Below are 66,975 nucleotides of genomic sequence, written 5' to 3' on the forward strand. Positions count from 1 at the left end.
GTGTGGTTTACCCTCACTCCTGTTCCTAGTACCAGTGGCGGGTCTTTTCTTATTCTCGCCACTGTAGGGTCACCAATGGCGGGTATGCAGATAACCCCGCCACTGGTGGTCACCTTTACCACAAACCCTAGGACGGGTCACCAGTGGCAGGGGTTTATGGAATAACCGCCACTTGTGGTCTTCCTTATATATAAGAACCGAGCGGGACTTGGCAAAAAATTTGTATCTGTAGTGCGCGTCTATTTCGGACCAGCAGCGCTTCCTCTCCCTCCCCGACGGCGAAGTGCTACCCAATTCTCGCCCCGCCGCCGCCCTTCGCACGCCGCCAAACACGCCACCGCCTCCCTTCTTCCAAACCCTAGCCGCCGCCATGAGTAGCTCCGCCGGCGGCTCCGGACGCACGACGCGTAGCGGGAAGCCGCTGGCCGCCACAGCCGCGGATCTGGATCTGACGGCGCTGCCTTGCTGCCGAGCGGCCCCCATCACAGGGGGCGCGGTCGGACCCGCTCGGCTGCAACTGTGCCGCCTCCCGTGACGGACAGGGCCGCCGACCGCACTGCGCCCACCGCGGCCGCCACCACCGACCCCACCTCCACCGCCGCGCCCGCCTCTGCCGACCCCGCCTCCACCGCCGACGCCACCACCACGGCCGCCGCGACCCCCGCGACCGCCTCCACCGCCGACGCCACCTCCACGGCGGCCGCCCCCGCCGCCGACACAACCACCGCGGCCATCCCCGCCGCCATCACCGCCCCTGCCCAGGTAAGGGTTAGGGTTCAATATTTGTGAAATTTTCTGTTAACTAGGTTCAATTCATGAATTTGGTGTTGTTTAGTGTCAAATTATGGTCCAGTATGAAGAATTTGGTGTTAAATTGGTTCAATTAGATCAATTTGCTGATGTTTAGTGGTAAAATATGGTTCAATTTGATTAATTTGCTGCTAAATGGGTTCAATTTGATCAAATTGCTGCTGCTTAGTGTGAAATTATGGTTCAATTTGATTAATTTGCTGCTAGTTATGGATTTGTTTGATGAAATATGATTGAGTGTGATCCCAACGATTGTGTCGGTTGATATGAGCAATGTGGGACCGGCCATCGTGCCGGGTCATTGAGAAGGGTCCGGCCATCGTGCCGAGGGGGTATATATGGGTGGGAGTTTTTTTTATGCAGGTATAAAATTTAGGTAGACTGATTTGTTATTTTACAGCAATGGTCATGCCGAATTTTTTTTGTTTTACAGCATAAGTCATGGCGAATTTTTCCATTTTTTCTAAATTACTTTTACAAGTGTTGGATAGAAACCTCAGGCTCGCGTTGAAGAGGTGCCTGAGCAGCCACCGGTTGTGGAGGGAGAAGTCCAAGAAGAAGCGGGGGCATTTTCCTCGGGCTCAAAAATTGCCATGAGCGATGGCTTCAAGCACGGCGAAGAAGGAGCCAAGGAGCAGTTGTTCCTTGAAGGAGCCGAGGAGCAGCTGCTCCTTGAAGGAGCAGCTAACGAGGAAAAGGCCCAGGGTGCGATGTCTCAGGCTACGGTGTCGACTACTTGGTCGAAGTCCAAGCGGGGAGCGAACAAGTTGCCGTCGGAGTCGTGGGTCGTCACCAAGCTCAATAAAGAAAGCTACCCGAAGGAACCGGTGGAGGCTGCAGAAAGATTCTCCAACACATGCAACACCATCGTACGGGTACGCGCTCGGATCTATCAAAGATGGAGCGACGTCTCGGAAGCTGTGAAGCAGGACTGTTACGAGGCGGCATGGAAGCGGTTCGTGCCTGCCAATGATGAGATCCGCGTATGGTTGGAGTGGCGGATGCACCAAGTCATGAGGAAGGGCCAGAGCACGTGTCAATATAACTGCAGGAAGCTCATCGGCAAAGACTGGAAGACAGTGGTTAACAAGCACTGGAAGGGGATCTCGGAGGAGGACTGGGAGAGGTTCAAGGTGTGGGTCAGGTCCCCTGAATTCAAGGCCAGCCAAAAATGGTACAAGGAGCTTCGTGAGGAAAGGCCCTTCGACCACCGCCTCGGCAGTCGGGGACGCCCCAAAAAGGAGAAGGTGTGGGCGAATGAGGACGCCGCATTGGACCAAGCCGGGATACAGCCGAGGGTCCCAACTTTGCTTCGCGGTGAGCGCTCCAGCAAACGGCTGCGTCGTCCATGACCGCAAATCAGTGGGCGGGCCTGGAGCCTACGTCAGAGAAGTAAGAGGCTGCACTCGTAAGGCCTCGTCCTGACATCTTCTTTTATCGGTTGGGCTTCTTATACTCACATATAACATTAATACCGAGCATGTTATTTTTTGTATACAGGGTGCAATGGCAGAGTGGGAGTCGGATGGCTCCCACTCGTCTATCAACCAACAGTGGAATGATGCCATCAGCTACGCTTTGAAACGAAATGAGCACGAGGGCTATATGCGAGGTGTCGGTTCCGGGCCCTTTCACAGGCAGATGGTGAAAGAGCAAGGTTCCCGAAAACGTAGAAGGACGTCCAGCAAAGAACAGAGCTCAGAGGAATTAGATGAGAAGATCCGGGTGTTGGCGAGGGAGGAGCTCAGGAAGCTCATGCGGCATGCAAGGGACCAGCGTGACTTCGACAACTTCATTGATCACGGTGTTTTCCCGCCGGCGCCCATCCAACCAACCCCACCCACACCGGATCCGTCCCCGCTGGGGAATAAGAGCACCTCATGCTCTGGCACCGAGTGCCAGCTTGACTCGCTTGGGCCACCTGACGAGAACCTCACGGTAAGCGTCTTCGCGCGCTACGAAAAATAGTGAAATACCACTATTAGGCTCCAATCTATTAATGATGTTGCCATGTTTGTCATGCGTCGAAGGGTGTCAAATGCCGGCTACATATGCCGACGGTGGGGAATCCTCCGGGCGCGCATGGGTTGCTGATGCCGCGTACGGCCATGGTGCACCACGTGACCCTGCGAGACGACATGGTCAGGGTGCAGGTGGACTCCGTGCTCAAGTCGAGGACGAACCGGTCCCTTATCCTCCGCACGAAGAGGTGACGACCTTAAGGGATTGCGTCAACTCCTACGTCATCTGGCCTAAGAGGTTGGTGGTCCTCGCAACAGAGCCTTCTCCGTCGCCCCGCCTCAGTCCGTCTCCACCTGCCCGGCTCCTGACGTCTCCGTCACCGCTTGGCGCCTCACCCGGTCCTTACGGAACGAGACTTCTCACCTGCGATGGAGTGCAGCGACGACAATGCAAGCCAAAATCCTCCGTCGCCGCCCAAACCCGAAGCCATCCGTACCAAGACCCGTCCCTCGGAGAGCCACAGCACAATCGGCCCTGTTGGAGCCCCATCCAAGTGCCTCATCTGGGATGCAGGTCCCCCATAAACCGGACAATTCTGATTTCCTGAGACGCAGGAAAAACAAGAGAGGGACAGGCGGCAAGGCAAGCAAGGGCTCCTCCAAGGAGGGGAAAGAGTCATCTTCTACGGGAAGACAACCAAATTCTGCGCCACAGATAGAATGGATTTGGGAAGAGCGACCAGACATTCTGAAGATGCCCACCCACCCCCGTGTTGGAGATAGATTGCCTGATGGATCTTATTTCGTGGACAGGCGATTCTCCCAATTTTTGTTGCTCCACCCCGGACAACCGATGGTGTCCCAAGATGACCTGTATCGCCTGCCACGGGAGATGCAAGAGCTCCATGAAAAATACATGAATGTGGCATCATCAGGCGTAGACCTAACAAATCTGGAAATTAGGGTTCGAGTGCCAAAGCATTATGGCTTCTTCGACTCCAATATGGGGGAAATCCAGATGGAAAACGACGTTACCTTCGGCACTGACTTCCTCGACTTGTTTCACCTCTTCAACCGCAGGTGTCTTGACAACGCCATATTAAGACTGTGGTGTGTACACTACATGAGGGAGGCCTATAGGGTGAAGCAATATGGGATGGCCGTCGCCGACCCCCTTCTCTTCAACGCCACTTTGCTTGGTCCAGACCCATTGTTGCCAGAAAGTAGAAGGTTGGCGATTGAATACCTCACTCAATTCATGTTGAAGCACGAAGACCGTCATTTTGTATTGATATTGTACCATGTACAATAAGTTGTTTTCAATTCGCGTGAATACATACATCTTTTTCTGTCGGAAGACTTGCTTGTTATATTATTTGGCTAATACAATGTGCGTCCTTTTGTGAAACAGCGGTCATTGGTTGACAATCGTCATCTGCCTCGATCTTGGAGGGGTCACATATTTTGATCCACTACGACGCAAGGAGAATGAACCACAATGCGACTTTGAGCCAATCAAACATGTCATCGACGCAGTCTATCACGACGCGGTGAAATGGTATGGCATGCCTAGCTTCAACCGCAATCATGACGCTCCCCTCAGGCACACTTTCAGGTTCCCCTGCGAGCAACAGCCTGAAGGGTCCGTCTACTGCGGTTACTACTGCGCGCACACTATTCAGTAGTTCATCAACGACTTCCAGCCGAAGGGGAAGAAGACATCCGAAGAAGTGAGGAATTGGTTTCTGACCAACGCCGAGTTAGGGCACAACTCAGAAATTCTCGTGTATGAGATCCAGAAGGACATCGGCGAAATCCTCAACAAAGAGGTCCTCAAATCGAGCGGGGATTACTACAACGGCGGAATTGTCGCCAAAAGTGGTTAAATTGTGTGAAACACTTCTATTTGTGGCTCATTCTTTCAAACACTTTGTATACATGCATGTGACTTGAATGTTTAACTCGTGTGGAACTTTGTAATATATTTGCTGCTATTCTGTTTTTTTGGTGTTGTATACTGTGCTGCTGTATTCCTGCTATTTTTGTGCTACAGGAATATTTATTTTTATAAATAATTCATTTACTTTTTTCGGAAAAAAATAGTACCAGTGGCGGTTATAAACCGCTGCCACTGAACATATAGCAGTGGCGGTTATACACCACCGCCACTGGAAAAGGTTCCAGTGGCGGTGGCCACAGACCGCCACTGGAAATGTCCAATGGCGGGTACTTTGCCCGCCACTGATGTACTCCGCGCACTTTTCGGGTAGTGCCGGAAGGATTTACAGTGGCAGTTTGTAGGTCTTCGGTGGCGGGTATTTTACTCGCCATTGGTGATCTCGGTGCAGCAGTGGCGGTTATTTTACCTGCCACCGGTGCTAAAACCTCCAGCAACATAGAGTTGGTGGCGGGCGTGATCACCGCCACCAACCCCATTTTTTGACCGCCACTGGAGGGTTTTTCTGGAGCAGTGCCAGCTTCCCGAAATGAACCACATCAGTCACCGTCGGGACAATGGTCTTTGTCACCGCCACTTTATTAGGTTCTTCCTCCTCTGGTAAACCCGTGTATATGCAGTTGTATGAGCACTTACAGTTACTAGTAATCTTGCACGCGCACGCGCGTCTCGTTTCTCGATTACTATAATTTGAGTAAACACACAAGTCTATCCTCGAATCCGATGACTCGTCGTCAATGATACCGATTTGATACTAAGATGTAAAATGAGGGTCTAAAACATTTGTTCTAATTTAGTTCAGTTTTCAAAACCATAGCAGAAAAAGATAAATGTGGCATTCAAAATTCTGATACATAACCCGTAGAAAAAAATCCGATACATAGACTCGTAACATTTGTCCACAATTATAAATTTATCATGTTCTCCATCTTGGTAACTGCAGCATGGTTCTTTCTCTAAAAAGAAAAAAGAAGAGCAGAGTGTGATCAAAACAGTAATACTAATTCAAAATGACATGGTCATAAAATTATCCCAAATCATCCCCAATAATCTCTCTAAAACCTCCTTGATCCATGGCTCATCTGCCCCTCCACTGACTGCAACCAAAGAGAATGACGACCTTCAGAGTTCAGATGGTGCCAAACAACTGCTCTTAAGAAACACCCAAGGCAGCCAGCACCATCCCAGCTAAACAATCTATAGTTGCCACAGAGCTCTTCAACTCCTATATGAAGAGCAGCCTTTCAAAGCAAGAAGTTGACAGATTGGCAGCCCATTCAGTACATATTCACAGCAGAACAGTCCTAACTTCTACACCACCATGAAGGATCAACACAAAATTGTTTCCCTTACAGTAAACCTTTTCAATATAGACACTGAGGACAATTGGGTTCTTAGCATATACCAATTCAGTTTAAGTACTACTGTCTAAAAAGATAAGGTACTTAAGAGAATAAGAAATATAACTAAAGAGAGAAACAATGAAATGAGAGTTTAAAGACTAAGCAGATTCCTCAAACGTGAGGGAAGATATAGAGCCATGCCTAGAGAGAGGAGTTACTTCTACCTGCCACCCATCTGACTGGTAAGGTAGATCACGGCAGAACCTCATGAAAAATTACAAAAATGCAATAAGCATAGGAAAAACAAAACCTATACTCAATAAGCATTAGACAAAACTGGCCGCATACGCATTGCCAAGTATAGAAGAGGAAATGAGCAATCAGGAGCTTGTGATTATTTAACAGGACCCCTTGATTACTGACGGACATAAACCAGTCCATTGTGAGATTCTATTTATGCCAGCTATCTTTATTAGAAATGGAGTCTCAAAAAGAAGAGATGTACCAACATAAACTTGATGCTAAGAAAAAAAAGGAACTGGACATTCTTTGCTTGTTTCTCCTCTGTCTACATTTCGTCGAACAGCTTGACTGCATCATGTGTCCACTGTTGTTTACCTGCAAATTAAGTGAGAGTGCAACATTACAATTGTTTACCTGCAAAGGTGTGGCAAAAGGACTCCATGGACTGGAGCTCGGGATCATCTTGATCGGGATGTGGGAAAGGGGTGGAGGGTTCGTGGACAGCGGACGGGCGGCGGCGCGGCAACCCGAGCAGTAGCAGTGCGATGGTGCGGGAGGGACAGAATGGCAGCAGCGGCGGCGCGGGAGGGCACCGGACGCCGGTGGGAGGTGCGCCACGAGAAGTAGGAGTTGGCGGCGGCGCGGGAGGGCAGCGGGCGTCGGAGGGAGGTGCCGCGCGGGCAGGAGGAGTCAGCGTCAGCGGCACAGTAGGAGTTCGGCCTTTTTTTTTACACTCCTATCCTATGGAGTTCCGCGGGCAGGAGGAGGAGGCCGGCCGCAGGGGAAGGGAAGAGGAGGAGGCCGCAGGGGAAGGGAGGAGGAGGCCGCGTTGGAGGACGGCTGGGGTGAGGAAAAAAGAAAAAAAAGAACGGTTCGGGCGGGGGCTGAAAGATTCTCCTGCGGGTGGAATTTCAGCCTCGACACTTAATCATTAAACGCACACGGTTAGTAAGTAATCTATGTTTAGTGAGTCTGATTGTGGGACTATTAGCAGTGTGTGTTCGTTTAGTGGGGTGGACATTGGAAAGAACATGTTGGTGCCTTTATAAGTAGTAGAGATTGCTTCAAGTTTTTTGTTATTTGAATGTTGAAATAGGGATATACAAAATCATTGTGGTTCATTTGATCTTGAAAACAAAATTCTAAGTGGTGAAGAAACAACCTATGATACATAGGAATTAATTAGGATAACATCCGCGAAAAGTGGACAAAATTAACATGTGTCCATTTATGTCTTGTCATAGAAAATGAAATACGCAGGAATTAATTAGGATAACATGAATTTCGCATGATTAGATTTGTCAAGAACTATTGTGTAAGATAAAAAATAATTCTTATATAAATTATAAAAATATCTCAAAAGCATCGCGTTTTAGACATTGACATGGTCTTGAAGATATAGCTTTGATCACTTCTTTTATGTTATGTATAATACCCAAAAAACTTGTGATATGGTGAAAACAGTTTTGAGACAAATCTATTACATGTAGTTTTCAAGATTTGAATGCAAATATTTTTAGCAATATTGATGGTAAAAGTTTTCAAAGTTTGACTGAAGGCATGTCCAAAAACCCGGTCCTTTTGTGAACCGCATGGAGTAACTTCGTTTAGCATTAGTTCTTTTCAGCTGCATGCATGGATTTAGTTAGAGTATCAAGATCCCTAACCTACGAACTTTGCTTAGTTACTCGAGGCATATGCCATATGGGCACAAAGATTAATCATGCACGGTTTCCCCCAACTCCCCCCTCTCTCTCGGTGCGCAGCGCACTCACGCGCCAGCCCCCCTCCGACGCGGCGTCCCCCAGCCGACACCGGCACAAGTCGGCAAGTGACCGACACGCACGGTCGGCCCGCTCTGCCCGCCCGTCGTCTCGTTAGTTACGTAACTTCGTCAGGTGCGGACCGAACTACGTACCCGTGCGCACGTACCGTCTCTCGTTCTCTGCGCGAGAACCGGACGGGGCATGGGCCGGTTCCTATTTCACGCGCCAAATCTGATTCCATGAATGGACCTGCTGTTCACAACAAATGTCATCGTCCAAGCTCCTAATCAACCACAAGACAATACAACAGGTGTCAAAAGAAGAAGAAAAAAACTGACGATTTTACATACATCTCCGCTGGAAGCTGGCCGCTTCACTGTCAAACCAATCGATTGCCGATTGGCGGACCGAAACAGAACTAAACGGACGAAACAACACACCTGAACCTATCTTCAGAAAGAAAGGCACGATCGAGGACTTCTCTCGAGCCTGAAAATAATTTCCTAGTTTCTCCCTCAAAAAAAGAAAGAAAGACCATAATTTCATGGACAATTTCATATACTAGTTTCATGCAAGTTCAGCGGCCGGCTCCTCTGCCACTTCCCGCGACGGCTGGAGCTGGACCCCTCCCCTGCTCGACCCCGACGCCGCTGCCCCTGCGCCCACCAGGCAGCCAGCAGCGTCGGAACCGGCTCCTCGCTTGCGCCTCCGAGCCCTTTCGGCCCAGTCCCTGACATGCTCCGCCACGTCGTCCTCGAATACGGCACTCTTGAACGAGCTCCCCATCTGCATCAAATTCAGTCATAGGTTCCACAAGTCAGAAGCGCAAGCTTATAATTACTACTCCGGTTCGTGTGGTGATTACTTACATGGGAAACGATGGCGTAAAGCGGGAGCGTGCTGTAGCTGCATAGCACCTGGACGAGCGCACTGACGAAGGTAAAAAAAAAACACAAGCAAAGACACGTCGTCAGCTATGCATCTCGAGCACCGGACAAAGTGGTTCCAGGAGGAGCTGCACGGCCCTTGCTACCGTACCATATGACGATCCTCGACACGTTGTATCCGAGCCTGTCCATGATGCAGGAGTTGAAGCCGAACGTCGCCTGCACAACACAAAAGGATGGATGACGCCAGAAATTTTACCATAGGAACTGAAGGATTTAGTTTTTGCTGCGTGATCTTGTGCTTAGTACTTACTAGCGTCCAGAAGAAGTAGGCGAACTCGAAGGCGTTCTGGAAGAGGATAAAGTGGATGAGGATGAGCAGGATCCGGGGCCTGTGGAACCAGAAGAGGTTGTCGTCTGGGTCCATGGCGATTTCCCCCGCATCCACGGCGGCCTGCTTCGAGGCCACCTCGTACGCCATCTCGGTTATGATGTGCTCCAGCTTCGTCCCAATCAGGAGCAGCAGCTGAATGCAGAGCAGAGCAAAGCAGGGCACACCACAATTAAGCACAAGGGCAAAAGGCAAAAATACACTTTCAGGAGTAGCACTTACAGCCAACGGGACCAGTGAGATCCAGAAGTAGGAGTGCCACCCTGCACCAAGAATTTTTCAGTTCAGTGTTTATCGTGTGCGTATATACTGACGAACAAGAGAACAGAGTTGTGGTGAGGTGATGTAAGAAAATCAGGTAATACCGGTGACGTTAATCAGCAGGAAAATCATCACAAATATCCAGTAATACCATCTGCAATGAGCAGATTGAGGTTAGCTATAAGCTCTGACGAACAACAGTCATCTTATCACTGCACCAGGTACCAACTTACTTTATACCAACCACTCGTTTATAATCCTTCTCCAGAGCCTTTACCATGTATTCGTAGAAGTTGAATTTTCGGTTTCCCCTGAAGTGCTCCTGTCAACCAAAAGACAGTTGTGCAACAACCAACCGCAATCAGGACAACTCAAAAACAAGAACAAATTGCAGCATATACATCCATGAACGCCAAGTACTAAATGGACCATCTAACCATGAGGAAACCGAGCCTCATTGCAATGTAGTCATCCTTGGTTACTGATCCATAGAACTGCTTGAAGAATGAATGCTGAAACAAACAGCCGCTCGAGTCAATTCAGAGTTCAGACACAAATCAAATTGTAATAGAAAAGATCTCAAATTTGACTGCTGGTTGCATTGATCCCGTACCATCCAAAGTATGGCCATGTTCATTTTGCCGTACCCTTTGTACCGGTCCTTGATGAACTTTCGCTGCTGCACCCGGTTGATCATCTTGGGAGCTGCAGCTGATGGTATGTGCATTCGTACAAATCGATTAGCCTTAGCCTTCGCCTTCGTTTAAAGAGAGAATGTTCACTGCCCAACGTACCACTGTCGCCCTCTTCGTTGATTCTTTTCTCCCACTGTTTCCATTTCCGCATCTACGAATGGCGAAGCGTGGACGTAGTGTCAGGCCAATGTTGGAAGTTCAGAAAGGGTCAATTAGCACGGGCAAGGATGGTTACCTGTAGTAGACCCAGGAGCACGGTGAAGGCGCTGAGAGCGACATGCGTGATAGCTAGAACGAAGATGAAGATGTGGATCTGTTCTAAAGCGTGAAGCGAGAGCAAAGGGACTTTACCCTGAAATACACACAATGTATATATCCTCGTTTTCAAAGTTTATACTAGTTCAGACCATTAATTCTTCATCCAACAAAAAAATAGATAATTACAGGTATTTAACTTATTATGGATTGGATGGAGTACTCTGCAGTGTAATTTTAATTTTCATATGCAACTAGCCAGACACGTGGATGCGGTTTTATTATGTTGCTCCAGATCTCATCATGCTTAACTTAGTTTGACTTCAAAATAACAATTTCTCAGTTGTATTAGAGGTCACATATACATATATATGTCCAAACAAGTAATATCGTGAAAATAAGAGTGAATTGCACTTTTTACCCCCTCTAAGAAAGTTTGTGACACAATTCACCCCATTTAGCAAAAATTACTTCGTTTTACCCCCATTTTAAAAACTTTGGACACCATTTTACCCCCTTTTAAGATTTTTGCCATACTGACAAAATGGTACGACATGTCAGGCATATGTGTCGCCTGCACGTCAGAGGTGTATCTCCTAAATGCACTTTCAGGGTTTAAATTTTGATAACGCTAAATTTCAAAGGTCCTCAAAATTTAACAAATACCAAAAATACTTTGGTACTATTTTGACCGAAATTTGGATTTAGATGAATTTACAGAACTTAAATTTTGTCTAAATCATTTCAAAATTTCGAGGTAGAAGAAATTATAGTAGCCATCAAAATTTTGAAACCCTCCTTCTGATTTGGCAAGGACACACGCACTCGAGCTAGGTAAGCTACACCAGCTCGTGGCCACCCTCATTGAGAGGCACCACGTTGTAAGCATTCAAAAGCATTGAATCCAAAAATTTAAGTGGTCAAAATTGAATGATTTTTTTTAAATAAATGAATTTTAGAAATTTTCGTGACCTACAAAATTTTATGGCTGCCAAAATTTTAAACCCCGAAGGGTATTTAGGATATAAGCCTCCGATGTGGTGGTAACACGCAGGCCTTACATTTGGGGCCACTCTATCAAGATGACCAAAAATCTTAAATGGGATAAACCGTGTCAAAAGTTTTTAAATGAGGTAAATCGAAAGAACTTTTAGTAAATAGAGTAAAATGTGTCAAAAACTTTATTAGGGAGGGTAAAAAAATGGAATTCACTTTGAAAGTAAGTTTGTAGACTTGTCATGGCGAATCACACGCGTCTGACAACCTCTCACAAATACATTTGCACAAAACGTACACATGGATCCCACTTTTAAGGTCTCTACAAGGCTATCGAGAGGATGTTTTGAGCTTGAAATATATTGTCCATCATTTTTCATCTCTGACCTTGTGGGCGAAATGGTTTGCATGCAAACAGTTTAACGCCCCTAAAATCCGCGATGTTTATAAAACCAAAAATATTTGGAGTTACTGTATATAGTTAACTGAGCGAGTGGTTGGTTGCCGACGCCGCGCTCAGTCCGAGTTTTAAATTTACTATGTCAGACTGTCAGCTTCAGTAAAACAAAAAAATGTGTATTGTATCAAGAACCTCGATCGAATTAACTAAAGCTTGTTTCTTGAGTCTTGACACCTGTCTGATGCAAGTATATGAACCTTGTACCCACCGACTCCTAGGCCCTAGCTAGATGCCGAAACATTTCCAAAAACCCGACAGATTCCCCAGCTGGTGCATCTGATGACGCCAAGTATCTGATGATGACTCAAAAGAAAAAGAAAAAAAATCAACATTTCCAAACCTTAATGGCGGAGCAGTGCCCCGAGGCCGCGGTCCCTCCCTTGAGCAGCCTCCTCGCGCCGACGCCGATGTTGGGGGAAGAAGAAGAAGAAGAAGAAGAAGATGCAGAGCCTACGCCGTAATGCGCCGTGGAGCCGGCGGCGCCAGGGAGGCACGGCAGCCAGTGGCCCATGAGGCTCTCGTTGATGCAGATCTTCTGTATCAGGTCCTGGGACACGACGAGCAGCAGCGAGATGAACCCGAGCAGCATCAGCTCTGCCGGCCACCAGTGCGCGTGCACGCACGCGCGTCAGAGTCAGAACAAACCCACGAGTCAGTGACAAGTAATTAAGCAAGCAACTCTGCGACCAATTACCTTCCTTGAGCTTGAGCAACGCCTCGTACAGCGTCTCCCTCCGGTGCTCCAGCGCCTGCACTGGCCGGGAACGACATGATTAGCAAGAAATTGAGAGTAAATGTAGCTGGAAAGGGCTGTGGATTTTGGATCACCTTCCCGAGATAATGGAGGGAGCGCTCGAAGATGATGGAGATGAGGACGATGACGGAGCACACCGAGGCCACGATCCACGTCGGCGTGTCCTCCAGCGTCGCCCCATTCGACATCGCTGACCACAACGGCTTGTTTCCCCACTCCTTCGAAAGTTCGAAGCCATATATATATATGTAGACAGCTTAAATGGCCCTCCTCATGCATCCTCCTTATCAGCCCATAAGTCCCTTTAATTAATTCTTCCGTTTACTTATTGGCTAAGCCTCTTTTAGCTCCATCCATGTTTTTCTTTTCCCCAAGGAATCCCTTTCCCAAAAGAGAAGCGTACAGCTAGACCCTGCCTGCTTTTCTTTTTCGGTGTATCATGCCCCGAATTTACACGAATGGTATTTATTTTTGTGGATGTTTCGTTGATCAGGTTGGCATTAAGCCGCATGGAGGCCACTTCCCGGAGAGTGCAAACGCTACAGTACAAGGCAGGGTGATGCGGCGTTGCTCAAAAGCAAGCGTACTCTTCAGGCCTTCTCGAGCAACCTTTTCAAGTTCACCATCAGATCAGCGAATAAACGTATTCCTGAGCCTTTCCTGTCGGTATTTTACAGTGCCGGAACATGCAAGACAATAAAGGAGAGGCCGATTGCAGCAGCCTGGGCCAAGTGAAGCTTTAGCGGTTAGCCGGTTAGCACTAACTTCAAAGCAGATAAACCGATGCGTGATTAATTACTCGAGCTTTTTCCTCTAGCTTTTCTACACGAAGGGCGATTTGGCCCAATCCAAATATCCAATGTCCAAACCGACGCCCGACTAATAGGCCGAAGTGGAAGTACTTGTTTTGCTGATGCACCGTCCAAAATTGCGTCACTGCCAACCTGCTGCTGACTTTGCTTGAGTCAGGGACTGGGAGGAACGAACGTGGCACGTGGCGAAGCTCACCAAGGTTAACGCGTCAGGCCAACTCCAACGAGGCGACCCAAACGGGCCGGACGCTTCCGTTCGGGCCGAAGTAGAGACAAAATGTGATTTTACTGGGCGACCATTTCTGCCTGCGTCCGGATTTCGGTCCGTGGAGAACCCCAAATCTGGGCAGGGTTTTTGCCTCCACGGACCAAGAAACGGAGCGCCGCACGGTCCGTTCGTCCGCCTAGGACAGGTCCAGTCAACCCTTTTCGTATTTTTGAGGCCACCTGCCAGCGACCCAACAGCCCACCCACCCAACCCCCCCCCCCCCCCCCCGTTTCCTTTTTAATGCGACCGAGTCGATCCCATTTCCCCCATCCACCACACACCCCACTCCACCCCAAAAACCTAGCTTCTCGCCGGCGACATGGATCCGCCGGTGTCTCCTCCATCCTCATTCTCGACGAATGTGCACGCCGACGGACATGGAGGCAACCATCCCGGCTGGGGAGCTTTGCTAGCCAGTTGTGGAGTAGGTGGGCAGCGCACTAGGCTTGCCCCGAGGCGTGGCAGCGGCAGTGTGCTCCGGGTGTCCAAGATGGAGCACAAGGAAGAAGAGGCGGCACCGGGAACTAGAGGCGATGGAGATCGAGGAGGAAGCGTCGGCCCTTCCTGCAGAGGCGCCGCATCCCCTTGGATCCGGTTTCTGGGTTCTTGGGATCGACGAGGACGAGGAGCAGCGCCTCATCTTCTTTGCGTGCAAGGCCTCCTCAGAGCACGGTGCCAAGGACGACGCGGAGCTCCGTGGCGGACCGTGCGTTCGAGCTCAACCGACGGGCGTTGCTTGCGGACAAGGGCCTGGCACCGCTCCTCCGGTACTCCGCTGCCGGAGGTACTCCCCCACGTCGACGAGGACGATCAGTAGCAAAACTGATCGCAGTCCTCTTTCCACGAACACCAGGGAGCCCCGTGGAGGACCTAATCGCACTCCTCTTTCCATGAACCCCAGAAAGCCCCGGTGGACGAGGACGATCAGTAGCAATTTGTATGTAGTTCAGGGTTCATGTTTATCGATGAAATGAAGCAAATTTCAATGAATTTAGGGTTCATGCGTTGTGTTCTTCTTTTTGCCCAATCTTGCCAATTGATTTCCTAAATTTACAAATATTTTTTTTTGTTCCCAATTTGCGTTGCACCGTTGGCGCACTGCCCGACCCAAACGGACGTAGGCCAGAGTCGGGTTTTTTTCTGTCCGGGCTTCGGCGCAAACGGACCAAGACGACCTCAAAACGGACCAAATTTTCGTCGGGCAACTCCACTGGGCAAGAGAACTTGCTGTACGCAATGCTTGCAAGCTAGTACTCCAGTACTCCTACTCCACAGCAAAGAGGAAAGGGAGTGCTAAAATTGAAGCCTTGACTAAATCTCCCAAAACGGTCCTTACATCTTGGTACCGTTTATGCACTTCATTCATCCATGGTCCTGAACTCCTGACAAGACCAGCAAATCTTCCGTCCCTACGGCTCGAAATTGGCACCGGCAACACCAGTAGTGCCGCCCTCGGCGTGAGTACTAGAACTTGCTTGGTGGCAAGAACTCGTACTACTACTAGTACTGGCACCCACCTCACGCCTCCCTCTGCTCCACAGCCTCCTAATCGACCTCACCCTCGCCAAACCCCGCGACTTCGCCGCGTCGCCTTCACGCGGCGCCAACGCCAGTGAATCCGTCTCCGGGACCTCGATGACATTGACAACCACCTCCGTTCCACCGGACGAGCTCGGGCCGCCGACGGTTCTTGCAGATGTCGCCACGTCGTCCTGGGAGGATCCGAAGAACAGCAGGTTGGCCGGCAGACGAATGGCGCCGCCGTAGTTCGCCGGCTCCGGCAGCACCGGAGGGAGAGCCAGCGGCGGCGGCAAGGCGTCCGGCTTGCCGACGTCGACCCGGCAGAGCGGGCAGGTCGGGTGGGAGCGCAGCCACAGGTCGACGCACTCGGCGTGGAAGCCGTGCCCGCACTTGGGCAGGAACCTGGCCGCCTCGCCGTCCCACAGCTCCCCGAGGCACACGGCGCACTCCTCCATCTCCTGACCTGCCAAGTCTTTCGCGTTGTGCAATGTCACCGGCAACGACGCCCGCAGAGCCACCTGATCAACAACGCCTTGAACGACTCCGGAAGCAGCAGCAGCCGCGCCAGCGCCAACGGCGCCCTGTTGCCGGGCACCTTGCAGGCGATGGACCGTGACGTAGTGGTAGAGGACGAAGGCGAGGCCGAGGGCGACGAAGAGGAGCGCCACGCCGGAGAAGACGACGTCGCCGTCGACCACGGTGGTCGGAGTCGTCCGTGCACTCGCGAGGACGTCCCCCGGCAACGACGACATGTTGGCGTGCGCGCCCCTCCGCTCTGTTCAATCGGCTTGGGAGATTTATATGTTTCTTTTGTAATAGTTGTAGCTCTCTTATTCATATTTTTCTTTCATAGAGAGGGTTTGGTGCACTTGATCCGAGACCGGATGGATGGGTTTGGTGAGTTGGTGTATTGGCGTGGGTGAGTGTAGTACGTGTTTGAGTGGAGCTGATCTGCTGTCTGCTGATGATACATCACCCGGTATCGTTTCGGTCTAAATTAATCCGACAGTGTGCCACAGAGAGTGCGACCCTGGAATTTACGCTTGAACGAAAGTAGGAAATCAAAGACACCTGGATGGGCTAGAAAGGCCCCTTGACAAAATTAACCTTCGTAACTACAGTAAAAAATTGCAACTCAGACACATGTGCGGCTACCGTAAATTAGTAATTTCCAAACTTTTACTACTTTCAGTTACAACACGTTTAGCAACCATGGTTTCATTTCATTTGGTAGCCAAATGAAATGAAATCCATTTTTTGATAGGATTTCATTTGGTTGAATTTGAATTTCTTGTTCAAAAATCATGTTTGTCTACCCACATGAATTTGTAGAGTGAGAGACAATTTCAAAAAAATAATGGCTTTCGGAGAAGAATTAGGGTTAGTTTTAGTACAGTTACATGAAATTTGACATTGAATTTTTGTGGCCAATTCCGTGACAACCAACAAGTTCATTTTTGAATTTCAAAATGAATTTCAGAATTCTAGACTCAAATGATGGGTGCCAAACGAGCTGTTAGAGTTTATTCTTAAATTCCAATAATATCTTTTGTTTAGTGTGCATACTATAGTTTTTGAAAGTTGGAATAGTAACCGGAGTCGGCCTATTGGGATGGACCGGTTTGGTTGTGAACCTCGGTCAATTTTTCTCTCTCTTATTGGGCCAAGATAAGTGGACTAGGTGCAGTATGTGGACAGGTTGGCCTGGCGCGGCTTTTCATGGTTATGATTTTGGGAAATGTGTAACAGTCTGAGAGCAACCTTTCTCCTTTTAAGTCCTTTTGAACTGTTTTGTAATTTAATTGTTGTCATCATCTGTCATGCTCATGTCATCATAATTATTTTGTCATGTCATTAGCATCATGTCGCATGAAATAATTATTCGTTTGCATGAAATGTCACTTCTTTTGTGTTGTCGTGTGCTTGTCTTTTTGTTGTGTTTGCTAGAGCCTAAAATTATTTTATAAAAATCCTAATTTGGTTTGGCAAAATAAATCCGTGTTTAATTAGACCTTCCTCTTGTTTCTTATTTTTATTGCGAAAAACTAAATTTGCAAAACCTGTATTTTTGTTGAAGCTTTTGTTAGCCCAAAAGCCCATTAAGCCAAACTCTAACCTTTGCTTTGCCTATAAAAAGCTAGCCCCTTCCTTTCTTTTCTTTTCTCCCTATTTTTTCCCTGGCCGCCGCCACTCTTCTTCTTCCTCCTTTCTTCTTCCTCCCGAAGAAATCCCCAGGCACCTCCTCCTCCAAGGCTGAGCTCCTTCCATGGCCAAGCTCCCCAGCGCCGCTCGCCCGCGAGCCCCTCGCGCGCGCCGCTCCCCGCGCCCTCCTCTGCCGCGACCCGTTCTTGGCCGTGCCGCCCGAGGCGACCTCGCCGCCTGCTGCCTCTGCGCCCGAGCCGCCTCTCCCTGGTCGCCCCTCTCCGCGCGCGCCCTCCTCCCTCGGGCTCCTCACCCCGTCGCCCGCGCCTTCGAGCTCCTCACCGGCCGCCTCCACCACGCCGGCGTCGCCCCCTCGTCTGCCTCCTCGCCCGAGCCGCCCGTCGCCCTCGCCTCCACTGCGCCTCTCCGCCTCCACCTGGCCGCCCGTGCGCCTCCTCTCCACCGAGCACCGCCTCCACCTAGTCGCCGCGTCCACCTCACCTTCCCCAAGCACGGCGCTGCTACTCCCTTCCTCCAGCCCGCAGGCCCAGCATGCCCAAGCCCAAGCCCATGGCCCTTTTTCCCCTTTTCTTTTCTGTTTTCTAAAATTAATAAAATCCTGACTTGTGGGCCCTGTTGGTCAGCGCCTTCGTGTGCACGCTGCCGCTGCTGTGTTGCCGCTGCTCCGCGTCGAGCCGCCTTGCTGCTGCACTTCGTCGACGCCCGCGAAGACCACATCGCTTTGGAGATGAAGCCGCGCGACTACATCGCCTACGTGAACAACTACTTCGTCTACGAGGACTACATCATTTACGACGCCTACTTCCTCTACCATCGACTACGTCGTGGCACGCTACGAAGGTAGAATCTTAGAGCGACCGTTTCGTAGACCTGTAGACCCGTAGGTTGCGAGTGTCGATATGCCTGTGTTGTATGAGATGTCCGTGTTTGTATCGATAGTACTAGTTGCAGGTACCTCGTTGCCACCGGCGTGTGCAACCCCGACCTAGTCGGATCTTTGTGTTGTTCTTGTTTTAAAGCATGCATCGCACCTATCCATGTCATTGTCATGCATCTTAATACAACTATAATATTGTTGTGTGTAGTTAATCCATTAAACTCTATTTCCTTGCATATGGAGTTGTATAGATGTTATGTGTAGTATTTTCGGACTCCATTTAACTTGATAAATTATATATCGGATTTACTTTCGGAATCCTTGATATGACATGCATCATCCCTATGTCACGCATCATTCTTTGATTGCGCATATTAATTACCATGTGTATCTTGTATGTTTATATTTTCCTTTTATGTCGTGTATTTGCTTCTTACTCGCTAGTCTTCGATTCCTACGACGACGACTACGCTTGTGTTCTTCTTCCAAGATTCTTGCTCAATTTCGGGCAATTGAGTACTACAGGCAAGCAGCCATTCCTTGACCATATTGTTTATACCTATTGCCTCTCTCTCAATCTTGTATTAAGTTACGATCTCAATCTTGTCACGATGCTTCTAGGTTGCATAGCTTTAGTCAGCTCTATTCAAATGCCCGTTGTCTGGTTCCTTATCCTATTACCATGTCACATGTTTGCTTGTTGCCCTAGTTCTTGGTCATTAGATGTCATGCTTAATTTGCGAGTCTAGTATTCTTATATCTGGGGTTCCACAATTGCTACATCCACATGCTACTTTATGTTAATTGCAACTATTTAACTATGATATGATATTAAACTGTAACAAGGCAACAATGGGAGGCCGCGCTCTAACGCATTGGTGTTTTGTTCCATTGGCACCGACCAAAGGACTGAGTTCTCATTTTCGCCGATCCAAGAAACTTCGCGCTATCGCTCGTGGGAGAATATATGAGTTCCCCCTAGGCTTAGTACTCGTTTCATAGCTCTTCCAGGGGCCACATAGTTCGGGCGTTCCATTTGGCATTTGCATTGCATGCACACAGAGATTTGTGGACACTTGTTGGTGACTTTGCATATAGGATTGCGGCACTAGTCTGTAGTGGTCATTCTGCGGACACTGAACCACTACCAGCTGTCCTCGCAACTCTTGAGTCCGTACGACGCTTCGGCCGAGCTCTCGTTTCGGATTAGATTCAGTTGACTGGTCCCCTGGATTAGTTCTGGGGATTGGAAACGTCGTGTCGCCCAATCCTGCCGACACACGTCTTTGTGTGTGTCCTACTCGAGTGACAATAAGGGTTGGACGAACGTGTACGGGTAAATTGGCACACCCTGCAGGGATAAATCTTTCGAAAAGCCGTGTCCGCGGTTATGGACGACTTGGTTGGTCATTACTTGATCATAGAGAACTTAATCGCTTTAATCAACTTAATCTCATAAACTTGAGTAGTAATTAGCCTTAATCATGGATATGCTTAAAACTGCTTAAGTGTGAGTACCTTTGGATCAGTTCCTCACAAGGGGTTGAGGGGGTGGTAAGAGGTTGTGTTTGGTTGGTGTTAGTTATTAGAAGAACATCTCACTTAGTAGACGCTTCTCATCCTCTCATTAGACGTTGTTATTAGAGTGTCTCTACAGATATCTGCTGCTGCATAACCCCACTTTACCGTCTTTTGAGACATGTTGCATACTAGCATAGATCTCCCCGTAAGTCTTGTGAGTACTTTGTACTCAGTTGCTTTGCAACGTTGTTTTCTTCAGAGGTTCCAGCAGAGCAGGTGAGCCGCTAGCTTCTTCGTGGAGCACGACGTTGGATTCGATGTTCAGCCAGGAGATCCAAATTAGGGTTCTGAGACTCGTGGCGGGTTTCTTTTCAGCTTCCAGCCTCTTCAGGCCATGCTGTATTCTTGTCCGTTCTCGGGCATAATTTGACTTCCGCTGATGTAATGATGTAATGTTGGGACACGTGTCCTTTGTTTCTAAGAATTCTTATTCTGCTCCTCGTACGAGCTTTGTAATTACTCTCTTCTGTAGAGTTTTGGTAATGATATTCATGTTGCAAAACCCTGCGATGAGCACATTAATGCATGTATGTATTGAAGTGTTTATCGTAGGTTAAAAACCTGGGGCTTGAATTATGCAAAGGTTAGTAACTTGGGGTTAAATTGCATAATTCCGGTTCGGGATCTTACAAAATGCCCCCCAAAAAAAAAATATTTGGGAAATGTCGAAGGCCTTACCATCCCATTCGATGGACGTAATTTTCGTCGACAAACAACCATATTTTGATTTTTATTTTTTTGGTCAGACACGCGTAGGTTATTATGTTGATGGAAACTGGCCTGGATAACATTGATTGGCTAGGCCATAGCGTCTTCGTGATAGACACAATTATGGAACGGGAGGTCCGTCCAAATCTGGCTACAGTACCCATTCAATGTCTGGTTTTGTGTCTATTATATACTTAAAGCAATATGAAGGATACGTGGAGCCTCCACGTTGATCTACATCATTCTAATTATTTTCACCGTTGGATATGAGATTAAGAGTCCACGTTTCAACACGTTATGTTGGGTTCCTAAAAAGAACATGTTATGTTGGAAAAAAAAACTGCTAAAACAGACAGAACCATTGTTACGTACCCAGAGATCGAATCCCACGCCTCCCAGGCTCCCACGTACATTAGCTTTTTCTTTTTCTTTTTGAGCTGCATATACGTTAGCTTTTGGCCTTAGTTCTTTATATGGGATTCAATACCAGATCGATCCCGCTTCCCACAAATCAGTACAAAATTCCAATTGATCGAAACAACTAAATAAAATAACAAGCAATCTTCCCCGTAAAAAAAACAATGTTTTTTTCTCTAAAATTCCAATTGATCGAAACAACTAAAATGACGACTATAATTTTGAATAAACCGAAAACTATGTCAAAAATGTTTGAAGCAAACTTCTCTAACTGCCTCATTCGCATCTTGATATCTATTATATACTAAATAAAAGCAATATGATTTTCTCCAAATATCATGTAACAGAACGTTAGAAGATCAAACATGCATAAGCTGGACTATCCTTTTAAGTTTTACTAAGCCGCATGAGCCGGCCACCCTAGCGGAAGAAAACTTGAGATCGTTGACGCGCGGTGGCCAGACACACCCCTCACAAGAAAGGTTGCCATGCCATTGAATCGTCGCCGAACCAATGAGCAAGAGGACAAAAGGCACGAAATCACGAACCGTGAGATCCACAATCTTCATGTAATATATGATGATAGCCACACCAGAAAAAGGATGGAGTTGGAAGACCATCAATCCATGCACCGTTGTTTCCACCGTAGACCGCCGCCGCTAAGAACACACAAAACCTTACAAAAAAAGGTACTACTAATACAATGGCCAGACGTTGATCCGTGATTTCCCACACCTCCAGGCGCCCAATAGGCTATAAAAGACGTGGGGAACCGATAAAAATGGAAACCTGGTCAAGATTTAATGAGGATGACATATTTGATTTGATTGATGTGCTAGAAATAAACATCACGGGATGGCATATTTGATTTCATTGATGAGTTAGAAATAAACATCGCGTAGGGCCATTACAAATTAATAAAAGGGTGCAAGGTAGCTGCCGGACGTGATTTGCAACTAGAGCTATATGCTTACGTGAATCACGTCTGACATGATTTTCAAGATAATTTTTCTTTCTAAAAAATAAATTTACACGATCAATAACAATTTGTGTTTTAAATATGCATGCATTTTTTTCACGACCATGATTTATGCTAGGGAAACATTATGTTTGATCGATGAAAGGAAACATTCTGATTGATAAATAAAAGTATATTTTCTTTACACTACCAGAAACAAAATTACGCAGTAGCGAAAACAATGTTTTGGTGTAATAAATAAAGGTTCATCGATACAAATTCATTTGACGGGTGTTCTAGCAACCGTATGTATGTTTGCGAAAGGAAATTGTCATATATTAAAGCAACTAGCTCTTACAGTACTATATTCAATTGACCAAAAATAAAATTACACAACTCCTTGAGGAAAAATGACTTCGGACTTCCAAACCACGTCGAAGCTATGACAATGTTTTTGACGTACGAGCCGGGATATAACCGATTTGAGCCAGAAGACACCCGTGATATTGATCTGAGAAGCAGACCATCATTCCAAAAGGCGACGACGATGGTTGGATGACCATTGTAAATTCAGCCAATCAGATCAGTCGAGACCTAACCTTACTAGCTCCGAGGCGAAACTGAAGTTTGACAAACCTCGCCAATCAGAAAAAATGCGCACATACAGAACACGAACACACGGAAACGAATCGACTATTTCATAAGAGTCGCCATCAACGAGATCGTCACTGATGAGGTGGATCATTAGTCGAGAAAACCTAATTCTTAAACCGCACGGCGCCACAATATCCACCATAGCGTCACAGCCGAGGAACCAAACCTAACTCTAAGAAGCCTAACTACCAGCCCTCAAACTGGTCGGAGTCCCACCCCTCCTGCTGTAGCGGCAAACAGGGAGGAGGGGACGTCCGCAACGCTTGCGGGAAGCAGTGGTGCGAAAATGCTGTTTTGGAACAGAAGCGGATAGGGTTTCTGGAGATAGTACCTTTTTATTTTGACGAGTTATGAAAACCTTACGCAAGACGTCATGTCAACGACATATGATGAAGAGTTCGCCGAAATGCATGGAGGATATGGCTATTGTGACTTCACACATGAGTGAGATCATCTATCATTGATAACTACCACCCCTCCTACCTGGCAAATGGGGGAGAAGGGGACCTTCACAGCTCCTGCGGGAAGCAGTGGAGCGGAAATGCTTTTTTTGAATAGAAGCGGTTTCTGGAGATAGATATCTTTTTATTTTGATGAGTTATGTAAATCTTATGCAAGACACATCATCGACATATGGTGAAGAGTTCGCCGAAATGCACGGAGGATATGGCTATTGTGACTTCACGTATGAGTGAGAGACACCTATCATTGATAAGTGTTTTAAAGTAAATATAGAAATACGTATATGCAGCAAATACAAAAAATATTGTAAAGACGTTTCCCGCGCAATTGCGCGGGACACCTTGCTAGAATGCTAGTTTTCGCAAATAAAAAGAAGTCTATTTCGTACTCTCTCCGTTCCGAATTAACTAACGTCTTATACAAATCCACGTCCGTTAATACGGGACGGAGGGAGTACTTAGCGCAGTGGAAATTCTGTTCCCACCCAAGATAGCAAAGTGATCGAATTCGATTGGAAGGAACTCCGTATTTAGAAACGGAGGGAATACACCAAAATTTATCTATCCGTAAACAGCGAATTGGCAGCGCGCGTGCACTGACTATCCGTAGACTCCAGTGTGGTCGATCGGGACGGCAATCCATTCCGATGGTGTATGATTGTTAGCGCAGGTGCCGTCGACACGCCGGAAGCGCGCTCGGGCATACGTGGTACCACCCAGAGGAAACAGCCAAAAAAAACTTGAGACCGTGACCGTGAGAGCCACGGCTATATGCATGTTTCTTTCTCCCTGCCTTCAGGAACCCAGATTTCGTTTGCTGTGATCTCATTCATGACGTCCGCGACGGTGCCAGCGGCCGGCTCCGTAGCTCGCCGTGGCTGCCAGCCAGAGGTCGAGGCCGTTCTTGGCGCCTTGCCAGACCGTTATATGGAAACGTCGACGCACGGCCATACAGGATCTTTCTTGTCTTTGTGTTACCTGATGTATTAAACCGTTCAACAATGTTGCCGCGCGTAGTGCCCGTTTTCTAAAAAGCAATGTTCCAGGCAGTACAACATCAAGCTTAATAAACCACCAGCTAAAACAAAGCTTATAAACCACTGGAAATGCTTAATTGGGACTATTATCACCATGCACAAGATCAGTATACCGAATAATAATGCATGGAAGAAGCGCATATAGCACGCGCCAATCAGTCGCGCGCATGCAGGCAGCATGCCCACCTTGTTGGAATGCAGCAAAGTCCGAAAGGCCCCATGACCGAGTGGCGCCGCCGCAACCCCAACAAATTTACACGCCGTACAAAACAAAATCGCACCGATCTCGAGGCGCACACTCTATAATTCCACGTTCCGTGCCCCGCAGACACCAATAATTTCCGAGCACGGGCAAACGTGCACGGCTGTACCCAGCTACATATACACCGTACCACCTGACGAGCTCAAGTGGCTCAAGGCTCGAGAAGCAGAGTGCGTTCAACGTGGTATATAGTGAGAGAGAGACGGTGATCTTTGCTGAGCCAGCAGCCATGGCGGGGACGTCGTTGCCGGCGTCGGAGAGGCCGCCGCACGCCGTGATGATCCCGTACCCGGCGCAGGGCCACGTGACGCCGATGCTGAAGCTCGCCAAGCTGCTCCACGCCCGGGGCTTCCACGTCACCTTCGTCAACAACGAGTTCAACCAACGCCGCCTGCAGCGCGCGCAGGGCGGCGGTCCCGGCGCGCTCGACGGCGCGCCCGGATTCCGCTTCGCCACCATCGACGACGGCCTCCCTCGCTCGGACCGCGACGCCCAGCAGGACGTCCCTTCGCTGTGCCGCTCCACCATGACCACCTGCCTCCCCAGGTTCAAGGCGCTCATCGCCAGGCTCAACGAAGACGCCGATGGCGCCGCGCCGCCCGTGACATGCGTCGTCGGCGACAGCACCATGACCTTCGCCCTCCGCGCTGCTAAGGAGCTCGGCCTCCGCTGCGCCACGCTCTGGACCGCCAGCGCCTGCGGCTTCATGGGGTACGCCCACTACAAGGACCTTGTCCAACGTGGTCTCTTCCCTCTCAAAGGTATATACGGGCATATGGCAGAAAAAAATGAGTAAACAAAGAAATTACCCACTTGAGATCGATGATGAAAGTTCCGTTTTGGGTGCAGACGAGGCGCAGTTGAGCAATGGGTACCTGGACACGACAGTGGACTGGATACCGGGGTTGCCGAAGGACCTGCGGCTGCGGGACTTGCCAAGCTTCGTGCGCAGCACCGACCCGGACGACATCATGTTCAACTTCTTCGTCCACGAGACGGCCGGCATGGCGCAGGCGTCCGGGGTGGTCATCAACACCTTCGACGAGCTGGACGCGCCGCTGCTGGGCGCCATGTCGAAGCTCCTGCCGCCGGTCTACACCGTGGGGCCGCTCCATCTCACGGTGCGGAACAACGTGCCAGCGGAGAGCCCGGTGGCCGGCATCGACTCCAGCCTCTGGATTCAGCAGCAGGACGCGCCGCTCCGGTGGCTCGACGGCCGGGCGCCGGGCTCCGTGGTGTACGTCAACTTCGGGAGCATCACGGTGATGTCGAACGAGCACCTGCTGGAGTTCGCGTGGGGACTGGCCAACACCGGCTACGCCTTCCTCTGGAACGTGCGGCCGGACCTCGTCCGGGGCGACGAGGCCGCCCTGCCGCCGGAGTTCTCCGCGGCCACGGCGGGGCGGAGCATGCTGACGACGTGGTGCCCGCAGGAGAAGGTGCTGGAGCACGAGGCCGTGGGGGTGTTCCTCACGCACTCCGGCTGGAACTCCACGCTCGAGAGCATCTGCGGCGGGGTCCCCATGGTTTGCTGGCCGTTCTTCGCCGAGCAGCAGACCAACTGCCGGTTCAAGCGCACGGAGTGGGGAATTGGGGTGGAGGTGCCCGACGAGGTGAGGAGAGACGAGGTGGAGGCCATGATACGGGAGGCCATGGAGGGGGAGAAAGGCCGCGACATGCGGCGGCGCGTGCTGGAGCTCCGGGACAGCGCGCTGGCCTCGGCCAAGCCTGGCGGCCGCTCCATGTGCAATGTTGATAGGCTCATTCAGGAAGTGTTGCTTGCTTGAAGCAGCCATTGTTGATGTCTTCTGATATAAAACCTCATCTTGGGTTCGTGGCGTAGGCATGTGCAATTAATTGGTGCTTCTTCTAATGAGGAAATGCAACTGTTCACTCGCTGGTTTTCAAAAGTAAATAGAAAATAAAAATAAAAATAAATAAACAACAGAAGAATGCACGGTCTCGACGTGCAGGCTGCAGCCATCTCCAGCAAAGTGGCTTTTACTAACTGAAGCAATTTTCATTTTTTTTTACCAAGAAGCAATTTTCACTAATTCGGGAGGACGATCCATTTTTTCTTAATTATGCACTTAACGCTCTTTCCTTGGTACATACTCCATCTGTCCATCAATTTGCTCTTTTATCATATCACTCGATTTTTATTACTTCCTCCGTTTCATAATTCTTGTCTCAAATTGTCCAAAAATGAATGTATCTATTTCTAAAAAGTATCTAAATACATGTAAGATTTCGACAAGAATTATGAAACGGAGGTAGTACTTTCGGTTGATAAACATGGACACTATGCTGTCTTGTGAATATGCAAGGTAGGTCTCAATTAACCTGCAGTAAATATGCTCTTTTATCGTATCACTCGGCTCTTTTATCATATCACTCGATTCAACCACTGGCCATAAGCTAGCTTCATAAAAGAATTGAATTCTCCGAATTTATTACACCAACCATTCGATTGCAAATAATGTTGTAGTAGTTGTTCATGGTAGTACCAACTACGGACACTGTAAATTCAAGTATGTACGTACACCGTAAATTCATCCTATTTGGTGAACAAGTATGCCGAGAGTACCTATATAAAAACAGTCCCGTCATGTTACACAACCGGTTGCATTCTCATCGTTCCAATGGAACTATAGTGGAGTAGTGAAAGCAAGGATAAGAGAATACAAGTAGCGTTCGTTCATGTTGGAAATGAGTTTGTATTGGAAATGGAGGCATCGGAGTTCGTGCCACAGATCTTCCTCTCATCCCACCAGGCCACCACGGCCGATCTATGTGCAATGTTGATAGGCTCATTCAGGAAGTGTTGCTTGCTTGAAGTAGCCATTGTTGATGTCTTTTGATATAAGACCCCATCTTCGGTTTGTGGCCAGGGCTGTGCAATTAGTTTGTGCTTCTTCTTCTAATGATGAAGAGTAATGCGGCTGTTCACTCGCTGTTTTTTTATTTCGAAAAAGTAATTTTATTCTGAAGCTGCTATGCTCGACAAAACAGCAGAAGAATTCACGGCCTCAAGTCAGGCGCAGGCGTGCAGCCATCTCCAGCAACAGCAAGTGTAACAGCCAGTGGCCTGTAGCCCTGTTTAACTGATTACCTGAAGCACTCTTCACTTGTCAGGAGGACGATCAAGACTTTTCTAAATTCAGCAGTGTAACATATTAAGTACAAAATTTCCGGTTCAGTACCACGAAGGTTGCAGCTGCCATGATGTTCAATAGTACGTCTCTATGAATTTGCCCTCTTACAGTATCACTCTATTTTTATTACTTTCGGATGATAAACATGGACACTCAGCTATGTTGTGAATATGCAAGGTAGGTCTCAATTAACCTGTCATGCATCAAGGCCATTATTCAACCACTGGCCATAAGCTATCTTCATAAAAGAATTGAATTCTCCCAATTTATTGTACCAACCATTCGATTGCAAATAATGTTGTCACAGTTGTTCATTATTGTACTGACTATGGACACTGTAAATTCATATGTGTACTGACACTGTAAATTCATCCGATTTTGTGAACAACTATGTCAGGAATACCTATATAAAAGCAGTCGAGTTCATGTTAAACAACCCGGTTGTAATCTCATCGTTCCAATGGAACTATAGTAGTGAAAGTAGAGGATATGAGAATACAAGTAGTGTTCGTTTATGTTGGCAATAAGTTTGTATCGGCAAAGGAGGCATCGGAAACTCAAGTTCGTGCCACAGATCTTCCACTCATCCGAGCACGGACCATGTTGCGAGAACCAAGATCAAAGGAAGGAATGGTAGCTGGATATAGCCAGGATACATTAATCTATTCTTCAGAATACGATGGACTGATAGCCAGAGATTCCAATTTCCGAGTTATTGAGGATGGATAGGTCGTGATGATGCTGGTTGCATTTGGAAGGGCGACGCTCCCGACCGTAACTAGCACACTGGCACCGTAGTAGTTTCGCTCAGAAAGTTCGTGCATCCTAGAGTTCATCAAGGAACATGCTGCATCTAGTATCATGACTCGTTTCGTTCGGCAGGGGAAGCCGCCGGCAGCATCAAAACGTTAGGCATGCTGCTGCTCGTTTGCGTAGAATCATTCAGGGTTGTGGCATGTCCGTCCGCAGTTCACTGGCAGCAATTGTAATCCCCCGGCTGCTGCAGAGAGCATACCACAAGAATCATTGGCCAGAAAAAAAGTTGGGGGCGTTTGGACTGGAGCCGTTGGGGGCGCTTGGGACTCTCCCCCGCGTATCCTCGGCGATGTCTCCAGCGAGGATGTCAACCAGTTGGTGTTGAGGGCTCTGCTCCGGCGACAAAAAATTCCAGCCTTCCAAAGCTTGTTCGTAGTTTCACACGATTAAACACAACCAATAATCAGACACATACAAAAGGGGCCTACCGAGCACAACACAGACATTGGGGAAAAAATATTCACCGAGTTGGGGGAAGGCATTCATTCAACACACGGCACCGATTACAATGTTCAAGGAGAGCAATCACACTCTGGAACTGGTACACGAGTGGATATTTTAAGAAGCGATTTGCGGTTCCTGATCCCAGGTACGATGCATAATTAGAAGCGGATAAATCCGGCTCCAGCTGCCTGCATCTCCAGGATCTGAGCGGCGGCTGTGGCGGTGCTCCACTTTTCCTCTCTGATCTAACCGGCATGGGCGGCGACCAGTGGCGCGTCGCTGTCCGCTGCCTTTTCCTCCCTGATCTGAGCGGCGGCGGCTGGTGCGTCGCCGTTCGCCATCTCGTTTCTGTCCACTTGGTGGCTCTGCTTCACGTCCTCGACTACGACGACCCTGATGCGCCGATGCGCTTCGCATCTCCTTCCTCCTCGACCACACAGACACGACTGATACTCTGATAGGCCCCAAGATATTCCAAGGACGCTTTTTGGCGCGATGCAACGGCATATCTTCGGCCTCCCTCCCTCTCTGCCCCTTCCGGCAGCGGCAGCCTTATCCTCTCCACCGCCCCAAACTCTCACATCTGCTCTGCTTGGAGAAGCAGCATGTCAAGGATGCCCCCTCCGCCGCCTCCCCTCTCCAGCAAGCCCCCCACCCTCCCCTTCTCCCCCAAGAAGCCGCCGCCGATGCCCGTGTACAAGGACCTGCATTTCAACCACGACCTCTCCGCCACCAAGAAGTTACAGGTAACCAAGACAGCAGCATGCCCTCGTTCTCCAACGCGCCTGTGCCTGGCCAGGGAACTCAGTCAATTTAGTTTCTTGCGATGGTAATGGGTTTGCACTGGCTGCAGGCTGGTGTGGACTTGGTGGCGCGGCTGGTGGGTGTGACCCTGGGACCCAAGGGGAGGAATGTGGTGCTCAGCAACAAGTATGGCCCTCCCAAGATCGTCAACGACGGGGAGACGGTCCTTAAGGAGGTAATGCAAGTCACCTCAGGCGGATCTGTTCTTGCAATGCTGGATATTTTACACTGTTTTGGGGTTGATCAGAAGTTCCAGTAAACTGAATTTCTCTATCCGACTATCACAAGATCGAATTGGAGGACCCGTTGGAAAATCTAGGAGTTAAATTGGTCAGACAGGCTGGCGCCAGGACGAATGATATTGCTGGTGATGGCTGTACAACTTCTATTATCCTTGCTCAAGGCCTGATTGCTGAAGGAATGAAGGTATGCTTGTGTGATGAATATGCTGATAAAAAATTCTGGTTTCCCGAGAAGTTAGCAGGAAAAGTTTATTTTAGAAATGAACACTCATACAGAAACATCTGAACACTAAACCTGTAGCTTATTATTGTTTTCAAAAGTAGGTTCTTGCTGCTGGAATTAATCCTGTCCAGATTGCACGTGGCATTGGGAAGACTTCTGATGCTTTGGTTTCCGAACTCAGGTCGATGTCACGGGAGGTATGATTTATCAGTTAATATGTGACTGCCACTGTGGACGTTCTTGTATTTACCTAGTGAAGATATTTTAATATCATGTGATTTGCTGTCTTCTAGATTGAAGACCACGAAATAGCACATGTGGCTGCCGTTAGCGCAGGAAATGACTATGCTGTTGGAAACATGATTTCTGATGCTTTTAAAAGAGTAGGCAGGAAAGGCATGGTTAGAATTGAAAACGGGAGAGGCACCGAGAACAGTTTAGAGATCGTTGAAGGAATGCAATTTGAACGTGGTTACCTCTCACCTTACTTTGTAACTAATCATGCAAATATGTCCGTGGAGTTCACTGACTGTAAGGTAGTGCTGATTTCTTCATGATACGATATCACTCTGCGGAATAATTACCTGACTTACGTTTTGTGTTTTGTAGATCCTTTTGGTTGACAAGATAATTACTGATCCAAGGGAGCTTTTAAAAGTATGCTTTAGTGCTGTAAAAGAAGATTTTCCATTGGTAATAATTGCCGAGGATGTAGAAGAAGAAGCATTGGCTACTTTGACCAGAAACAAGCTATCAGGGATGATCAAAGTGGCAGCAATAGAGGCCCTTTCTTTTGGAGAACAGAAAACTCAATGCTTGGAGGACATCGCAATCATGACAGGAGGTACATAACTGGATTGCCAACTCAGCTGTTGCAATTCTAGTCATCATAGTCATCAAGGAAGCTAACAAACATTGCAATTCTTTTGTTGGTTTTCAGGTACAGTTGTGAGAGATGACATGGGATACACACTAGAAGAGGCAGGGAAAGAGGTTTTAGGTTCTGCATCTAAAGTGGTGATCAAGAAAGATTCAACACTAATTGTTACGGATGGAAGCACCCTTCATGCAGTTGAGAAAAGGGTTGCTCAAATAAAAGGCCAAATTGAGGTATAGTTAGTAAAATAGACCTTTTATACATATCGACATGTGAAACTGTAGTTAAAGCTTCCTAAAGCTACCATGCACCTATGATAAATGATAATTCACAATGCTGTAATATTTTTAATTTCTAGAACTCAAAGGAGAGGTACCAGAAGAAGATACTGGGTGAGAGGATTGCAAGGTTATGTGGTGCAATTGCAATCATTCAGGTCATCAGGTGTCACACTTATTTTAGTTAACTATGCAAAACATTGTGCACCTAGCATTTTGTGCCATTGGACTGTATGATTTTGATATCTAGCGAAAAGTTAATTGCAGGTTGGTGCTCAAACAGTCATTGAGATGAAAGATAAGAAGCTGAGAATTGAAGATGCCCTTAATGCAACCATGGTATTCATTACCCAATCTACAATCATTTCATGCGTGGTTCTGTACTCTGTAAACTAAATTTCCTAACCACATTTTGGATATTTCAGGCAGCTATTGATGAAGGTGTCGTAGTTGGAGGTGGATGTAGCCTATTGAGATTATCCAAGAAGATTGACATAATCAAGGAATCATTGGATAATATAGAGCAGAAGGTAACTTACTATGGTTTTGTTTGCAGTGCCAAATGGAACTAAGGATTCGGTCCTTTGGCTCTAAAAACTAGTATGTGGTCCTAACTACTTGTTAGAACATTCATCTTACTAGTTTCTGGACAAAAAAACTTAAATTGTACTCCCTCTGATCCTAAATTCTTGACTCAAATTTGCTCAAATATGGATGTATCTAAAAAGCGTCTAGATACATGTAATATTTCGACAACAATTTAGGATTAGAGGGAGTATTAAAGCTGAGCCACATCATCCTGGTTTCTACACTATGATTTCTGTCCAATGTGTGTGTGGAAAAGGAGTGCACAACATAAAGAAAAGTAGAAACTGATAACAGCCCACAATAGGAACGTCAATGTCATGGAATGTGCTATACTTACATATGGGTTTCATTTTTCATCCAAATAGTGCATTTACTAATTTATTTTCTTGTATATTAAAAAAAGAACAAATGTATGCAGCAGCGCGCGCAATGTTAGTTCCCCAGTGCTTACCTATTTGTATACTCTACTTTTGTAACAATCATGATGAATGTAAAAAGAAGTCAAGATAAATATTATTGCTACATGTGTGTTGCCGTAAAACAGATACTGTTTGGATGTCAAATTGAAGAATTCACTTATTTTTCTGTCTTGAGCTGTAACTTCCTTCCATCCATGTTAGATTGGCGCTGACATCTTCAAACATGCTTTGAGCTACCCTACCATACTAATAGCAAACAATGCTGGGATGAGTGGCAAGTTTGTCATCCAAAAGGTAATTGATCACCCATGTAGCTCTCAGTTCATTCACATGTTCCATTTAAGTCAACTGTTCTGTACCTGAGCATAATTATGGCTAACATGCATTTGGCTGTTTGCTGTTTGAAGGTGCTATCAAATGAAAATACAAATTATGGCTACAATGCTGCCAACGACTGCTATGAGGACTTGATGGCTGCTGGAATATTGGACCCATCAAAGGTGTAGTGAAACAATCATAGATAGTTCAAATAATCTAATGTCTTCAAATTAAACCTATAATGTGGAATGGTATGCTTACTCAGCAATCTTTCTACTTGCACCAGGTTGTGAGGTGTTGCATAGAGCATGCTGCCGTGGTTGCCAGGTCTTTTCTCACCTCCGATGTAGTGGTTGTCGAGGCGAAAGAGAGCAAACCAGTTCGCATAAGGCCCCCAATGCCACCTAGAAATTTGATCCCCCCAATTCCTGCATCAGGTAACTATGGTACCTTCATGTAGGAAAGATGCATCTTGTGTTTTTTAACGAGTACCCTTTTTGAATTGTCATGCTTATTTTGGTGCTCTGTTTTCAGTTTCAAGTATTCGGGTGTAGCATGCATGCTTGTCCTTCCGGCCTCCATGTGGTACCCAGGACAACAAAATACCTTGGAAGAATCATTTCTTTCTTTTTGCAAATCTGTCAAGATAGCTAAGTGTACTGGATGAAAGATTTGCTTCCAAACATTCCTCTGAAGAGTGAAGACCGAAGGAGAGGAGAGTGAGGGTCCTGAGGCTGTCTGTGCAGTCTTTCCTCGCCGGATAGTTCGTCGCAGATTCGTGGGAGATCAAGGTGTTTGATCAGAACTTCATGGAGGCAATGTCCAGACGGAATTTGTACATGCAGGGCACACAAATTACAACTGCGGTTCCCTGTAGAGAAAATTATGCATCAGATTCAGACAAGTTTCTACGAAACAATAGCATATTACTAGGATTGTATTCATTCGCTGATAAAGTCTCATAATTCAAAAGATTACTCGTATAAGTTTTCACTTTAATACTCCGTATATAAAATGCCCATTTCTGATAAGGGATTTAGTGCATAAATAACCATGGGCCGTTTACTTTGAAGAGATATTTGGTCATTGTTCCTTTACAGCGTGGATGTCGTCAAGTGCTTCCCACACACGCCGGGCACTCACGTCACACGTGTGCATGCATGGGAGAACTGCATATGCCACTGTAGTTGGTCGAAATTCGCATGATTGACTTTGTGCACGATTAACTATTAAACAACTTTGATCTTCTTCAAGGCGAATCTGCCCACTTTATATAGGACACTTGATAAGGAAGCTAATATTGTTATTGTTTTTCCCAGTAGCATTATCATATTAGTCGAGTTGAGTTACACGTGTCACACTGGGAATGGAGGCATCAACTGCTAATTGAGCTTATCTCTGAGGGTGTAAGTTTATGAGTACTACTCGTAAAAATCTTAGTTGGTGACGGTCCATTATACCAAGTTGTCAGAAAAATACAATAAATATATTTTAGAAAGTTACGGCTTGGAGATCATCCTTGGCCTTTACTATTTTCTTTAGTGTGTTTAATTTGGTGTCTGCTAGCTGTTGATGTGCTTGTTGTATCCTGAGTTTTTTTTTCATGTAATTTAATGGTCCGTGCTACTCCGTAGCTAATACCAGCGGTAGTTCACTAGAAAAATTTATATTAAGCTCAAAATAAAATCACAAGAAAAACATTATTGTAACTTTCATATTTTCCGATATGTAAAAATCACTAACTTAAATTCTGTTGGGATGTTTAACAAAAAACGTGAGTTGTAACAAACTGAAAAAGAATCGACTTAAAATGGCAAAAGAGTTCCCATTAATCCATTCTTATAAGAGGCCCGCAATCCTGAAGCATACATACTGAGATGTTGCAAATTGGCCAGTTTAAAACAATAGAGAGGCTGGAGGCACAAGCTTCCATGCATGCATGGTAAGCACATATGTTCAAAACACACACAAACACACACCTGCAGATCACCAGGAGCAGCAAGCAAATGGCACAGGAAGCAATCAGCTACCTGATGGCGGCAGCATGCAGAAGCAGCAGAAAGCCCAGAAACTGGTGGGTTCCTAGGTAAGAAATCATCAGACTGTGTTAATTTGCTGTAAACTGCAGTTTACTCAATTACTCCCGTACCTAACCTACGTACGCACGTAAACACCACTCCTAAATCCTAATCATTTGCTCACAGGCCGGGGATAATTCTCAGTCTCACTCAAAGCGCGCGTTCCTAGCTCTGTGCACGCGCGCGCGCACAGAGGATAATTCTCAGCCCTCCCTTGATCTGTTGACTGTTGGTGGGGTTTCTTCTGCCCCACACAAGATCGATTGAGCCACTCGCACGCGGCCCGGCCGCACGCGCACGAGCCCCTCATCGGGAGCCTCGCCGCGGAGGCGCGTCACGGTGACGGCCGGGCGGAGGAGGAGTGGATCTCACTCAAGGTGCACGCCGTTGCATGCATGTCTCCCGCCATTGACGACGATGAGACGGAGCACTTCCCATAAATCTTGGCTCCCATAGATCAGTAGCCTGCCCTCACATGGAACGTCCCTTATATCATGCTCAGAGACTAAATCATGTCATTGATTGTTAATTGATTGCTGCTGAATATTTCAAAATTTTGTAATTTGGCGGGCTTCAAAACTTTAGCCTTTGGGTAAAAAACTTGGTTTACTTACAATTTGAGCTCAGCGCAGAATAGTTTATGTAAATTTGTTCTATCCTAAAATCCAATATGCCTTTTTTTTCTTCATGAAAACAGAGTAATCAACTTGTGTAACTCGTGCTGGTTAATTTTAAGTTCTTTTGGTAAAGTTTCGGTCATTTCCGTGAGTAGCAAAATTTTGTCTAGAACTGAAATAACTTTTAAACCTTGCTGCTGTGTTTCTTTTGACTTGTCATGCCAATGTAATTAGTATGGTTTATATGTCTGAAGCCTGACTAATTAAACTGGTCATATATATGCGTATTGCAATTTGCATACTGCGGGAACACTTCAGAATTAATGCCATGAAGTTTCACTGATGCATGACTGGAATATATGTGCATTTCCCAAGTACTATACAGTACTAACGAGTACATGCCCCGGAATTAGTTTGGTACATTGGTGAACTAGTACTAGAATTCTTTGTTTACTGACAGAGGATGGATGTCAACTAACCCTTCGGTTCCAATTAACCTCGGTTAAGGTTTTGGGAAAACTGTGCCTGCATGTGTGCGATCCCTAGAGAGACTGGTTGTTTTGGCCTCTGAGGTGCTAGGTACGAAGTGTTTGGGCACATAACTTTGTTTACAAACATTGCATGCACTACATGCATGCAGTGCAAAATTAACAGTAGAATTGCCCATAATAGTCATAAACTAAGTAGCTGTGCAAATTATGTATATCCCCTGATCGGTTACCCATTGCCGGCTCATAGTCACCTTGAATATATACCCTGATTACAATTTCCCATAGTCCTCCTACTTAGTAGTTTGTTGCAAATCATGCATGCCAGTTGCCCATAGTCAGCAGCCAAGTCAAGGAATTGAAACTAGATCGGAACGCGCCAATTCATTTATGGTCCTTATTGGATCTTGCTCTACCTACCTCTTTTCTAGTCCTAAGATCCTGTGCATGAGCATGTTCATCAAAATTATTTCATCATCCTATCTCTAGACCTAATTAGATATAAATGTTACTTTACACAATATTAATTGTCTAGAAACCAATCATATATCCGATCCTTGGGCCAAAAGTTTACATATATAAAGTTCTAGAGACCAGTCTCTGTAAAGTCACATCAAAGGTATAACTCAATGTACCTTTCCCCGTTAGGACGCTCTTGGTGAAATTTGGTGCATCCAACTGAAGCTGGCATGAATGCTAAGAGAGTACAAAGCAGCATTTAGAAAAATAATTTTGCGGCTCGCTTCCAGTCCATTTTTATATATTCTCGTGATCAGCTCATAAACATTTTGTGCTTTTGAGTGAACCGGTTGGTACATGTGATGGTAAATCCTGAACTTTTAAGGTTTTGTTCGCTTAGACTTCTAATTAAGATGCCCTTTCAGCGCGAATACACTTTTGAAAGATGGTGTACAAGGTGATTCCCTCTGTCCCTGTAACATTTCACATAGACGTAGATCATTTTTAGGAGCTTGTGCTCTATGTTGGCTCGTGTGGCTTGCCAACTGATTTGTTTTTTAGTGAAATCCACCTTTTATATACCTCCATTTGTAAATTTGTGACATCATTTATGCTATCTAAAATGTTGCACCACATTCTCTCAATTTGTTACACCATGACAAGGTTTAGCTCATTTAACAATTTCGTATGCTTTTAACCGATCGATCCCACCCATCAGGGCTATCTAGCTTGGTTGATGACTCAAATGCCAACTCAGAATCGTAAATATGCAGGGTGTTTCCAACCCCACTTGTCCACCCGCCCTATCTTACTAAATCATATCGAGACAATTTTCCAATTCTCGTTGGAGGAGGAAGCATCAAGCCTTGCCAGCCCATGGTTGTAAGTTGTGAACGGTCTGCATGTTATTTTCATACGTTTGCTACTGTTTTTCTTGATGGCGGGAGCAATGTGTGACACGGAAACCACTGAAGCTCTACGGTTTAGTGAGCTGAGGCGGTGAGAAAGCATGCCTGGTGTAAAAATGTGCTGCATGTTTACGCTCCCAAGTTGGCAACAGTCACATTCCATGTCAGTCTAACAAGCAGACCCAGCTAAACAGAAAATAGTGTAAAAACTATTAAATAAGGTAAACCTTGTCACGGTATAATGGGAGAAAAGATGCGGTAAAAATTTGTCATAAATTAATTTATAACCAAGAGGTACTTGGTGCTCGATGAAGTTTATGGAGGTACGACCTCTAACTACTAGGTGCACAAAACCACTTGGGAATGGGCCGTTTGGAATATGTTCCCCGGTATGGATGGCGGCATAGTTATTGCATTGTTAATTGGTTTGATCGTCGTCGTAATAAAAATTACGTCTTTAATTTGGTATTTTTAAGACGAGCAAGAAAAACCAATTTCTAAGTTGATGCTATATAACAACTGTTTGATCCAATCGCTGAGATATGTGCAAAATTCATACAAGTACAAATGATGAAAGAAAATTTTAATCAGATGGCTATGATCATAGTCGACCAAGAAATAGACACTCTAAAAATTAGTAATGCTTACATGACCTTATTAATAAAGGTGATTGTATGCATCAATCAAGATAACAGACAGTGCCCTTAACTCTCCTCAGAAAAAAGTAACCAATTCCTAACAGCTCTTTTTGTATGTGCAACTACTGTACATTACACGCACATATCATTTTGGACATACTATGAAACAATTGAAAGGTCGAATTGCTAATTACACAGGAGGTTTGCATATAGATACAATCCAAGATTTCATTACTGTGGATGCATGGCAGCTAGCTCTCCCCAGGCTTGGTAGCACTTGCTTTGGAAGCAATCAAGCGATCCGTAAACAAAGGCTGCTACGAGCCTCGGGATCGTTAACGGCGTAGAATAATGCAGCTGACTGTCTAGCTCCGCGCGCGCAGGCCTTGGACGATCATGGCCTTGCCTTGCGTCCAAAGTGACCAACTTTTATCCCCCTCCAGCGCCGTGGCGGCCGGCCGGTGTCAACTCTCTCCCCCTCCCGCAGCTAGCTGGCCTACCTAGTTCTTCGTATACCTAGCTGCTTGGTGTGGTGCACTTGCCCTGTCCATGGAGGCCGGCCACACGCGTATATATACATGCTACAGGCCTCTCCCGCGTCAAAGAAAGCTCTAGAGGGTAGCTAGCTTTAATTTGCGTGTCAACCGCCATGGCTGACTTCTCGTCTAGCAACGGCGTCCCGCCGGGGTTCCGGTTCCACCCGACCGACGAGGAGCTGCTGCTCTACTACCTCAAGAAGAAGATCGGCTTCGAGAAGTTCGACCTCGAGGTCATCCGGGAGGTCGACCTCAACAAGATCGAGCCATGGGACCTCCAAGGTACTACTACTACTACGGTCTGAATTATGTATCCATATTCCGCATGCTTTCATGCATAGGTGACTGAATTCCTGATCATCTCTGGTGCAATTGTGCCGATGTTTGCGTGCAGAGAGGTGCCGGATCGGGTCTGCGCCGCAGAACGAGTGGTACTTCTTCAGCCACAAGGACCGCAAGTACCCGACGGGCTCGCGGACGAACCGCGCGACGACGGCCGGGTTCTGGAAGGCGACGGGGCGTGACAAGTGCATCCGCACCAGCTACCGCAAGATCGGCATGCGCAAGACGCTCGTCTTCTACCGCGGCCGCGCCCCGCACGGCCAGAAGTCCGACTGGATCATGCACGAGTACCGCCTCGAGGAGATCGACGAAGCCCAGGGCGGCACCAGCGTACGTATATCAATCAATCAAGTTCTCCTCTTGATCCATGTTCGTTCATTAGGGTTTCAGTAGTGACTTAATTAGTTAATATATTGTCGCAGGAGGACGGATGGGTGGTGTGCCGCGTGTTCAAGAAGAAGTGCTTCTTCAAGATCGCCGGAGGAGGCGGCGGCGGGGAAGGGAGCACGAGCCAGAGCGCGGAGGCTGGCCATGGCGGCGGCGGGCACCACCAGCTGGCCGTGACCTCGCCACTGGCCATGGCGTCCCACTACATGCACGGGATGCACCAACACCCGCAGTACCATCAGCACCAGCACTCCTCCTTCTACTACTCCCAGATGCAGCCCCCGGAGGCGGCCAGTTACTCGCACCACGTGCAGGTCCAGGACCTCCTCACCAACCACAGGCCGGCAGCCGACGCCGGGTACGACTTCTCCGGCTTGCCTGTCGAGCACCCAGCGGCAGGCCTTGACGTTGGCAGCAGCGACGGCGGGGATGGGCTTGTCGCCGAAGGAAGAGATCATACGACGAACGGTGCAGCGGCTGATGAGCAGCAGCAGTGGCAGGCGTCCATGGACGGTTTCAGCAACGGCGGTGGCGGGGGCGCCTCGGCTGCGGTGCAGCAGATGAGCGCCTTGAACGGCTCCGGGCAACGAGGCGGGGAGATGGACTTGTGGGGTTATGGGAGGTAACTAAATCAGTACCAAGACATGGATCACAGGTGCATGCATGTATATGATGCATGTGTGGGAATTAACCTGCAAATGCTGGTTACTGGCCGGTGGAGAGTTATAATTAATTGGTTTTGGGTGTTCGATGACCGATCGATGTGAGTGTATATCTTGTGTTATTAATTTGTTGTTTGATTGTAATAAGCACCAAGGACGATGCATATTGGTGTCTAAGAGTGTAAGTGGTGATTAAATTGTGTGTGTACATGTTGCAAGGAGAAAAACAAAAGATCTTTTAAGTTTTTGGGTTTTTTCTTGTCATACATGTATAGAGTTGTATAGAGTACACAAATGTAGAGCCTGAGTGTTGGAAGTGGGGGTGGCAGCATTCGTAATGCTGCATCTACATACCCTTTTCCTATCCTGTTTCCTGTGTGACAAAATCAATTACTATGACAATTAGTTAAGTTCATTGTTGTATCTAACTTCCATGCAGTATAGTCCTTCCATCCATTCCCTAGAGGAAGGCATATTGGTGTTGTCGTAGGTCAAATTAATTGAAGTTCTTGCCCTGTTTTGTTCATAAAAACATCAGCATCTACAGTACCAAATAAATACACGACGAAAACAGATTTCATGTTGGATCTGTCCGTACTGTAGATATTCACAACTTCTTCAATAAGTAGGATCGGATCTCCCTGGTATAAACTGATCTGGCGAACGAACTATGTGGAGGAATCCCTAGTCCCCTACTACCACTCCTAGAAATTTTTCCTGGTGCAGAGATAACTTAAAACTTATAGAGTGTGTTTGGTTAAGTTGCCTGCAGGGACCTAGCCTGCATCGCATGAGGGAGCTTGTACCTGGGATACATGTTGAGGGTATGCGAAAAAGAGATGCGGCCCGCATCATCTTCTTCGCCTTCGCCCACACCCGCCTCCATTTTCCTCTCCGAGGGTCGTTGGAGAGCGTCGCCTTGCCGCGGGTCACCGGAGCGCGTCGCTCGCCCCGTGTGGCCGTCGCTCGTCCTCGTTGCATTGCCATTTGCCACTAATGGGAGCAGGCAAGGGGAGCGGGCTGGCGGCAGAGAGAGGCGATGGGGAAGAAGACGGGGCTAGGGCGGGATGTGGAGGCGTGCGGCGAGGGGCGGCGGCGGGGCTGGGGCAGGATGTGGAGGCTGTGATGAGAGGCAGCGGCGGAGGAGAACGGGTGAATGGAATAAATATGGAATCGATGGGAGTAAATTGCACAGAACCACCACATTACAGTGACTTATTACGAAAATCACCGGTTTTGCTAATTTTCGCGCAGAACCATCGCAATTCAGTGAAATTGTTGCACATAGCACTGATTCCGTCGATTGCGGCGTATAAGCGCGTTTCTGACCGACCGGGCCCAAATGTCAGGTTGACCGGGCCGAACCGGCGTTACGCCGTCTGTTAGCCCGGTCGTCCAAGCCTTTCTCCTCTCCCACTGACTTCGGGCCCCACCATCATCCTCCTCCTATTCCTCATCCACCCGCCCCCTGCTCCCTATCAACGCCGGCCGCCTCGCGCGCCGCTGCTGGTCCGCCGCCGCGCGCCTTCGCTGCCGCCCCCCGCCTTGCCTGGCTCCGCGCGCCTTCACTGCAGCCCCCCACGCTGCCGCCGCCCCAGCTCCGTCGTCGCGCGCGCCCCGCTCCGCGCGCTGCCCTAGCCTCCCCGCGCAAGGCCATGGAGTCCTCCCTATCAGAGATTCGGAGCCCAGCGCATCGGCTACGAGCACGGAAGCCGCGGCGTCGAGCACCGGCGCATCGCCGAGCGAAGCGGCGACCTCGGCGGACTTTCCCGCGGCGACGCGCTCGGCAGACTCGGAAGCGGCGGCGTCAAGTACCGACACGTCGCGGAGGGCAGCGGCGACCTGGACGGACTCGCGCGCTGCGTAGGTGGCCCGCACGCACCCGACGTCGAGCGTCGGCTCCACGGGCGCGCACGCGGCCATGGAGTCCTCCCTATGGGAGGCCACCACATCGGCTACAGGCACGGAAGTCGCGGCGTCGAGCACCCAAACACCGCGGAGGGCAGCTGTTTCCTCGGCGGACTCGCGTGCAGTGGCGCGTTCGGCAGAGGCCTCTCCCACGGTGACGTGCCAGCGTGCAGCACGGCCCGAGGGCAGGGGAGGCGGAGCGGTAAGGGTGGCGGTCAAGGAAGAGGGGAGGAGGGCGCTGCGGCCTGAGGGCGGTGGAGTGGGCGCAGGAGGGTGGGTGGCAGTGGGAGCCCCACGTTCTTTCTCCTCTCCAGTCACCGTCATCTTGCTCGACGCCGGCGAGATCGATCCAGCGAACCAACTCGTGTCGACTCCAACCATAAGAAAGAGACCTGATTGTGCGCGGGTGCTAGGAGGTGGAGGCTGAGAAGGGTCAGGCCGGGAGAGGCCTCCGACTGCTGCGACCCGCCCCTGCCGTCGGTGCCCCGCGAGAAGCGCCGCTGCTGCGGCAGCACCTGTAGCCGATGCCTTGCCGCCGCCGAAGAACCATAAGCAGCAGGCGCGCTCGTCCTCCCTTCGCCACTCTCCGTTAACGGCGCTTCTAACGTCATCTCCGCGCGGTCAAACTGACTTGCGGGCCCAACCTGTCAGAAACATGTTTATACGCTCCAAAAGATAAAATCAGTGGTATGTGCAACAACTTCATTGAATCACGATGGTTTTGCGCTAAAATTAGAAAAAACGGTGGTTTTCATGACAACTGTCTCAAATGTGATGGTTCTGCGCAATTTACTCAATCAATAGGGACGAAGATGGGGAGAAGAATCGACGGACCCGTGCCTTGCAAGGCACGGCGTGCCTCGCCCCCGCTCATCCACCCTCCATTCTAATCGGACGGCACCCACCAAACCACACCAAACTTCCCTGTTTTAGTCCCCACCCAGTGCCAGCAACTGCCTAACTCTGTCTCCCTTTTACCCCCCATCCATCCCGCCTGTGAAGAAGAAGCAGAACTTCAGAAGGAGTTTAGACTTTGGAGATTCGTTAAGGATTGTGTAGATCCGGCGGCCGCATTCACCGGCGAAGCAGCAGCACCCGCTGCGCCAGCACCACTCCTTCAGCTCCTCCTCCTCGCAGCCGCCTCCTCCTTATGTAGTACTTATGTAGTTCTACTTTGGTAAATTAGTGGCAAAAGTATTCCTTTGACTACACGAATAACTGAAAGTATCACTTTCTCAGAACTTTCTTTTGAACAACTCATTTGTTGAAGGTTGTAATGGACTAGTAATCTGGTACCTACGGGGATCAGTAATATAACCACTCTTGTGTATTTTAAATGACAATATCTAGATACATCTAGAAACTTTAATAAGACTTTAGAAACCACAACATTGGTGAAGATTGAAGAAGGACCAGCATAACTTTAAACATAAGCTCATCATTTAAGCATGTAGAGATATGTAAACAGTATATGAAAATGCCAAACAGTTTCAGTATATGCTTTATTCTTTTATTCCCGGCGATAGATATTGTGGCTCGTGCTAGGCAGGGGGTTCGCCATGGCAGACAGGATTTGAGGTCGGCAGCGCTAGTTTCGGCCTCCCTGCGTAGGCAGGGGGCAGGGGAGCGAGAGGGCGTCGCCTTCCTTAACCGGGATCGACGGTGCCATTGTCCTGGAGCACGTAGGCGATCTTCGCGGAGTTGGACAAAGGGACTCAAGGGAGGGCCGACGAAGAGGGGGTGGGCGCAAACGGTGGCGGAGACTCGTCGGGGTGGCAGCGCCTCGATGCGGCACATGCGAGGCGGCTGAGATGGGGAAGGGCGGTGCCGGCACGGAGGCAGGTAAGGGCGTCCAGATGCGGGGAAAGGACGACAGCGGTGGTTTTGAAGAGAGACAAGAGTTACGCGGTCTCGTAGGTGCGTTCGGTTTTTTTCTCTCCCTGGTTTTTTCTCTTGCGGGTGGCTGGTTTTTTCTCTCGTGGGTGGGGCTGACGTACGCACGCAACTGCAAATTAAGTAGTAGTAAAGATAGACTTGTGCACTTGGACCAAGACAGCTCTCATTTTTAATGCCTGACAACTTATATTGGATTAATAGTAAATTGATGTGAGTAGTTATTGGCCGGGTGCAGGTTTCAAAAGAAAAATGAAATGTATCGTGGAACAAATGAAAAAAAAATCCGAAATACCCCCATAAGTTTTGTATCCAGGAGTGCCCACCTGCTCTGCTTACTAACTCTTTGCAGCTGTCCGATGGTCACGATCAGTGATACTCCCTTCCTTCATAAGTGTCGCAACTTTGTCTATATACGCACGCGTTAGATACATGTATATCTACAAAGTTGCGTCACTTAATACCGAACAAAAAGAGTATTATATATGAAATTATGGGGCATTCTCATCCGTGGAAAGGATGCTTCTTTTCGCTTTTGCCCTGTGTGGCTTGTGTCGTATGTTTCAGTTGTTAGCTGGTGAAGTTTGCGCTAATGGCGCGGTGGGTTTTGCTTTTGTTTGTTCTTTGACGTTGGTCCTGTAGGACGTGAAGTTTCTGAGCTACAATGTGAACTGGGTGTTTCGTTTTTCAATGAAAAATGGAACAGGGCGGGGGGCCTTTGCCTCTAAAAATTCTCATCCGTGGAAATGCTCAGAATTTCTATTGGGGATATGTACCATTAGTACCTGCTCGGTTCTACTGGATGTGGGAACATTATTGCCAAATGAGATATTAGGTTCTATTCTGGCTGTTGCCTATGACAAACTTCACACAAGAAATCTCCTAATAAGGAGGGGAAAAACAAGGCCCAGCTACAAGCACGAATTATGCCCAAATTTCAGCTTTCTAAACTTTGGCATCATCTTTTGGGCATGCGCTTTGAGCAAAATTATCAGTGCTAGAAGCCACTAAAAACCTCGTATCATCTCTTGGTATACTTTTCTCATGGAAATTAATACTCATGCGACCTGCAGCATCCGGAAAACAAGACATGAAAAGATATTTGCTAATGAAGAGGCTACCCTTCCCTTCCAATAATCCAATCCATATAGCACAGTTGTGTTCATGGAATTTCAATACTTATTCAAAAGACCAATAAGAAACATTCTGTTTCCTATAAAGGGTATGCCTAGACACATTTTGTAATATATTTTTTATTTGCTCCCCCTCCTGCTTGCTGTACATAACACTGAAAATACAGTAGGCCAGTCAGCAATCATCCAAGAGCACAGACCAAGATGCTCTGTAGTTTCAGATATCATCCAAAGCCTCTGCAATCTCCATAGAATCAGATTCTGCTCGAATAGTGTGTCATTCCTTGGGGCCTCACACATCACAGGCTGAAATGCCCTCTTAGATCATGTAGCATAGTTACCATTAAATTAGTAGAAGTATTTCTTCCAGTGCACCCAAAAGTAGATTGAGGTACAGAGTTCATTCCATTTAATAAACATAAAATGAGACTTCAAATCAATCAGAACAAAAAGGGCCAAAAATGTTCCTTCTACTTAACTGTGCAGGAACCAGAATCTTTTCATATGGACTCAGAAGAGGAATAGTTTCCACCTTCCACTCCTAGCCATGTAACCTAAGGCTAGCGAGTAATTAAATGCCCGGTACCTATCTACCTTACATGATAGTGGCTATATATTACAAGAAAATTCCAGAAGTGAAGTACAAATAAAAAGCCTGGTTTTACTTGTCGGTTTTTTCACAGTTCTCAGGATTTCGAACAAAAGTTCTTGCATACAAAATCAACCTAGATGAAGACTTGTTGTCTACATATATACTATAGAGCTTCCCATGCTGCTGAAAATGAATTAAACAGTTGAGCAACATAACCACATAAGAGAATTCAAACTTATAAAATGTAATGTAGGGTTGTAGACTATATTTGATTGACTGCTACCTTTTATAACAGAAAATATGTGAGGTACACATGATGCCAAGACAAATATGAAATTTTGTTTCATAAGTTGAAGCCGCCGGGATGCGGCAAAAAACATTCAAAATCAGGTCCTTGTCCTCTTGTTCGAAGCTATGATTCGTTATCTTTCTCAGCCATTTCCTTTTTATAAGCCTGCAGCTGTTCTTTAAATTTCTTGCTCTCTTCAAAGTTAGCCTTCCTCTTCACAGCTTTCTGATTTTGCACAAAAAAGTTACATGACATTTACAGAAGCTAGTATAATTTCTGATACAGGAAATAACAAAGTTTTCATATCAACTCTAACTACGGACAAAAAGGTCCTTACCTCCTGCCTGAAGCATTTATCTAGCTTGATCTTAAGTTCTGTGCACTCACCAAAGAATTTTTTGATCGGGTGGTCCAGATGGCACTTCTGGAATTCTTCGATAATCTGGGGAGCACATGGACATTAAATTGTAATAAAAAATGTGCCAAGCATACACTTTGAATTCGAAAACTTCATATAGAACCAGAGGACAGATATACCTCAGCACACATAGGATGCCTGTGTAGGGTTAGATGAGGATGCATTTCCAAAGATGTAGGAATGTGAACCTGCATGATTGTTGCTCGGGTTAGGAAAGAACTCACCCTCAAGTTAGATTCCACAAATGACAGACATATAGTTTCTTAGTATAACTCCACAGATTAGAGGTGGCGCCTAACATCGATATATACGCACTATACAACCTTATATCTTTTTCCTGCATACAATAGACCTACTATTCATTTAGTAAAGTCTAACACAAGTTTAGGGGATTATATTTTCTTTTGAAGATTTGAATGGAAGTATAGATATGAGAGATGGAAATACTTTTTAAGCTGCACATAAATTTAACCATGTCGTTACAATCAATTGTCCCAGAAGCAATTTATATATCTTAAGAGAACAATCTATATGAACATTTACATTTGCGCATTAGGAGGCGTGGCCCAGCTTCTGGCACATCAGCAAAGAAGAGAGAGAAGCAGGTCATTGCTATGATGATAAGAGCTAGCTTGTTCTAAATGCACAAATAAAGGTGACCATGCCAGCACTATTTCAGTTAAATATCAAAAGAAACAGGGCGTGTAGAACAACAAACAGTTTGTCGATCTCAAATCGTGCAAATTTAGCAAGTACCAATCTGATTAGATGTTTGTGAATCCACTAATATTTGTCAGTTGTAAGTGCCTAATATCACCCAAAAAGAAAAGAAAAAAGGAATACAGCAGAGAAGCAAAGCTACCAAGTTATTCTAATGGCAGAACCAAAATCAAAGGAAATCTAAGGAGGGGGTGAGAAGGAAGATGATGGCCAAAACAACACTAGTAAAGCAACTAAACTAGGAGCCATTCCACCTTATCAGATCAGTCTTTTGGTTGCGTTGGCTAAAAACTCTTCATGGTATCAGAGCCAAGGTTAGATGCACGTCTAGGCCTGCAGGAGCCCCACCGTGAAGAGGAGTGTTGAAGTATAAGTGGATTGCGTAGCCCCTTCAATCAGATCGGTCTTTTGGTCGCGTTGGCCAGCGAACGGATTAGCAGCACAGCGGGCAGCAAGGAGCACGCACCTGCTGGAAAGAACCTAACGGAGCCCTCGGTCCCCGGAAGCTCAAATCCGGCGTTTTCCGTAGGAGGTACAGGCGGTGGAAACGTCAGTGGCAGAGATCCGGGAGGAGGCGCCGGCAAGAGCTCCGGGCGGCGGCGGCGGACAGACGGAGCAGGTGCGTCGGCGGGGAACAGACGAAGCAGGTGCCGCGTCGCGGCGCAGGCCGGCGTGATCTGGAGCGGAAGCGCGCTGGATCAGGCGGCGGCGTGGCGGCGGGGTGGCCGGGTCAGGGTGGTCTGCGACTCTGCGTCGGCCACATAGGAAGAAGACGAAGGAGAAAGGGATTTTGTTTATTGATTCACTGACAGGTGGGAACCTGTTTTACCTAGCTCGTCGGCACCGAGCAGTTTTTCTGTTGTTGTTGATGATAAAGCCCAGAAAAAACGAAGCCTATGATTTGACACGGTCTCGGTCTCTCGGACCGAATGGTCTCGGTTCAAACCAGCCCGGCCCAGTGAAGCCCAGTTCAAACCAGTGTATTTTACGGGGCCTGTCCATCTCGACCGACCCAAAGAAACCAACAGAAATCCAAACAAAAAAACGGGCTCCAACCAAACCATTGGCCACCAACCAACAAGAAATCCAAACAGAAAAGGTGGGCTCCGTTCAAACCATTAAGCAGGCCAAGAACCAGGCCGTCTCCAAGGGCTACGCCGACATGGTCGTCTACGGCCGCCGCCTGGGCAAGCCCGGGCTGCCGAAGAGGCGCCGCTGAACAAGTACGACCTGACACGTTACTCTACACCGCCGATCTGGCAGTTTTTTTTTTCCTCGAGAGCAACAATCTGGCTCTATGATTCAAGAGGGAAGAAGATCGATACTAGAACGAACACACATAAAAAAATACTCAACAAAACTAAACGCTTCGTTTTAATCTTTCGAATTAAATTTATCTTGATGCATCATTCGCATCTTCATGCTTCTTCACATATTCGTTGAAAAAATTGCATCATACCATTTTTGTATAAGTTGAACTAACCTCAAAAAGCTTAAATAAATCGCATAAGCCGTTCACCAGAAATGGAAAAAATCTAAAATCATTGAACGCATCATGGCTGGGGGCACACCCCTAAGACCCCTTGCCAGACAAGCTGTAAAACTGTTTCTCCGTCAATGAATCAACAAGAAAAAAGACCAAAATCATCAAAAGACGTGTCGTGAGAAACACTGACTCCATGACAGAGGTTGCAACGCCTACACAAGGACGATGAAAGAGACATGACACCAATCTTCTAAACGACAACGTCTCCATCATCAAGATGTCACCGAGAAGAACACACAAACCTAACAAAATAAGGTAGCAAAACTTGATGCCAGATGTTGATCCGTGGTTCCCCTCGTCTCTTAAGGCTAGATGGGCCGTGAGTGTTGAGAATATAAATATATTGCCTGGCCTCTTTCCATCAATTCGGACTTTTGTTTCAGTTGGCTAGTGCATCAATCTTACGGTGAGAGACGAGGGGAACCGCTGGAAATTGAAGGTTCCTTGAAGACGATGACGGCTAGGGTTTTCTGCTCGCCGATCTGGCAGTTGGGTACACGGACTGCCCGTTTCTTGAGGATGGCCGGACAGCCCAGACCAAAGGAGCGAAAAAGTGCAGTTCTTTTATTTCTTTTAGACCGAGGGGAGAAAAAAGAGCCCTCATCTTCATCCTACTCTTTTTTTTTTGCAAGAAGGCCAATTGCATATATTAAATCAACGAACACTTACACGCAAGTTTTTGTAGGTAAACGTCATTGTCTTCCTTCGGCACTCGCCGGTGGCGCGCCGTGAGCGAAGCTCGATGCTGCCTCTGGACCTCCGAACCATGTCGAAGCCAGGAAACCGTAGTTGACATAGGAGCCGGGAAGTCACCGGTGGGAGTTAGAAAACGCCGGCGACAATGATCTACGAAAGCGACCACCGTCTCGGAGAAAAAAACGATGAAGAAGGTTGGATGCCATCCCAAATCCGGCTTGACGGATTCAATAAGACCTAGCCTCACTGGCTCCACGATGAGGACGAAGCTGGCCAAGCCTCGTCGGTTGGAAAAAGAACCCATAAACCGATACACGTAGACGACATGCAAAATAAAAACACAAAACCAAATTCACCACTCCAGAAGATCAGCGACCAACCATCACGCACTCCTTGACGCCACTGGCAGGAACGCCGCGTCGATGAGGTGAACGAGAAGTCAAGAAAACCTTATTATTGACCCGCACTGTGCCGCCATCACCACCATAACGTCGTTGCTGGTTGACCAAACCCTAACTTTTGAACACTAAATGATATAATAACTGTCTTTGGATGTAATAACTTTTGAGATTTGAACATTTTTTTCAACTATATCAACCATAGGGTAATTTATTGTAGGACACGACTATACAACAACGTGCCCACCTTAGCACTAGCACGCGGCGTGCTTTCCGCGCGCTTGATTTGGCAGCCGGACACGAGCGCCTCAGTTTTCGTTTTGCTCCCCACGTGATTTGGCAGCTGGATTGGGCTGGCCGGCCCATCTTCTCATAGCCTTTTTTCCCTTAACAAGTCTAATCAACACATCGCAAAATATCTAATTAACCTGATTGACAACAGAACATACATGTATTGGCCCATGTTGCTAGACTTTTTTTTTTCTATAAAACAACAACTATTTTTAGACAGGACTATACCGCGGCCTGTTATATGCACATGCATATTTACCGGCTTATCCACACATGTTTGTTAGGTTGATCGTGCCTATTTATCAGATTAATTAGTGATACTTACCAGGTTAATTGGGCATACTTATCAGGTTAATTTTGTCTACTTGTCGCAGCGTCCTTACCGATGCATTTTTGCGCTCTCATGCGGTTGCATCCGGAAGCACAAGCGCGAGCTCGAGCAGCCACTTCAGACCTCCTCTTAGCCGGGCTTTTCATGTCCTGACCATTCTTTTTATTGGGACCTTTTTCTCTCGTAGTGGGTATTCTTAACGTCCTAGTCCGGGTTTTTTTCTAGTTGTGGACTTCTTTTCCTTGTTTGTGCGCCCGTGTTTAGCTCTCATACCCGCTGTCCACCGGTTTGCAGCAGATTTTGCCTAGTTTTCTTCGTATGTGGCTCATCAACTTCAGTAGCAGCCCGTCATAAAGAAGCCGTAAAAAGTATACTTGTCGATTTATCGACACCTACTTGTTTGTTTATCCACGCCTACTTACCGACTTATCCGTGCACACTTACCAGATTAGCTGTGCATACTTATCAGGTTAAACTAGACATACTTACCAGATTAATTGTGCAAACTTATCATGCTAGCTAGACATACTTACTAACAGGTTAGCCGTGCATGTTTACCGACTTATCCATGCATGCTTACCAGGTTAGCTGGTCATTGTTACCAGGTTAGCCGTGCATTGTTACCAGGTTAGCTGGTCATTGTTACCAGGTTACACCAATTTAGCCGTGCATTGTTACCAGGTTAGCCGGTCATTGTTATCAGGTTAGCCGTGCATAATCACTAGGTTAACTGGTCACGCTTATCACATTAGCTGGTCATAGTTACCAGCTTAACAACATACCAATTGTTGTTAAATAGAAAACTAGTGATTGGGCTAAAAACGTGGCAACTAGGTTCAACAAATACCCCAACACGCTCGAAAAACACAATCGTCGCTGCGCTACCTTCTCCTCCGTCGCAACCGCCACAACCTTCTCGGCCGCCGGCGCCCTTTTCCGCCCCCGGCCCATACAACTCCGCCGCCGCTGGCTATATAAGCTGGTGCCTCTACCTCTCTTTCACCTCCTTTACCCTTACCTTGGCCCTCTTTGTCTACCCGAGCCTTCAATTTGAGCCATTGCACCGTTCTTCCTCAAGCTTCGGCGAGAAGCTTCACCTTCCTGTCAATGGCGACTGCTCCACCGGAGCCGGAGTTCTTCAATTCCTCGGGTGTATAGCATCACCTAGACCTACAGAAGCTACCCCGACCCTGTATTCCCAGTCCCGAGCTCCTAGGCGAGCTCGCGCCGTCGACACTACCGCCCGCCATCACTCCGCCGTCGCCAGCATCCTTAGTGCGTCGCTGCTCTCGAATCGAAGCACCAGAAGACTCCGCCCAGACCCCCTAATGCTTCTACGCCACTCAATGGCTCTCTCCGGGCTCGCGCTGCCACGCGCCTATGCTCCGCTCCCGCTGCCGCGCACCTATGCTCCGCCCCCGACCCGTACGTGCAGTTCCGCCGCCACTGCGCGCCCCGCTCCGCCCCCTGCCCGCACAGCTCCGCCTCCCCCGCGCTCCCAGCTCCTCCCCCGGCCGGCGCCCTGCTCCAACCCCAGCCCGCGCCCTGCTCTACAGCCGCCGGGCACGCCCTTCCCCACCGCGCGTGCCCTGCTCCGGCCCGCTCCGCTCCGCCTCCGAACTGCTTCGCCCCGCCTGCGTGACCGCCATGGATCGAAGGAGGTGAGAAAACGGGGGAGTCTTCAGGAAAGAAGAAGAGAGAGGGGGGAGAGAGGAGATTTGCATCGCACGGTCAGGAGGGCGCCGCACGCTATGACACGGGTGGGCACGTCTGGTAATTAGAATGTCCGTTTATTGTATAGTTGAAGAAATAAAAAAAAACCGTTTTGCTAGGCAACACGCGGCTGGTTTTTAAGGAGCAGTCAACGCTGCAACCGTCCGATCTGCACGAGAAATAACAAGAGATCGGTCGATTCGAGGCTGGGGCATGTTCGAGCGATTTTTTTGCCAGTTGTTATATGTTGTGGTCTTTTGTTTCTGGATGGTCTTTTCTTCTGGATATTGGCCTGTTGTTTTTGGACCTGCGATTTTTTTCAGTTGAATTCTTTTTAGCTTGATGTAATGAGGGATGAGAAGTATTTTTACGATGTGTTTTCTTGTGGCTTTTTTTGGTTTCGGTCATCCAATAAATGCTTGAATCTTATATTTGTGCAACTCAACCATCACCAATTTGCAACTTATGAGGATAATTTATTTTTTGATTGTGAATCTATCTTCTCGTTGGTTTGTTTCTTATTTTTTCTTTAAAAACTCAATCAATGATATGTCGATGTATATTCTTGTTGTTTTTTTCTTATCTATCATCTCTTTCTTTCTTCCTTTGATTTTTTTCTTCATTAAATTCAATCATATGTATGCTTATGTTCCTATCATTTTTGTCCCAGACGGTTGCAAAAATTCCAAGCATAGTTGCACTTATACTTGTGTGTACATAACTCGATCATCACTAACATGCAACTTTGTTAGAATACTTCTCCTCATGGACTACTTATCTATCTTCACCTTTTTTGGATTTTCTAAGTATATGTTTGCCTAAGAAATAGTTAGGGATGAGTTGATTTGATTTTTTTTATACCAGTTGCACAAGCCCCTGCTCATGTGTAATTTTTAGGTCAGCTGCACATCATCTCTTTTTATGTGCAATTTAGTTTTTAGGGGGTTAGTTGCACGTCATCTCTCTCTTTATGTGCAACTTAATTTTTAGGGGGTCAGTTGCACATTAAACCGTGATCTCAATTCTACAAATGATTTTTTAGTTATTTGCACATCATCTCTCTTAATGTGCAATTTTTTTTTATACAATGAGTTGCACATTAAAATTCTTGATCTGCAATTGAGTTTTCTGAGTTAGTTACACATAATCTCTCTTGATGTACATTTTTTTTGGGGGGGGGGGGGGGAAGTTGCACATTAGAACTTTTTACGTGCAATTGAGTTTTTTTTTAGTTGCACTTCATATTCTTTTGATGTGCAAATTTTTCATGGAATTGCTATTCAACACTCGCCTGAGAAATAAGTTTGCAGCGGTCGAGTTTTTCTGAACGGTAGATCCCAGGATATGCTTTGTAACTTTTGCGAGAGTTTTACGTCAACACTCTTGATGTGCAATTGAGTTTTTATTTGAAGGAATGGTGAGTTGCACATTAAGACCTTTGATGTGCAACTGAGTTTTTAGGTGAGTTTCATATCAACTCGATCTATTGATGTGCAATTGAGTTTTTTTTGGAGGGTGACTTGCACATTAAGACCTATAATGTGCAATTGAATTTTCGGTGAGATGCACATCATCTCCCTTGATCTGCAATTTAATTTTTATGGTAAATTGCACATTAAGAAATTTGATGTGCAATTGAGTTTTTTCAGTGAGTTGCACATTAAGATATTTCATGTGCAATTGATTTTTTGGTGAGTTGCACACTAAGATATTTGATGTGCAATTGATTTTTTGGTGAGTTGCACACCATATCTCTTTATGTGCAATTTAGTTTTCTTAGGGTGAGTTGCACCATTAAGGAACTTATGTCTAATTTTGTTTTTTCTGTGAGTTGCCCATCATCTTTCTTGATGTGCAATTTTAGTTTTTTTAGGACCAATTTCACATTAAGACATTTGTTGTGCAATTGAGTCTTCAGGATTTAGGGTTCCACATTGTCTCTATTGATGTGCAATATAGGTTTTTAGTTTGAGTTGTACACTAGGACTCTTAATGTGCAATTACTTATTTTTAGGATGAGTGGCACATTAAGACTTTTTATGTGCAATTGAGGGTTTTTTCGGGGTTTGAGATTTAACAGATTTTTTACTTGTCATACACGTACACTAGCCTAGACACTAATTTCAAGATGACTTTTTTTTTCTTTTTCTTTTGTGGGTTTGTTCCTGTGAGGAAGTGGGCTTTGTTGTTGCGAGCTTCTTGTCTGGCCCATGCGTGGGCTTCCGCCACCGATGTGTGGGCTATGTTTTTCTACACAGAAATTACAGGAGGTGGAGAAGAGAGACAAGAGAAGTGAAGAGTCTCGTTAATTCCTACGGTGTATGTCTCCTGCGATTCGCCCAGCGGCGTGGTCGCCTATGTGTCCTACGGTGCCGTTTTCCCTTCTCAGTCCGTTCTTAAAAATAAGGCGTATTTTGTTTTATTTGACTGAGCATTTGACCAATAATTAGTCTATTAATATAAATATTTTTTTCTTATGCTTGGGTTTATGTGGTTATTGTGTTTCCGCTCTTGTGGCTTTAGGAGCCAGCCCACTACTGCTTTTGTGCCCTCCTGTATTTGATTGGGGAAGTCCTGGGTAGAGAGAAAAAATAGATAGGTCAAAAAATAAAAAACAGAATGCATACCAGAAAGAAGAAAAACAGTACATGCCAAAAAGCATAAGAGAAAGGAAAGGCCGAAAACACTGAAAGAAAGCACATGCGACAGAAGCCAAAGAAAACAAAGCCCAACGGAAACTCCCAAAAAACAAATCTTCTTCAATTAGCACGGTGTCATGATCTGACCGTTGGATTCAGAACCGGTGGTCCAGATATGTCGACTGATATTTAAAGAGTTCCCCTTAAATAAGGGGCCACCGCTGAACAGACACACCAAAAAAATGTCCAAATCTCAATTATTACGTCCAAAAATACAATAAATTATCACTCTTCTAGGCCATTGTTGGCCATCATCCAAACCGGTTGAACTTCCGTGCGACTGTTCTCCATCGATTTTCTCGACCGTCCCAAACTTCAAAAAATCCCGAAGATCATACTCCTCTACCATATAGTTTCTCTAAGGTATGTCCCATTACTTTTATCGGAGGTCGTCGCAAGCACGAGGAGAACAGAAAAGAAATTTGCTCAAGCCTACCTTACGCGGCGTCAAATTTGTTCAATCCCTCGCCACATACGCAGAGTAGTTCTCTGCTGACTGCATCAGTGACCTCAACAAGGTGTGGCCTGCTCCTGCCAATCTGCTCCATCACTCGCTCTGTTTCTCTCGACTGACTTTGCAAGCAAACCTCAACAACCATGGCACAGGTTCATTGAACCTGCCTCCAGTTATTACGAGTTTTTGACTTCAAACTTTTTCTCCCAAGTACGACGGGGACAGCCACGGCTCGTCGACATAAAGGGTGGGTGTGCCAACTGCAAGAGGCCCAAGGAAGAGGAAGAGAGGAAGGAAGCAAAGAACAGGGAAAGGAAGATGAGCAACACTGGCACAGCCCCCCTCCTCACCCCATACAAGATGGGAAGATTTGATCTTTCCCACAGGTCTGCATCTTCTCCTCCCAATCTCGCTCTCCTTCTCTTGGCTGGATGGAAAGCCTGGAACCCCAATCGGCTGCCTATGTTACTTATTAGTCCCCCACGAATCGATTCTTTAGGTCTTCTATTTAGGCGATTTTTGCAACAGGGAACCAATTTGGGCGCGGAAGCTGCCAAGCAATGTAGCACTAATCTTCCCACACAAGTTTTTTTTAAATTTAAAATGACTCCCACACAAGGAAAACATCTACCAATGTGCACTAGCACCCGTGCGCAGTTGAGTACTCCTGCTTTTTATTATTTGGATACTGCAACACTATTGTTCATACCTTGTTTTACCATCAAGAACCGAATTTGGTTCAATATTTTGACGCAAAAGATGATTTTGATTGATGCAAGCATAATTGTCGGGGTCCTATGCTGAAAGAGTGAAAGGATTTAGTGGGGTTGTTACCATGAAAAATTAAATTGCATTATGTTTGTGCATGAGAAGTCTCAATCCAAAGTTTTGATGTTCCGAAAGAACGGGTGAGTTTGATACTGTCAACTCAAATCATTTATCATTACCGAACAATTATCTCATGGACAGAACCTAACTTAGGAATTATACCTAAACGAGTGCCCGAAAGCAGGGTCAACAATCAAATACTCTCTCCTTTTCACAAAGGTTGGCGTATTTGGTTTCATTAAGACATGGTTTTGGCCGATGATAACTTTATTAGTATATAATTATATGATACGAAACCACAATTACTAGCAAGAACTTTTGAAGACGAATCTATTGATATAAATTTCATGTATGAAAACACATATTAATTTAGTAATTCTTGGTCAAAGGCTTAGTCTTAAGGAAACCAAATACGCCAACCTTTGTGAAAAGGAGGGAGTATTTTGTTTTAAGAAATATTAAACGAATCGGATGAATTTTCTGTGCAATATGGGAAGGTGTGTGTACTAGAAATTGTTTCGATGGTTCCTATAGACTTTTTCCAAAGGGAATCCAATGAATCCTGCAACTCTTCTTTACCTTATGATCCACTTGTTCCTGAGAGCTTCTCTTTTCTGTTTAGGGTAGTTCTTGCACCATTGACAAGGGAGCGATCCTTCGGAAATGTTCCTCAGCCTCATGCCATATTGTATTATCAACAAAGAGCAACCAAAGGAGGCCTTTTGATTGCTGAGGCCACTGGAGTTTCAGACACTGCTCAAGGGTGTGTATGCCATATCCTTTGGCTGTGGATTCTTGAAGTCTTAGTCGCCAAGTTCAGTTTTTTCTTGTTTGCAATTCAATGGTTTTTAAATCTGATATGTTACCTGTATGCATGCAAGGTACAAAGATACTCCTGGCATTTGGACAAAGGAGCAGGTGGAAGCATGGAAGCCAATCGTTGATGGGGTTCATGCAAAAGGAGGGATATTTTTCTGTCAAATTTGGCATGTAGGAAGAGTCTCTAATCATAGTAAGTTTATTAACTCTAGTATAAGCTTATTATGAAGCTAAGTGTGGTCATGATGTAGTTAATTAATCCGCAAGCAGGAGCACCTGAAATTGGATTTATAATTTTTGCTCAATATTTGTGTGGATACTCTGAACAATTATTCACTGTTTTATGACAGCATGAGTTACCTCATGTTTGTTGTAAATGAAAATACATTAGCAAACCCATAGTCGTTCATGTAGTCCTTTTTTTTTCACGTACACATGTTCCGTACTCCTATGCAGATTTTCAGCCTAATGGGCAGGCTCCAATTTCAAGCACCAACAAGCCACTAAAACCTGTAGTGAGAGCAAATGGCATCGTTGTCGCTACTATCTCAACTCCTAGGCGACTAGAGACGGATGAGATCCCTTTGGTCATCGATGATTTCAGGATCGCTGCTAGAAATGCAATTGAAGCTGGTAAGTACCTTCATCTCACATTTTCCTCTTCCACTGACAAACTTGAATCATCCAAATTAGTATCAGGAGAAAATTACCATAAAGAGTTTCTTATGAAAGGTGTGCCAAGTGCTTAACAAATGCCTACTGAGCTATTGAACTTCGTCCCGACTCCTGAAGAAAAGGGATAACTGACCTCAATGCCTTGTGTGGTGTATAGGGTTTGATGGTGTTGAAATCCATGGAGCTCATGGTTATTTGATTGATCAGTTCTTAAAGGACCAAGTCAATGACCGCACTGACAAGTATGGTGGGAGCTTAGAGAATCGCTGCCGTTTTGCCCTAGAAGTAGTCCAAGCTGTAGTTGATGAAATTGGAGCTGATAAGGTTGGGATAAGGCTCTCGCCTTTTGCAAGTTACTCGGATGCATCAGACTCGAACCCAGAAGCTCTAGGCCTGTACATGGCACATGCACTGAACGAATTTGGAATTCTTTATTGTCACATGGTGGAACCACGGATGGTGAATATTGGTGAAAAGTTTGAAACTCCACATAGTCTTCGTCCCATAAGGAATGCTTTTAAAGGAACATTCATCGTAGCTGGTGGATACGGGAGGGAGGACGGAAATAAAGCAATCTCTGATGGCTATGCTGATTTGGTTGCCTATGGACGCTTGTTTTTGTCCAACCCTGACTTGCCTCGGAGGTTCGAAATAGATGTTCCTCTCAACAAGTACAATAGAGATACCTTCTACCTCTCTGATCCAGTTGTTGGATACACTGATTACCCATTTCTGTCGTCCGATGTCTAAATGGACCTTCCGGAATGAGTTTGCCCTGCTCATCAGAGCATCTATCTTATGTATCAGTAGTGTTAAAGGAATAAATTTATTGATTTGAATGGTCATGTGTAAAAAAAGAAACCGAAAAGGGACTTAAGAAGTTATTCATTTATTGCTAAGTAGCTTTGTTTTGGTGCAACTCGTGTAATCCTAATAAAATCGCAGGAGGCTAGCATGTTTCTCCTTTCGCTCACACATGTGTTGGAGATACATTAGTTGTGGATGTAGCATGTCGACTGTTGTTGTAGAAGATCAATATGTTCGTGAACGGGGTTATATTAGTTAGGCTAGCCAATAGCCGTAGCATGTTTGCTGTTTTGCAATATATGTACCTACATTGTTCTAATGTCAGCTAACAATAAAGGGGCATATTCTACATGGAGTTAAGAATACAGTTGCAGATCACACCGGAAGAGCATATGAAGGCAAGAACAGTTATCCACTCATCATTCTTATGCTTTTATCAAACAAAATAAAACTGCATATCCCATTGGTGTGTTTTGTGAATATAACCCAAGTCCCAATTTTCAGTCCTTCGGGAAATGATTCATCAAGGTTCCAAATTAGAATTGCTTTCTGGACAAGTAAGCCCTATCAGAATTGCTTTTCCAGACAGGAAACACACAGGTGTTTAGTGAAGATGGTGTCGTGTTCTTTATCTCTTCTGGTTGAACTATTTTTCCATATGATTTTTGTCATTCTCCCTTCCATTTTTATTTGGTTTCAAGTTTGGAACATCTCGTTCTTATGTTTGATAGTGACAGATTATCAATTGTACAACAGTTTCAGCTACACGCCTAAAAACAACAAAGAGATTTTGTATAAAACTGTTAGGTTACCTTGTGAATCCAGCATACTCAGTAGAAATCTGATTTCCTGCACCTACCCCACTTGGTGCAACAGAAGACTCTGCTTGGAGTTTTTTAGTTTGGAGTACACTAGATCTTTAGAAGTTAATCCCTGTAACTCCTAAAGTTGTTAGATCAGCATTTCACTGGTCAGTGAAAGGTAAGATCTTCAGTTTTGTTTTAACTTCTTGGTTCTGGTAATCTTTGCTTACATAGAAGTGGAAAAAGAAAAGATATCTACTAGATCCTCTAGCTAATCATAAAAGTAATTGCTCAAGCATGATTTGTATTGATAATCCCTGATATTACTGGAGAAAGCCATATCTGTGGTTACTGAAACTTGTCACGAGTAAATGTCAGTCTTGCAGATTATGGGAATCTTATGCTTAGCTTTAATTGTGGATAACGCCACCTACAGAATAGTGAAAAGCTGCATCATTAGTACATATATAAAAATGAAAGCTATGTAATGGCCAACGTTTGTGGTGCCTTTAGCATCACGAACATGTTAGAAATCTTGCTTTGGAACTTTGTCTGTTGTTTTCCTTATTTTTTATATAGTTTAATCGGCATGTAGCTGTCACATTCATGTTTTGGACAAAGTATCATCTTCAAGAAGAGTTTTCAACATCCTTTCGTATCAAAGTGAGGTTCAGATGCACTATCTTCTTGATTGTTTGTTTATTCTTGGACAAATCTTAATTATTCTCTGTAGATGCCTGCTGTTTTAGTGCAAACTTATGGATTTATCATCGAGGAGTAACCTATGTGCCTGACAGTTAGCATGGATTGTTGGATAATACAAAATTTGGCTGTACCTTTTACTTTATTCTTCATTTAAGCACATTTATCAAAAACCGCAAACCAGAACTCCTCTGTTTACTCGCAGAAAGAAGGATGTAAGTAATGTTGTTACTTGGAAGACAAAAGAAAATCTAACCTGCAGACTCTGCCAGTTTTTGCTGAAAGGCAGTCAAAATTCATTTGATTCTTGATTTAGGGAGGCAACTGCAAGAGCTAAAACTCCTATGGAGTTAGCGGTAGTAGTTCCAGAATGATATTGGTAATGCTGAGTGGACTTTCTCGCGATGAAAACTGAAAAAGTTATAGTAACTCTTCACTTCTTTTTAATTTAAATATGTAACAATTAATAAATAATAAAACCAAGGAACATATGTGCACACAAAAAAAAGTTGTGAACTTGTGAAGCAGAGATATTGTACAAGGTTACATTATCTCAATGAGGCACAATGGAGAAACTTCACCAGAACTTTCTGTGTCCTGTTATTGCATCATGTGGTGAACCTGGTGGCACCTTTCTTCCTCAGTACTTCAGTAAATAGGAAGTGATTTGTTGGTGCTTCTTTTTACCTGATATCGAGTAACATTGCCACATAGGTTTACGCCTCTTGTGGATGGTCTAACCCAAAGAACATTTGCTAGACTCCAAAAAGTGAGAAACAAGCTTTGCATTTGTTCTTTTGTCGTGGAGTAATTATTCTCTGTGTTTCTTTTATGGTGCTACTTACAATTTTCTCTGGTCTATCTCTGTGGGACATACTTAAAGAGTTATTCTGGAGAATGGACAGAGTCACCCTTGTACCTTGTGTATTATCTGTTTACTGATTTGAGTATTCTATAATGTACTTCCAGTCATCGAAAATATCATAACTGTGGGATTCATGCCTCGTACAATGTTGCTGCTTCATCTCTTATATGTAAGTGATGCATATCTATTTAATTTTATGGAACTAATTACTTAACTGTTTCTGAAAGAAAAAAAGTCTCACGTTGTTGCAGTTTGTCTTAAAATTTACTCGAAGGTTTACATGGGATCTACCTCTTTTGGTCAACAAATACTGATACTTAACATTCAAAAACAAAAAAGTGACAATCACAACAGGAGTGATGATTAAGGAGGATAACTGCATCTTGGAGAACCGAGCCTGGCTCAGTTGGCTAGTGGCTCACGCGCAGCTGAGTCTTGCCTCTGTTGCTGGTTATATTCAGGTGGGAGTTATTTCATGCTAGTTAGTTCAGTTTTAGTTTCTTACTTTGCTTTGTAGTCCTTTCTAGAGCTGGTTAGATTGTTAATCTTTCTTTTCAGTTTTTCGGTTCTTTGTTTTGGGTTTGTTTGTATCTTTGTTTCATTTCGACGTGCTTCTTCTTAATTCAAAAGGACACACACAAATTTGTGTTCGAGAAATAAATATATTCAGGTGTTGAGTTATCCTCCCTGTAGACAGAAATAAGAGTATATTTTTTAAATGCTCAAATGCATGCCTAGGTTCTTAAGTAAGTTGATTTCATTGGACTTCCTTGGATTTGATGAATGATTGAGACGGCAATATATATTGCACTGCTGTGCCTCTGTACTCTGATTGATACCTTGACTTCGACAATACTTGGGGACAACTGGTCTGGAATCTGGATCTACAGACATTTTAAAGGGTTCATTAAAGGGGTGGTCCTGGTGAACTGCCATCATGATTGGCCCATATTGACCTAGTCATCATAACAATTAAGATTTTGCTTCAGCTGTGCATGCACAAATATTTTATTGTGCCTACTGCAAGCTTCCTGTTTTATTCTTTTAGTATTCGCCAAATCCAGAGCGCAGACATGACATGTTGTAGATCAACTAAGTGAACTGAGGCTTCAACTGAAAACAATTGTACAACAACTAGCCAACTGTGATTCTCTAACTAAGCAGGTGATTTCTTTATTGGACATTATTTTTAATTCTTCCAAGTAAATTTGCAGATAAGGACGGGTGTGCAATAGCGGTACCCGACTCTTTAAGTTGAGATTTGTATAAAAAAGTGGAATCATGGAAACGAAGTCTACAAACAAAATAGTTTTTGTGACACTAGAACTGTAAAACATTTAGTGATGGCTTATTACAGGATTGTGGAATATATCGTGTGCCATTCCTATTTTATGATTCTTTAGTTAGATGACGGCATAGTGAAAGATGAGCATACAAGAAAGGAAATGATAGAATACTAGAGTTTGAAATGTCAGTCTGACTTTTCAACAAAGAACAAACTCTTAATAGTGTAAAGTGCAAATACCTTTACATGAGACATATTCCTCACTTGATTATCTAGGATGGGCCAGTATGAGCAACATGGATTTTATCTATTAAAAAGAATATATATGCTTTGAACAAGTTAATCTGTGCCCTTATACAAGGGAGTTATTTAAGCTACTTTGTGAATTGCAACGATGCTATTTGCAATCTGCAAGAGCTGGCCTACCAATTATTCCTTGTCCTCAGGAACCACAATAAAATGCTCACCTCCTTGACAGGTCCAAGTCACCATTTGCCTGAAGTTCTAGAGGAAGATCCAGGATTTAGTTGCAACAACCTCAGAAGCTAGTCAAAACTAGTGGGAGGTTGTGTGCACAAACAAGAAGAAAGTCTGAAGAATAGTAATGGCTCGTGGTAAGGTTCAGATGAGAAGGATAGAAAACCCGGTGCACAGGCAGGTCACCTTCTGCAAGCGACGGATGGGCCTGCTCAAGAAGGCCAAGGAGTTATCTGTTTTGTGTGAAGCTGATATCGGTGTCATAGTAATCTCTCCTCATGGCAAGATTTACGAGTTGGCCACCAACGGGTCTGTATCCCCCTCTTGTTAAGCGATCCAAGGCTAACCGTAGATAATACATTTGTTTTGATTTGTTTTTTCCAAGAAAACTGTTTTAATTTGTTCATATGTTTTATGGCTGAGATATATTAGGAACATGGGAAGCTTAATTGAGAGGTACAAGGGTAGCAACACAGAAGCACAAGCTGAAAGTAGCAACCAGAACAAACCTCAGGTCAGCATCAGAGATCGCACGATATATCTCATAATATCAAATAGCATCGCAAAGCTATGCATTGAAAAGAGAAGATTCTGGATGTAATTTTGTATTGGTTCAGTGCACTACTTGTGGGTTTGTTGATCAGTGACTCACGAAATTTCACAATACGTGACAGAGTGCTAATATGCAAAGGTACTTCTAGAAAATTAAGTGCTGGCATTATCTTCTTATTGCAGGTAATACAACAAGAGGTACTGCTCTTGAGGCAAGAAATTGACTTACTTCAGAAGGGCTTAAGGTAATCAGCTGCATTGCATCTATACAATGAAACAAATTCATGTCTTCTATCTGAGCAATCAGTGTAACTATTTTTAACTTAAGCATAGAAAGTGTGTAGTCAAATATATGTCGTCCTAGAAAGTGTGTAGTCAAATATTTGTAACTCTGATTACTAATATCCTAAAAATGATCACATTGCAAGGTGAAAATAATATCATTAGATTTGTCATGAACAATCTTTTCATGATATAATTTTTCCATATTTTTCTACAAACATTATACATATAGAAAACAAACATTCAACGGCATATATGTTGGAGATAGCATCAATGTCCAAAACGACATGTATTTACAAACAGCGGGAGTACTAGAATAACAACTTAACTACCCCGTGCAATACTAATTCAGAAGAGTCCACTAAAAATATCACCCTCTGTGAGACTGTGACACACTGATCCATTAAAGTTAGTGCCTTCCAATTTTTAGTTTCTGAAAGGGTGTTAATAGAAATAACTAAAATGGAAGGAAATTAATATAGGCTGATCCATATTAAACTGGCAAGAATCCAGTATAAAGGTTTCAAAAGATTATGAAAGTGTGGCATAGAAGTATAATATCGAGCAGAGGACTGACTGGTAAAGGTAAGCACATACAGGTACATGTATGGAGAGAAAGATATAAACCACATGAATCTTGATGAGCTGCAAGCCCTGGAGAGTAATCTTGAAATCTGGGTACACAACGTTCGCTCTACAAAGGTAAGATTTATGTCCTCTGCACAAATCAAAAATCTTTTTACAAATTAATACTTCTAAATATACTGTTCTTTTCTGCTGAGTAGATGCAGATCATATCTAGGGAGATTGAGATGCTCAAGAACAAGGTTAGCTTCAATCTTTTCATTTTATTCCTCTAGTGAACTTTTTGAACATACATGTAGAAAGATGAATACAGGAATTACTTGTCTTTGTTCGCAGGAGGGTATACTGAAGGCTGCCAATGACATGCTTCAAGAAAGGGTACTTCAATCCCCTAGCCCAGATCCATTTTAAAGAAACTGTACTGTTTGAGAGGATAACGTTACGTTTTGATTTGGAGTAAGTTGAAAATTAATGTTAGCATTTAGGAACTGACCAGAGCAGTACAAAGCCTTCATCTTTTTATCTTGCAACTATAAACCTACACATCTGCTTGTAAAACATAGTCAGACCACCAACCGATGATGTTCTTATGCTTGGCAACTGATGCAAGAGATGTGCACAAAAGGAATTGCCAATTGGAAAATAAATCATAGTTAGTGGGATAAGTCAGTGGATCGGCAACTTTTTTTCTTTTCTTTTAGAACAAGGCTTTCACTTGGGGACCTTTTACAGTTGGACCCCATCACCCAGATGCCCATTTTTCACCTCTAAATGTGGCAGATGACAAACAAACCTGGGTGCGAGGTTTGCCCCAAGAAACCAAGCTAGTATGTCACAACCCTGATCAGAAACTTGCGGGTATTCTAGTTGGTGGTCACGCTTGTAGGCAGCTAGGGGGTGAAAAAATAACTCGAAACTCATGAGTATGATGAGTCGAGTTGAGCCGGCTTGATACCCACGCCAAGGCAGCCCCAGGTACCGCTATAGGGACATACATACATTGAGATAGGGAGGAAGATATCGTCTCATCTTCTGAGCTCACTCTTAACCCAACATAGTAGCATGTTTATTTTTATAAAGATCAACATCTTTCTTAGTGTCTTGATTTTTTTTGTCTGCAGATAATTGAGCAGAGCGGGATTCTGGGTACCAGCAGCGACACGCTGATTCCGCAATTCCCCTTCCACAGAAACATGGAGAGTGACTACTACTTCTAGCCTAAACAGCCGACCTATCAAGTTATGTCGTTATCTTCTGATTTGAGTCCAACAAGGCTACCTTGCGTCAGTCACTTCATGTCGTACAAAGGAAAAAAGGAAAATCAGCATCTGTATCTGTACATGCTTTTACATATGTAAATTCACCATCTTCCAGATTTGGCAGTCAGTACACTACAATATCTGGTTCATTTGGCATAACACTCTGGATGTCGTGTTAATCAGAGAACTGTCAAAATCGCGGAGTTTTCTGACTCAACTTCAACATATATTGCTACGCCAAAAAATCCACAGAGGAATATCTGAAATCGCTTACGATACAATTTGCAGCCCAAAGTGTTAATAAAAGATAAGGAACACAGAGGTACGTATTTAGCAGATGCCATGTTCACCGTGGTCGCTGGAAGATAGCTAAGCTGTCATGTTGAACAGCAGCTGCTCTTGTTTTGCTGCTGCTGCTGCTGCTGCTGCTGAATCAGCTGACCTTTCATCTGGACCAGATTGGAGGCCTTCCTCTCCAAGGCTCCTTGGCTGCCAGCTTTGCTGCACACCAGGCAAAGAAGTTTCATCAGCATAAATATTTCAAAAAAAAAAACATGAAAGTTCATCTGCCTTACCTTTTCTTGATTGCTTCAGACATTGCCAAGAAAGCCTCCTCAACATTGATGGAATCTTTAGCACTTGTTTCTAGGAAAGGAATGCCTATCTCATCAGCATAAGCCTGCATTGATTCACACAATCACACTACCCATTTAGCTTCACAAAATATGCAACAACCAACAACATAAGATGAACATTACACACAGAGGACCTTTTTGGAAAGAGCCAGTTTACTAGTTATCCATAAGGTAACAGGGTAGTAGATGGAAATGTGACCTGTGCCACGGAAGTATCGACGACCCTGCTCTCAGCCAGATCGCACTTGTTGCCGACAAGAAGCTTGCAGACGCTATCGTTGGCGTACTTGTCGATCTCGCTCAGCCATTGCTTGACATTGTTGAAGCTCTCCATGTCCGTGATGTCATAGACGATCTGCGGACAGCTCAAAGCAAACCGAATGTTTACTGAGACCTGTGTCAAATGTTAAGAGAGGTCTGTCGTTTACAGGTCGAGAGATGAAAACTTCTTACGATGATTCCGTTAGCTCCTCGGTAGTAGCTGCTTGTGATGGTTCTGAACCGCTCCTGTCCTGCGGTGTCCCACTGTTATGCAAAAGGTACTAATATGAAATCACTTCTTCTTTCATACTTCTTTTCCTACTGACATTCAGCTGATTTATGGGATTGAAGTAGGCATAGTTAAGTTTATTTTTTATCCAAAAATTCAAGGGACTTGGTGGTCTTCGATCTCATGTCACATCCCATAAAGTTAGTGAACTTTCCTGATGGGCAGACGCTGTTAAATGATGAATGGCGACATACTCCATGAAAGCACTTTGTTCTTTACAGAAGCATAATTTGTGAGAAATGGCGAGGAAATGATCACTTACAATCTGCAATTTGATGGTTTTCCCATCAATCTCTACCGTGCGGATTTTCTGCACCGGGGCGAACCAGGAAACACAAGGGATCAATTAATCAGCGAACCGAAGTACAAGCACTGCAAGAGGAGACTGCAGCCAACTCACGAAGTCAACGCCGATGGTGCTGATGTAGCTGTCAACATACGCGTCGTCCTAAAGAACACAAAAGAACAACAACAGTAACAAAAATCACAATCGTATGATTCAGTTTCATATCATCTCACAAGATGGTAAGGTGGTGCCATGTAGCGATCCACATTGTTCCCACTCACAGCGAAACGGAGGAGGAAGCAGGACTTGCCGACCGAGGAGTCGCCGATCAAGAGGAGCTTGAACAGGTAGTCGCTGAACCCAGGATAAACAGAAAACGAAAAAACATGTAAGATATATTTTACAAAAATGACTGTAAAGTGTAAATTAGAGGCAGAAACCTGGAATGGACTTACAATTCGTTACCCATGATTTCTCCCTGCTGCCTTCAGTTCCCAAGAACGGGGTGAGGCGGAGAGACTGGGTGGGTGGTTTTCTGGAGCTGCTGGAGTGGAGAAGAGGCTTCTCGAAGGGGAGGGAAAAGGGTGAGAATATGGGAGTCTCAACTCTAAAGTGCAGTATAAACTAAGCAAAACTGATCGCACGGAGCAATTTACTTTCATTTTTTGTCATCGATCCCTACGCAGGATCATGGCGTTGAACTGTTC

At 45.8% G+C, this 66,975-nt stretch overlaps 9 protein-coding genes across 12 annotated transcripts in view; 5 read left to right on the forward strand and 4 right to left on the reverse strand.

Annotated features, from left to right (window-relative positions):
- Window positions 1-8,335: 8,335 nt before the first annotated feature.
- On the reverse strand, window positions 8,336-12,967 carry LOC100831614 (MLO-like protein 1). The gene is made up of 14 exons (XM_003581228.4): window positions 12,854-12,967; window positions 12,720-12,774; window positions 12,366-12,619; window positions 10,550-10,666; window positions 10,414-10,465; window positions 10,233-10,330; window positions 10,057-10,131; window positions 9,853-9,941; window positions 9,724-9,773; window positions 9,581-9,621; window positions 9,281-9,493; window positions 9,119-9,186; window positions 8,950-9,010; window positions 8,336-8,866 (listed from the first exon to the last, which is right to left on the reverse strand). The coding sequence occupies exons 1-14, from the start codon at window positions 12,965-12,967 to the stop codon at window positions 8,648-8,650; spliced, it is 1,506 nt and encodes a 501-aa protein (XP_003581276.1). The 3' UTR covers window positions 8,336-8,647.
- A 2,120-nt stretch (window positions 12,968-15,087) lies between these two features.
- LOC100827229 (E3 ubiquitin-protein ligase EL5) lies at window positions 15,088-16,202 on the reverse strand. The gene has a single exon (XM_003579787.2). It carries the CDS (start codon window positions 16,130-16,132, stop codon window positions 15,269-15,271), a length of 864 nt encoding a protein of 287 aa, XP_003579835.1. The 5' UTR covers window positions 16,133-16,202; the 3' UTR covers window positions 15,088-15,268.
- An 8,119-nt stretch (window positions 16,203-24,321) lies between these two features.
- On the forward strand, window positions 24,322-26,393 carry LOC100826715 (7-deoxyloganetin glucosyltransferase). Its single transcript, XM_003579785.4, has 2 exons — window positions 24,322-25,259; window positions 25,348-26,393. Exons 1-2 carry the CDS (start codon window positions 24,728-24,730, stop codon window positions 26,283-26,285), a joined length of 1,470 nt encoding a protein of 489 aa, XP_003579833.1. The 5' UTR covers window positions 24,322-24,727; the 3' UTR covers window positions 26,286-26,393.
- Window positions 26,394-28,944: 2,551 nt separating this feature from the next.
- Window positions 28,945-33,693, forward strand: LOC100827537 (chaperonin 60 subunit beta 4, chloroplastic). Its single transcript, XM_003579788.4, has 14 exons — window positions 28,945-29,659; window positions 29,767-29,892; window positions 30,006-30,143; window positions 30,284-30,379; window positions 30,476-30,718; window positions 30,792-31,026; window positions 31,123-31,292; window positions 31,418-31,495; window positions 31,605-31,676; window positions 31,763-31,867; window positions 32,546-32,638; window positions 32,752-32,844; window positions 32,949-33,099; window positions 33,197-33,693. Exons 1-14 carry the CDS (start codon window positions 29,519-29,521, stop codon window positions 33,214-33,216), a joined length of 1,761 nt encoding a protein of 586 aa, XP_003579836.1. The 5' UTR covers window positions 28,945-29,518; the 3' UTR covers window positions 33,217-33,693.
- A 4,707-nt stretch (window positions 33,694-38,400) lies between these two features.
- LOC100827838 (protein BEARSKIN1) lies at window positions 38,401-40,187 on the forward strand. Its single transcript, XM_003579789.4, has 3 exons — window positions 38,401-38,668; window positions 38,781-39,058; window positions 39,151-40,187. Exons 1-3 carry the CDS (start codon window positions 38,500-38,502, stop codon window positions 39,739-39,741), a joined length of 1,038 nt encoding a protein of 345 aa, XP_003579837.1. The 5' UTR covers window positions 38,401-38,499; the 3' UTR covers window positions 39,742-40,187.
- A 5,160-nt stretch (window positions 40,188-45,347) lies between these two features.
- LOC100828147 (COX assembly mitochondrial protein 2 homolog) lies at window positions 45,348-47,521 on the reverse strand. 2 transcript variants are annotated; one of them, XM_024456407.1, is made up of 5 exons: window positions 47,197-47,521; window positions 46,985-47,063; window positions 46,130-46,198; window positions 45,930-46,034; window positions 45,348-45,817 (listed from the first exon to the last, which is right to left on the reverse strand). In XM_024456407.1, the coding sequence occupies exons 3-5, from the start codon at window positions 46,172-46,174 to the stop codon at window positions 45,716-45,718; spliced, it is 252 nt and encodes an 83-aa protein (XP_024312175.1). In that variant the 5' UTR covers window positions 46,175-46,198; window positions 46,985-47,063; window positions 47,197-47,521; the 3' UTR covers window positions 45,348-45,715. The 2 variants fall into 2 exon arrangements, with proteins under 2 accessions (XP_024312175.1, XP_003579838.1); XM_003579790.4 differs by lacking the exon at window positions 46,985-47,063 and having other exon boundaries at window positions 47,197-47,519.
- Window positions 47,522-54,655: 7,134 nt separating this feature from the next.
- Window positions 54,656-58,099, forward strand: LOC100828447 (putative 12-oxophytodienoate reductase 11). The gene is made up of 6 exons (XM_010241653.3): window positions 54,656-54,922; window positions 55,070-55,244; window positions 56,309-56,449; window positions 56,568-56,698; window positions 56,962-57,138; window positions 57,338-58,099. Exons 2-6 carry the CDS (start codon window positions 55,177-55,179, stop codon window positions 57,928-57,930), a joined length of 1,110 nt encoding a protein of 369 aa, XP_010239955.1. The 5' UTR covers window positions 54,656-54,922; window positions 55,070-55,176; the 3' UTR covers window positions 57,931-58,099.
- Window positions 58,100-62,246: 4,147 nt separating this feature from the next.
- LOC100829055 (MADS-box transcription factor 26-like) lies at window positions 62,247-64,946 on the forward strand. 2 transcript variants are annotated; one of them, NM_001301393.1, is made up of 7 exons: window positions 62,247-62,428; window positions 62,552-62,633; window positions 62,855-62,916; window positions 63,553-63,655; window positions 63,739-63,780; window positions 63,875-63,916; window positions 64,660-64,755. In NM_001301393.1, the coding sequence occupies exons 1-7, from the start codon at window positions 62,247-62,249 to the stop codon at window positions 64,753-64,755; spliced, it is 609 nt and encodes a 202-aa protein (NP_001288322.1). The 2 variants fall into 2 exon arrangements, with proteins under 2 accessions (NP_001288322.1, XP_024311173.1); XM_024455405.1 differs by lacking the exon at window positions 62,247-62,428 and having other exon boundaries at window positions 62,437-62,633; window positions 64,660-64,946.
- The window catches only part of LOC100829353 (GTP-binding protein YPTM1), a 2,428-nt gene continuing 342 nt past the window's right edge, over window positions 64,890-66,975 (reverse strand). The window contains exons 2-10 of one of the 2 annotated variants that reach the window (XM_014895887.2): window positions 66,925-66,975; window positions 66,724-66,829; window positions 66,550-66,622; window positions 66,383-66,430; window positions 66,245-66,292; window positions 65,886-65,957; window positions 65,632-65,787; window positions 65,373-65,476; window positions 64,890-65,298 (exon numbers count right to left, since the gene is read on the reverse strand). The exon at window positions 66,925-66,975 is cut by the window's right edge and continues 110 nt beyond it. In XM_014895887.2, coding sequence (XP_014751373.1) covers window positions 65,175-65,298; window positions 65,373-65,476; window positions 65,632-65,787; window positions 65,886-65,957; window positions 66,245-66,292; window positions 66,383-66,430; window positions 66,550-66,622; window positions 66,724-66,737 — 639 coding nt within the window. In that variant the 5' untranslated portion in view covers window positions 66,738-66,829; window positions 66,925-66,975 and the 3' untranslated portion in view covers window positions 64,890-65,174. Of the gene's footprint in view, window positions 65,299-65,372; window positions 65,477-65,631; window positions 65,788-65,885; window positions 65,958-66,244; window positions 66,293-66,382; window positions 66,431-66,549; window positions 66,623-66,723 lie in introns of both variants that reach the window. The other variant, XM_003579794.4, reaches the window with a different exon arrangement.

Source organism: Brachypodium distachyon, chromosome 5, assembly GCF_000005505.3.
Source record: "Brachypodium distachyon strain Bd21 chromosome 5, Brachypodium_distachyon_v3.0, whole genome shotgun sequence".
NCBI lineage: Eukaryota > Viridiplantae > Streptophyta > Magnoliopsida > Poales > Poaceae > Brachypodium > Brachypodium distachyon.

What these genes read in the sequence shown, in the direction of transcription:
- LOC100831614 (XM_003581228.4), bottom strand. Translation starts at nt 12,967, where the DNA reads ATGTCGAATGGGGCGACGCTGGAGGACACGCCGACGTGGATCGTGGCC. An exon ending in GGCACTGCTCCGCCATTAAG is followed by an intron (nt 10,667 to 12,365) that starts GTTTGGAAATGT and finishes TGTGTATTTCAG; the next exon opens with GGTAAAGTCCCTTTGCTCTC. An exon ending in TGAGGCTCGGTTTCCTCATG is followed by an intron (nt 9,942 to 10,056) that starts GTTAGATGGTCC and finishes TTTGGTTGACAG; the next exon opens with GAGCACTTCAGGGGAAACCG.
- LOC100827229 (XM_003579787.2), bottom strand. Translation starts at nt 16,132, where the DNA reads ATGTCGTCGTTGCCGGGGGACGTCCTCGCGAGTGCACGGACGACTCCG.
- LOC100826715 (XM_003579785.4), top strand. Translation starts at nt 24,728, where the DNA reads ATGGCGGGGACGTCGTTGCCGGCGTCGGAGAGGCCGCCGCACGCCGTG. An exon ending in TGGTCTCTTCCCTCTCAAAG is followed by an intron (nt 25,260 to 25,347) that starts GTATATACGGGC and finishes TTTTGGGTGCAG; the next exon opens with ACGAGGCGCAGTTGAGCAAT.
- LOC100827537 (XM_003579788.4), top strand. Translation starts at nt 29,519, where the DNA reads ATGTCAAGGATGCCCCCTCCGCCGCCTCCCCTCTCCAGCAAGCCCCCC. An exon ending in TGGAGTTCACTGACTGTAAG is followed by an intron (nt 30,719 to 30,791) that starts GTAGTGCTGATT and finishes TGTGTTTTGTAG; the next exon opens with ATCCTTTTGGTTGACAAGAT. An exon ending in GAATATTGGACCCATCAAAG is followed by an intron (nt 32,845 to 32,948) that starts GTGTAGTGAAAC and finishes TACTTGCACCAG; the next exon opens with GTTGTGAGGTGTTGCATAGA.
- LOC100827838 (XM_003579789.4), top strand. Translation starts at nt 38,500, where the DNA reads ATGGCTGACTTCTCGTCTAGCAACGGCGTCCCGCCGGGGTTCCGGTTC. An exon ending in CGAGCCATGGGACCTCCAAG is followed by an intron (nt 38,669 to 38,780) that starts GTACTACTACTA and finishes GTTTGCGTGCAG; the next exon opens with AGAGGTGCCGGATCGGGTCT. An exon ending in AAGCCCAGGGCGGCACCAGC is followed by an intron (nt 39,059 to 39,150) that starts GTACGTATATCA and finishes ATATTGTCGCAG; the next exon opens with GAGGACGGATGGGTGGTGTG.
- LOC100828147 (XM_024456407.1), bottom strand. Translation starts at nt 46,174, where the DNA reads ATGCATCCTCATCTAACCCTACACAGGCATCCTATGTGTGCTGAG. An exon ending in GGCATCCTATGTGTGCTGAG is followed by an intron (nt 46,035 to 46,129) that starts GTATATCTGTCC and finishes TGTGCTCCCCAG; the next exon opens with ATTATCGAAGAATTCCAGAA. An exon ending in ATAAATGCTTCAGGCAGGAG is followed by an intron (nt 45,818 to 45,929) that starts GTAAGGACCTTT and finishes GTGCAAAATCAG; the next exon opens with AAAGCTGTGAAGAGGAAGGC.
- LOC100828447 (XM_010241653.3), top strand. Translation starts at nt 55,177, where the DNA reads ATGAGCAACACTGGCACAGCCCCCCTCCTCACCCCATACAAGATGGGA. An exon ending in GTTTCAGACACTGCTCAAGG is followed by an intron (nt 56,450 to 56,567) that starts GTGTGTATGCCA and finishes TATGCATGCAAG; the next exon opens with GTACAAAGATACTCCTGGCA. An exon ending in TAGAAATGCAATTGAAGCTG is followed by an intron (nt 57,139 to 57,337) that starts GTAAGTACCTTC and finishes TGTGGTGTATAG; the next exon opens with GGTTTGATGGTGTTGAAATC.
- LOC100829055 (NM_001301393.1), top strand. Translation starts at nt 62,247, where the DNA reads ATGGCTCGTGGTAAGGTTCAGATGAGAAGGATAGAAAACCCGGTGCAC. An exon ending in ACAACGTTCGCTCTACAAAG is followed by an intron (nt 63,656 to 63,738) that starts GTAAGATTTATG and finishes TCTGCTGAGTAG; the next exon opens with ATGCAGATCATATCTAGGGA. An exon ending in TTGAGATGCTCAAGAACAAG is followed by an intron (nt 63,781 to 63,874) that starts GTTAGCTTCAAT and finishes CTTTGTTCGCAG; the next exon opens with GAGGGTATACTGAAGGCTGC.